At 44.5% G+C, this 54369-nt stretch overlaps 1 protein-coding gene across 2 annotated transcripts; it reads left to right on the forward strand.

Moving 5' to 3' along the window:
• The first annotated feature begins 43652 nt into the window (after window positions 1-43652).
• TXNDC9 (thioredoxin domain containing 9) lies at window positions 43653-52342 on the forward strand. 2 transcript variants are annotated; one of them, XR_010025457.1, is made up of 6 exons: window positions 43653-43792; window positions 46826-47021; window positions 48329-48447; window positions 49670-49924; window positions 50407-51280; window positions 51407-52342. XR_010025457.1 is itself a non-coding variant. In XM_063126275.1 (5 exons), the coding sequence occupies exons 2-5, from the start codon at window positions 46833-46835 to the stop codon at window positions 50522-50524; spliced, it is 681 nt and encodes a 226-aa protein (XP_062982345.1). In that variant the 5' UTR covers window positions 43653-43792; window positions 46826-46832; the 3' UTR covers window positions 50525-52342. The 2 variants fall into 2 exon arrangements, 1 of the variants encoding a protein (XP_062982345.1); XM_063126275.1 differs by having other exon boundaries at window positions 50407-52342.
• Window positions 52343-54369: the final 2027 nt, after the last annotated feature.

The following is a 54369-nucleotide window of genomic DNA, read 5'->3' on the forward strand; positions in this document are numbered from 1 at the left end:
GGTATCCTGCAATAAGCACTTCTCTCCCCTTGAAGGGAAGACTGGCTAGTAAACTGTGGTGTCCTGCAGTAAGCATTTCTCTCCCCTTGAAGGGAAGACTGGCTAGTAAATTGTGGTGTTCTGCAATAAGCACTTCTCTCACCTTGAAGGGAAGACTGGCTAGTAAAGTGTGGTGTCCTGCAGTAAGCATTTCTCTCCCCTTGAAGGGAAGACTGGCTAGTAAAGTGTGGTGTCCTGCAATAAGCACTTCTCTCCCCTAGAAGGGAAGACTGGCTAGTAAAGTGTGGTGTCCTGCAGTAAGCATTTCTCTCCCCTTGAAGGGAAGACTGGCTAGTAAAGTGTGGTGTCCTGCAGTAAGCATTTCTCTCCCCTTGAAGGGAAGACTGGCTAGTAAAGTGTGGTGTCCTGCAGTAAGCATTTCTCTCCCCTTGAAGGGAAGAATGGCTAGTAAAGTGTGGTGTCCTGCAGTAAGCATTTCCCTCCCCTGGAAGGGAAGACTGGCTAGTAAAGTGTGGTGTCCTGCAATAAGCTCTTCTCTCCTCTAGAAGGGAAGAATGGCTAGTAAAGTGTGGTGTCCTGCAATAAGCACTTCTCTCCCTTGAAGGGAAGACTGGCTAGTAAAGTGTGGTGTCCTGCAATAAGCACTTCTCTCCCCTTGAAGGGAAGAATGGCTAGTAAAGTGTGGTGTCCTGCAGTAAGCATTTCTCTCCCCTTGAAGGGAAGACTGGCTAGTAAAGTGTGGTGTTCTGCAATAAGCATTTCTCTCCCCTTGAAGGGAAGACTGGCTAGTAAACTGTGGTGTCCTGCAATAAGCTTTTCTCTGCCCTTGAAGGGAAGACTGGCTAGTAAAGTGTGGTGTCCTGCAATAAGCACTTCTCTTCCCTTGAAGGGAAGACTGGCTAGTAAACTGTGGTGTCCTGCAGTAAGCATTTATCTCCCCTTGAAGGGAAGACTGGCTAGTAAAGTGTGGTGTCCTGCAGGAAGCATTTCTCTCCCCTTGAAGGGAAGACTGGCTAGTAAAGTGTGGTGTCCTGCAGTAAGCACTTCTCTCCCCTTGAAGGGAAGACTGGCTGGTAAAGTGTGGTGTCGTGCAATAAGCACTTCGCTTCCCTTGAAGGGAAGTCTGTCCAGAAAAGTGTGGTGTCCTGCAGTAAGCACTTCTCTCCCTTAAAGGGAAGACTGGCTAGTAAAGTGTGGTGTCCTGCAATAAGCACTTCTCTCCCCTTGAAGGGAAGACTGGCTAGTAAAGTGTGGTGTCCTGCAATAAGCATTTCTCTCCCCTTGAAGGGAAGAATGGCTAGTAAAGTGTGGTGTCCTGCAGTAAGGATTTCTCTCCCCTTGAAGGGAAGACTGGCAAGTAAAGTGTGGTGTCCTGCAGTAAGCATTTCTCTCCCCTTGAAGGGAAGACTGGCTAGTAAACTGTGGTGTCCTGCAATAAGCTTTTCTCTCCCCTTGAAGGGAAGACTGGCTAGTAAACTGTGGTGTTCTGCAATAAGCACTTCTCTCCCCTTGAAGGGAAGACTGGCTAGTAAAGTGTGGTGTCCTGCAGTAAGCATTTCTCTCCCCTTAAAGGGAAGACTGGCTAGTAAAGTGTGTTGTCCTGCAGTAAGCATTTCTCTCCCCTTGAAGGGAAGACTGGCTAGTAAAGTGTGGTGTCCTGCAATAAGCACTTCTCTCCCCTAGAAGGGAAGAATGGCTAGTAAAGTGTGGTGTCCTGCAATAAGCACTTCTCTCCCTTGAAGGGAAGACTGGCTAGTAAAGTGTGGTGTCCTGCAGTAAGCATTTCTCTCCCCTTGAAGGGAAGACTGGCTAGTAAAGTGTGGTGTCCTGCAGTAAGCATTTCTCTCCCCTTGAAGGGAAGACTGGCTAGTAAAGTGTGGTGTCCTGCAGTAAGCATTTCTCTCCCCTTGAAGGGAAGAATGGCTAGTAAAGTGTGGTGTCCTGCAGAAAGCATTTCTCTCCCCTTGAAGGGAAGACTGGCTAGTAAAGTGTGGTGTCCTGCAATAAGCACTTCTCTCCCCTAGAAGGGAAGACTGGCTAGTAAAGTGTGGTGTTCTGCAATAAGCATTTCTCTCCCCTTGAAGGGAAGACTGGCTAGTAAACTGTGGTGTCCTGCAATAAGCTTTTCTCTGCCCTTGAAGGGAAGACTGGCTAGTAAAGTGTGGTGTCCTGCAGGAAGCATTTCTCTCCCCTTGAAGGGAAGACTGGCTAGTAAAGTGTGGTGTCCTGCAGTAAGCACTTCTCTCCCCTTGAAGGGAAGACTGGCTGGTAAAGTGTGGTGTCCTGCAATAAGCACTTCGCTTCCCTTGAAGGGAAGTCTGTCCAGAAAAGTGTGGAGTCCTGCAATAAGCACTTCTCTCCCCTTGAAGGGAAGACTGGCTGGTAAAGTGTGGTGTCCTGCAATAAGCACTTCGCTTCCCTTGAAGGGAAGTTTGTCTAGAAAAGTGTGGTGTCCTGCAATAAGCACTTCTCTCCCTTTGAAGGGAAGACTGGCTAGTAAAGTGTGGTGTCCTGCAATAAGCACTTCGCTTCCCTTGAAGGGAAGTCTGTCCAGAAAAGTGTGGAGTCCTGCAATAAGTACTTCTCTTCCCTTGAAGGGAAGACTGGCTGGTAAAGTGTGAAGGCTGGCAATAATAGGTCCCCTCCCTCTGAAGGCAGTGCTTTACTCTTTCGTCTTTACAGCAGAACTTCCAGGCATCCCTTCTTCGACACCTGCATTCACTTTCTATTCAATCCATCCAGCAAGTGGACTGCAGAGAAATGGCCAGGGAAGTCTTGGTCCTTGATTTCAGAGGTGCAGCACACCATCATCCTGGGACAGAGGAGTGAAAATCTACATTTTATTTTTTAATTTATTGCACTTATATACCGCTCCCATAACAAGGGCTCTCTGGGCGGTTTACAGAAATTCTAAAATTGAGGTAAAAACGAGTATACAACATTTAAATTCTAAAACACAGAACATACCCACATAAAGAATTAAAAACTGTAAATCAACAAATGAAAGGGGAAAAAGCACAAAAACAAGTGCAATTAAAGCCAGTGTAATATATTGCTTAGAGAGTTGGACTGACTTACCTGGAAGGATTTTTTTTGAGGATAAGATGGAGACGAAGACGACGATGTAAGATGCCTCGCTTTCTTGGAAGAGTTAAAAAGCAGAGCCCACCCCATTAAGGGGAGTTGGGGGGGACACTGGCCAGTAAAGTGTGGTGTCCTGCAGTAAGCATTTCTCTCCCCGTGAATGGAAGACTGGCTAGTAAAGTGTGGTGTCCTGCAGTAAGCATTTCTCTCCCCTTGAAGGGAAGACTGGCTAGTAAACTGTGGTGTCCTGCAGTAAGCATTTCTCTCCCCTTGAAGGGAAGACTGGCTAGTAAATTGTGGTGTCCTGCAATAAGCATTTCTCTCCCCTTGAAGGGAAGACTGGCTAGTGAACTGTGGTGTCCTGCAATAAGCTTTTCTCTGCCCTTGAAGGGAAGACTGGCTAGTAAAGTGTGGTGTCCTGCAGTAAGCATTTCTCTCCCCTTGAAGGGAAGAATGGCTAGTAAAGTGTGGTGTCCTGCAGTAAGCATTTCTCTCCACTTGAAGGGAAGACTGGCTGGTAAAGTGTGGTGTCCTGCAATAAGCGCTTCTCTCCCCTTGAAGGGAAGACTGGCTAGTAAAGTGTGGTGTCCTGCAATAAGCACTTCTCTCCCCTTGAAGGGAAGACTGGCTAGTAAAGTACGGTGTCCTGCAATAAGCACTTCTCTCCCCTTGAAGGGAAGAATGGCTAGTAAAGTGTGGTGTCCTGCAATAAGCATTTCTCTCCCCTTGAAGGGAAGACTGGCTAGTAAAGTGTGGTGTCCTGCAGTAAGCATTTCTCTCCCCTTGAAGGGAAGAATGGCTAGTAAAGTGTGGTGTCCTGCAGTAAGCATTTCTCTCCCCGTGAATGGAAGACTGGCTAGTAAAGTGTGGTGTCCTGCAATAAGCACTTCTCTCCCCTAGAAGGGAAGACTGGCTAGTAAAGTGTGGTGTCCTGCAGTAAGCATTTCTCTCCCCTTGAAGGGAAGACTGGCTAGTAAAGTGTGGTGTCCTGCAGTAAGCATTTCTCTCCCCTTGAAGGGAAGACTGGCTAGTAAAGTGTGGTGTCCTGCATTAAGCATTTCTCTCCCCTTGAAGTGAAGAATGGCTAGTAAAGTGTGGTGTCCTGCAATAAGCATTTCTCTCCCCTTGAAGGGAAGAATGGCTAGTAAAGTGTGGTGTCCTGCAGTAAGCATTTCTCTCCCCTTGAAGGGAAGACTGGCTAGTAAACTGTGGTGTCTTGCAATAAGCATTTCTCTCCCCTTGAAGGGAAGAATGGCTAGTAAAGTGTGGTGTCCTGCAGTAAGCATTTCTCTCCCCTTGAAGGGAAGACTGGCTAGTAAAGTGTGGTGTCCTGCAGTAAGCATTTCTCTCCCCTTGAAGGGAAGACTGGCTAGTAAAGTGTTTTGTCCTGCAATAAGCACTTCTCTCCCTTTGAAGGGAAGACTGGCTAGTAAAGTGTGGTGTCCTGCAGTAAGCATTTCTCTCCCCTTGAAGGGAAGACTGGCTAGTAAAGTGTGGTGTCCTGCAGTAAGCATTTCCCTCCCCTTGAAGGGAAGACTGGCTAGTAAAGTGTGGTGTCCTGCATTAAGCATTTCTCTCCCCTTGAAGTGAAGAATGGCTAGTAAAGTGTGGAGTCCTGCAATAAGCATTTCTCTCCCCTTGAAGGGAAGAATGGCTAGTAAAGTGTGGTGTCCTGCAGTAAGCATTTCTCTCCCCTTGAAGGGAAGACTGGCTAGTAAACTGTGGTGTCTTGCAATAAGCATTTCTCTCCCCTTGAAGGGAAGAATGGCTAGTAAAGTGTGGTGTCCTGCAATAAGTGCTTCTCTCCCCTTGAAGGGAAGACTGGCTAGTAAAGTGTGGTGTCCTGCAATAAGCACTTCTCTCCCCTTGAAGGGAAGACTGGCTAGTAAAGTACGGTGTCCTGCAATAAGCACTTCTCTCCCCTTGAAGGGAAGAATGGCTAGTAAAGTGCGGTGTCCTGCAATAAGCATTTCTCTCCCCTTGAAGGGAAGACTGGCCAGTAAAGTGTGGTGTCCTGCAATAAGCATTTCTCTCCCCGTGAAGGGAAGAATGGCTAGTAAAGTGTGGTGTCCTGCAATAAGCTTTTCTCTGCCCTTGAAGGGAAGACTGGCTAGTAAAGTGTGGTGTCCTGCAATAAGCATTTCTCTCCCCTTGAAGGGAAGACTGGCTAGTAAAGTGTGGTGTCCTGCAATAAGCTTTTCTCTGCCCTTGAAGGGAAGACTGGCTAGTAAAGTGTGGTGTCCTGCAATAAGCACTTCTCTCCCCTTGAAGGGAAGACTGGCTAGTAAAGTGTGGTGTCCTGCAGTAAGCATTTCTCTCCCCTTGAAGGGAAGAATGGCTAGTGAACTGTGGTGTCCTGCAATAAGCACTTCTCTCCCCTTGAAGGGAAGACTGGCTAGTAAACTGTGGTGTCCTGCAATAAGCATTTCTCTCCCCTTGAAGGGAAGACTGGCTAGTGAACTGTGGTGACCTGCAATAAGCTTTTCTCTGCCCTTGAAGGGAAGACTGGCTAGTAAAGTGTGGTGTCCTGCAGTAAGCATTTCTCTCCCCGTGAATGGAAGACTGGCTAGTAAAGTGTGGTGTCCTGCAGTAAGCATTTCTCTCCCCTTAAAGGGAAGAATGGCTAGTAAAGTGTGGTGTCCTGCAGTAAGCATTTCTCTCCCCTTGAAGGGAAGACTGGCTAGTAAAGTGTGGTGTCCTGCAGTAAGCACTTCTCTCCCCTTGAAGGGAAGACTGGCTAGTAAAGTGTGGTGTCCTGCAGTAAGCACTTCTCTCCCCTTGAAGGGAAGACTGGCAAGTAAAGTGTGGTGTCCTGCAGTAAGCATTTCTCTCCCCTTGAAGGGAAGACTGGCTAGTAAACTGTGGGGTCCTGCAATAAGCTTTTCTCTCCCCTTGAAGGGAAGACTGGCTAGTAAACTGTGGTGTTCTGCAATAAGCACTTCTCTCCCCTTGAAGGGAAGACTGGCTAGTAAAGTGTGGTGTCCTGCAGTAAGCATTTCTCTCCCCTTAAAGGGAAGACTGGCTAGTAAAGTGTGGTGTCCTGCAATAAGCACTTCTCTCCCCTAGAAGGGAAGAATGGCTAGTAAAGTGTGGTGTCCTGCAATAAGCACTTCTCTCCCCTTGAAGGGAAGACTGGCTAGTAAAGTGTGGTGTCCTGCAGTAAGCATTTCTCTCCCCTTGAAGGGAAGACTGGCTAGTAAAGTGTGGTGTCCTGCAATAAGCACTTCTCTCCCCTAGAAGGGAAGAATGGCTAGTAAAGTGTGGTGTCCTGCAATAAGCACTTCTCTCCCTTGAAGGGAAGACTGGCTAGTAAAGTGTGGTGTCCTGCAGTAAGCATTTCTCTCCCCTTGAAGGGAAGACTGGCTAGTAAAGTGTGGTGTCCTGCAGTAAGCATTTCTCTCCCCTTGAAGGGAAGACTGGCTAGTAAAGTGTGGTGTCCTGCAGTAAGCATTTCTCTCCCCTTGAAGGGAAGAATGGCTAGTAAAGTGTGGTGTCCTGCAGTAAGCATTTCTCTCCCCTTGAAGGGAAGACTGGCTAGTAAAGTGTGGTGTCCTGCAATAAGCACTTCTCTCCCCTAGAAGGGAAGAATGGCTAGTAAAGTGTGGTGTCCTGCAATAAGCACTTCTCTCCCTTGAAGGGAAGACTGGCTAGTAAAGTGTGGTGTCCTGCAATAAGCACTTCTCTCCCCTTGAAGGGAAGAATGGCTAGTAAAGTGTGGTGTCCTGTAGTAAGCATTTCTCTCCCCTTGAAGGGAAGACTGGCTAGTAAAGTGTGGTGTTCTGCAATAAGCATTTCTCTCCCCTTGAAGGGAAGACTGGCTAGTAAACTGTGGTGTCCTGCAATAAGCTTTTCTCTGCCCTTGAAGGGAAGACTGGCTAGTAAAGTGTGGTGTCCTGCAATAAGCACTTCTCTCCCCTTGAAGGGAAGACTGGCTAGTAAACTGTGGTGTCCTGCAGTAAGCATTTATCTCCCCTTGAAGGGAAGACTGGCTAGTAAAGTGTGGTGTCCTGCAGGAAGCATTTCTCTCCCCTTGAAGGGAAGACTGGCTAGTAAAGTGTGGTGTCCTGCAGTAAGCACTTCTCTCCCCTTGAAGGGAAGACTGGCTGGTAAAGTGTGGTGTCCTGCAATAAGCACTTCACTTCCCTTGAAGGGAAGTCTGTCCAGAAAAGTGTGGTGTCCTGCAATAAGCACTTCTCTCCCTTTGAAGGGAAGACTGGCTAGTAAAGTGTGGTGTCCTGCAATAAGCACTTCGCTTCCCTTGAAGGGAAGTCTGTCCAGAAAAGTGTGGAGTCCTGCAATAAGTACTTCTCTTCCCTTGAAGGGAAGACTGGCTGGTAAAGTGTGAAGGCTGGCAATAATAGGTCCCCTCCCTCTGAAGGCAGTGCTTTACTCTTTCGTCTTTACAGCAGAACTTCCAGGCATCCCTTCTTCGACACCTGCATTCACTTTCTATTCAATCCATCCAGCAAGTGGACTGCAGAGAAATGGCCAGGGAAGTCTTGGTCCTTGATTTCAGAGGTGCAGCACACCATCATCCTGGGACAGAGGAGTGAAAATCTACATTTTATTTTTTAATTTATTGCACTTATATACCGCTCCCATAACAAGGGCTCTCTGGGCGGTTTACAGAAATTCTAAAATTGAGGTAAAAACGAGTATACAACATTTAAATTCTAAAACACAGAACATACCCACATAAAGAATTAAAAACTGTAAATCAACAAATGAAAGGGGAAAAAGCACAAAAACAAGTGCAATTAAAGCCAGTGTAATATATTGCTTAGAGAGTTGGACTGACTTACCTGGAAGGATTTTTTTTGAGGATAAGATGGAGACGAAGACGACGATGTAAGATGCCTCGCTTTCTTGGAAGAGTTAAAAAGCAGAGCCCACCCCATTAAGGGGAGTTGGGGGGGACACTGGCCAGTAAAGTGTGGTGTCCTGCAATAAGCACTTCTCTCCCCTTGAAGGGAAGACTGGCTAGTAAAGTGTGGTGTCCTGCAATAAGCTTTTCTCTCCCCTTGAAGGGAAGACTGGCTAGTGAACTGTGGTAACCTGCAATAAGCTTTTCTCTGCCCTTGAAGGGAAGACTGGCTAGTAAAGTGTGGTGTCCTGCAGTAAGCATTTCTCTCCCCGTGAATGGAAGACTGGCTAGTAAAGTGTGGTGTCCTGCAGTAAGCATTTCTCTCCCCTTAAAGGGAAGAATGGCTAGTAAAGTGTGGTGTCCTGCAGTAAGCATTTCTCTCCCCTTGAAGGGAAGACTGGCTAGTAAAGTGTGGTGTCCTGCAATAAGCACTTCTCTCCCCTAGAAGGGAAGAATGGCTAGTAAAGTGTGGTGTCCTGCAATAAGCACTTCTCTCCCTTGAAGGGAAGACTGGCTAGTAAAGTGTGGTGTCCTGCAGTAAGCATTTCTCTCCCCTTGAAGGGAAGACTGGCTAGTAAAGTGTGGTGTCCTGCAATAAGCACTTCTCTCCCCTTGAAGGGAAGAATGGCTTGTAAAGTGTGGTGTCCTGCAGTAAGCATTTCTCTCCCCTTGAATGGAAGACTGGCTTGTAAAGTGTGGTGTCCTGCAGTAAGCATTTCTCTCCCCTTGAAGGGAAGACTGGCTAGTAAAGTGTGGTGTTCTGCAATAAGCATTTCTCTCCCCTTGAAGGGAAGACTGGCTAGTAAACTGTGGTGTCCTGCAATAAGCACTTCTCTCCCCTTGAAGGGAAGACTGGCTAGTAAACTGTGGTGTCCTGCAATAAGCACTTCTCTCCCCTTGAAGGGAAGACTGGCTAGTAAACTGTGGTGTCCTGCAATAAGCTTTTCTCTCCCCTTGAAGGGAAGACTGGCTAGTAAAGTGTGGTGTCCTGCAGTAAGCATTTCTCTCCCCTTGAAGGGAAGACTGGCTAGTAAAGTGTGGTGTCCTGCAGTAAGCATTTCTCTCCCCTTGAAGGGAAGACTGGCTAGTGAAATGTGGTGTCCTGCAATAAGCATTTCTCTCCCCTTGAAGGGAGGACTGGCTAGTAAAGTGTGGTGTCCTGCAGTAAGCATTTCTCTCCCCTTGAAGGGAAGACTGGCTAGTAAAGTGTGGTGTCCTGCAGTAAGCATTTCTCTCCCCTTGAAGGGAAGACTGGCTAGTAAAGTGTGGTGTCCTGCAGTAAGCATTTCTCTCCCCTTGAAGGGAAGTCTGTCCAGAAAAGTGTGGAGTCCTGCAATAAGTACTTCTCTTCCCTTGAAGGGAAGACTGGCTGGTAAAGTGTGAAGGCTGGCAATAATAGGTCCCCTCCCTCTGAAGGCAGTGCTTTACTCTTTCGTCTTTACAGCAGAACTTCCAGGCATCCCTTCTTCGACACCTGCATTCACTTTCTATTCAATCCATCCAGCAAGTGGACTGCAGAGAAATGGCCAGGGAAGTCTTGGTCCTTGATTTCAGAGGTGCAGCACACCATCATCCTGGGACAGAGGAGTGAAAATCTACATTTTATTTTTTAATTTATTGCACTTATATACCGCTCCCATAACAAGGGCTCTCTGGGCGGTTTACAGAAATTCTAAAATTGAGGTAAAAACGAGTATACAACATTTAAATTCTAAAACACAGAACATACCCACATAAAGAATTAAAAACTGTAAATCAACAAATGAAAGGGGAAAAAGCACAAAAACAAGTGCAATTAAAGCCAGTGTAATATATTGCTTAGAGAGTTGGACTGACTTACCTGGAAGGATTTTTTTTGAGGATAAGATGGAGACGAAGACGACGATGTAAGATGCCTCGCTTTCTTGGAAGAGTTAAAAAGCAGAGCCCACCCCATTAAGGGGAGTTGGGGGGGACACTGGCCAGTAAAGTGTGGTGTCCTGCAGTAAGCATTTCTCTCCCCGTGAATGGAAGACTGGCTAGTAAAGTGTGGTGTCCTGCAGTAAGCATTTCTCTCCCCTTGAAGGGAAGACTGGCTAGTAAAGTGTGGTGTCCTGCAATAAGCACTTCTCTCCCCTTGAAGGGAAGACTGGCTAGTAAACTGTGGTGTCCTGCAGTAAGCATTTCTCTCCCCTTGAAGGGAAGACTGGCTAGTGAACTGTGGTGTCCTGCAATAAGCTTTTCTCTGCCCTTGAAGGGAAGACTGGCTAGTAAAGTGTGGTGTCCTGCAGTAAGCATTTCTCTCCCCTTGAAGGGAAGAATGGCTAGTAAAGTGTGGTGTCCTGCAGTAAGCATTTCTCTCCACTTGAAGGGAAGACTGGCTAGTAAAGTGTGGTGTCCTGCAATAAGCACTTCTCTCCCCTTGAAGGGAAGACTGGCTAGTAAAGTACGGTGTCCTGCAATAAGCACTTCTCTCCCCTTGAAGGGAAGAATGGCTAGTAAAGTGCGGTGTCCTGCAATAAGCATTTCTCTCCCCTTGAAGGGAAGACTGGCTAGTAAAGTGTGGTGTCCTGCAATAAGCATTTCTCTCCCCTTGAAGGGAAGACTGGCTAGTGAACTGTGGTGTCCTGCAATAAGCTTTTCTCTGCCCTTGAAGGGAAGACTGGCTAGTAAAGTGTGGTGTCCTGCAGTAAGCATTTCTCTCCCCTTGAAGGGAAGAATGGCTAGTAAAGTGTGGTGTCCTGCAGTAAGCATTTCTCTCCACTTGAAGGGAAGACTGGCTAGTAAAGTGTGGTGTCCTGCAATAAGCACTTCTCTCCCCTTGAAGGGAAGACTGGCTAGTAAAGTACGGTGTCCTGCAATAAGCACTTCTCTCCCCTTGAAGGGAAGAATGGCTAGTAAAGTGCGGTGTCCTGCAATAAGCATTTCTCTCCCCTTGAAGGGAAGACTGGCTAGTAAAGTGTGGTGTCCTGCAGTAAGCATTTCTCTCCCCTTGAAGGGAAGAATGGCTAGTAAAGTGTGGTGTCCTGCAGTAAGCATTTCTCTCCCCGTGAATGGAAGACTGGCTAGTAAAGTGTGGTGTCCTGCAATAAGCACTTCTCTCCCCTAGAAGGGAAGACTGGCTAGTAAAGTGTGGTGTCCTGCAGTAAGTATTTCTCTCCCCTTGAAGGGAAGACTGGCTAGTAAAGTGTGGTGTCCTGCAGTAAGCATTTCTCTCCCCTTGAAGGGAAGACTGGCTAGTAAAGTGTGGTGTCCTGCATTAAGCATTTCTCTCCCCTTGAAGTGAAGAATGGCTAGTAAAGTGTGGTGTCCTGCAATAAGCATTTCTCTCCCCTTGAAGGGAAGAATGGCTAGTAAAGTGTGGTGTCCTGCAGTAAGCATTTCTCTCCCCTTGAAGGGAAGACTGGCTAGTAAACTGTGGTGTCTTGCAATAAGCATTTCTCTCCCCTTGAAGGGAAGAATGGCTAGTAAAGTGTGGTGTCCTGCAGTAAGCTTTTCTCTCCCCTTGAAGGGAAGACTGGCTAGTAAAGTGTGGTGTCCTGCAGTAAGCATTTCTCTCCCCTTGAAGGGAAGACTGGCTAGTAAAGTGTTTTGTCCTGCAATAAGCACTTCTCTCCCTTTGAAGGGAAGACTGGCTAGTAAAGTGTGGTGTCCTGCAGTAAGCATTTCTCTCCCCTTGAAGGGAAGACTGGCTAGTAAAGTGTGGTGTCCTGCAGTAAGCATTTCCCTCCCCTTGAAGGGAAGACTGGCTAGTAAAGTGTGGTGTCCTGCATTAAGCATTTCTCTCCCCTTGAAGTGAAGAATGGCTAGTAAAGTGTGGAGTCCTGCAATAAGCATTTCTCTCCCCTTGAAGGGAAGACTGGCTAGTAAAGTGTGGTGTCCTGCAGTAAGCATTTCTCTCCCCTTGAAGTGAAGAATGGCTAGTAAAGTGTGGTGTCCTGCAGTAAGCATTTCTCTCCCCTTGAAGTGAAGAATGGCTAGTAAAGTGTGGAGTCCTGCAATAAGCATTTCTCTCCCCTTGAAGGGAAGACTGGCTAGTAAACTGTGGTGTCTTGCAATAAGCATTTCTCTCCCCTTGAAGGGAAGAATGGCTAGTAAAGTGTGGTGTCCTGCAATAAGCGCTTCTCTCCCCTTGAAGGGAAGACTGGCTAGTAAAGTGTGGTGTCCTGCAATAAGCACTTCTCTCCCCTTGAAGGGAAGACTGGCTAGTAAAGTACGGTGTCCTGCAATAAGCACTTCTCTCCCCTTGAAGGGAAGAATGGCTAGTAAAGTGCGGTGTCCTGCAATAAGCATTTCTCTCCCCTTGAAGGGAAGACTGGCTAGTAAAGTGTGGTGTCCTGCAGTAAGCATTTCTCTCCCCTTGAAGGGAAGAATGGCTAGTAAAGTGTGGTGTCCTGCAGTAAGCATTTCTCTCCCCTTGAAGGGAAGACTGGCTAGTAAAGTGTGGTGTCCTGCAATAAGCACTTCTCTCCCCTAGAAGGGAAGACAGGCTAGTAAAGTGTGGTGTCCTGCAGTAAGCATTTCTCTCCCCTTGAAGGGAAGACTGGCTAGTAAAGTGTGGTGTCCTGCAGTAAGCATTTCTCTCCCCTTGAAGGGAAGACTGGCTAGTAAAGTGTGGTGTCCTGCATTAAGCATTTCTCTCCCCTTGAAGTGAAGAATGGCTAGTAAAGTGTGGTGTCCTGCAATAAGCATTTCTCTCCCCTTGAAGGGAAGAATGGCTAGTAAAGTGTGGTGTCCTGCAGTAAGCATTTCTCTCCCCTTGAAGGGAAGACTGGCTAGTAAACTGTGGTGTCTTGCAATAAGCATTTCTCTCCCCTTGAAGGGAAGAATGGCTAGTAAAGTGTGGTGTCCTGCAGTAAGCATTTCTCTCCCCTTGAAGGGAAGACTGGCTAGTAAAGTGTGGTGTCCTGCAGTAAGCATTTCTCTCCCCTTGAAGGGAAGACTGGCTAGTAAAGTGTTTTGTCCTGCAATAAGCACTTCTCTCCCTTTGAAGGGAAGACTGGCTAGTAAAGTGTGGTGTCCTGCAGTAAGCATTTCTCTCCCCTTGAAGGGAAGACTAGCTAGTAAAGTGTGGTGTCCTGCAGTAAGCATTTCTCTCCCCTTGAAGGGAAGACTGGCTAGTAAAGTGTGGTGTCCTGCATTAAGCATTTCTCTCCCCTTGAAGGGAAGAATGGCTAGTAAAGTGTGGTGTCCTGCAATAAGCACTTCTCTCCCCTTGAAGGGAAGACTGGCTAGTAAACTGTGGTGTCCTGCAGTAAGCATTTATCTCCCCTTGAAGGGAAGACTGGCTAGTAAAGTGTGGTGTCCTGCAATAAGCATTTCTCTCCCCTTGAAGGGAAGACTGGCTAGTGAACTGTGGTGTCCTGCAATAAGCTTTTCTCTGCCCTTGAAGGGAAGACTGGCTAGTAAAGTGTGGTGTCCTGCAGTAAGCATTTCTCTCCCCTTGAAGGGAAGAATGGCTAGTAAAGTGTGGTGTCCTGCAGTAAGCATTTCTCTCCACTTGAAGGGAAGACTGGCTGGTAAAGTGTGGTGTCCTGCAATAAGCGCTTCTCTCCCCTTGACGGGAAGACTGGCTAGTAAAGTGTGGTGTCCTGCAATAAGCACTTCTCTCCCCTTGAAGGGAAGACTGGCTAGTAAAGTACGGTGTCCTGCAATAAGCACTTCTCTCCCCTTGAAGGGAAGAATGGCTAGTAAAGTGCGGTGTCCTGCAATAAGCATTTCTCTCCCCTTGAAAGGAAGACTGGCTAGTAAAGTGTGGTGTCCTGCAGTAAGCATTTCTCTCCCCTTGAAGGGAAGAATGGCTAGTAAAGTGTGGTGTCCTGCATTAAGCATTTCTCTCCCCTTGAAGTGAAGAATGGCTAGTAAAGTGTGGTGTCCTGCAATAAGCATTTCTCTCCCCTTGAAGGGAAGAATGGCTAGTAAAGTGTGGTGTCCTGCAGTAAGCATTTCTCTCCCCTTGAAGGGAAGACTGGCTAGTAAACTGTGGTGTCTTGCAATAAGCATTTCTCTCCCCTTGAAGGGAAGAATGGCTAGTAAAGTGTGGTGTCCTGCAGTAAGCATTTCTCTACCCTTGAAGGGAAGACTGGCTAGTAAAGTGTGGTGTCCTGCAGTAAGCATTTCTCTCCCCTTGAAGGGAAGACTGGCTAGTAAAGTGTTTTGTCCTGCAATAAGCACTTCTCTCCCTTTGAAGGGAAGACTGGCTAGTAAAGTGTGGTGTCCTGCAGTAAGCAGTTCTCTCCCCTTGAAGGGAAGACTGGCTAGTAAAGTGTGGTGTCCTGCAGTAAGCATTTCTCTCCCCTTGAAGGGAAGACTGGCTAGTAAAGTGTGGTGTCCTGCATTAAGCATTTCTCTCCCCTTGAAGTGAAGAATGGCTAGTAAAGTGTGGAGTCCTGCAATAAGCATTTCTCTCCCCTTGAAGGGAAGAATGGCTAGTAAAGTGTGGTGTCCTGCAATAAGCGCTTCTCTCCCCTTGAAGGGAAGACTGGCTAGTAAAGTGTGGTGTCCTGCAATAAGCACTTCTCTCCCCTTGAAGGGAAGACTGGCTAGTAAAGTACGGTGTCCTGCAATAAGCACTTCTCTCCCCTTGAAGGGAAGAATGGCTAGTAAAGTGCGGTGTCCTGCAATAAGCATTTCTCTCCCCTTGAAAGGAAGACTGGCTAGTAAAGTGTGGTGTCCTGCAGTAAGCATTTCTCTCCCCTTGAAGGGAAGAATGGCTAGTAAAGTGTGGTGTCCTGCAGTAAGCATTTCTCTCCCCTTGAAGTGAAGAATGGCTAGTAAAGTGTGGTGTCCTGCAATAAGCATTTCTCTCCCCTTGAAGGGAAGAATGGCTAGTAAAGTGTGGTGTCCTGCAGTAAGCATTTCTCTCCCCTTGAAGGGAAGACTGGCTAGTAAACTGTGGTGTCTTGCAATAAGCATTTCTCTCCCCTTGAAGGGAAGAATGGCTAGTAAAGTGTGGTGTCCTGCAGTAAGCATTTCTCTCCCCTTGAAGGGAAGACTGGCTAGTAAAGTGTGGTGTCCTGCAGTAAGCATTTCTCTCCCCTTGAAGGGAAGACTGGCTAGTAAAGTGTTTTGTCCTGCAATAAGCACTTCTCTCCCTTTGAAGGGAAGACTGGCTAGTAAAGTGTGGTGTCCTGCAGTAAGCAGTTCTCTCCCCTTGAAGGGAAGACTGGCTAGTAAAGTGTGGTGTCCTGCAGTAAGCAATTCTCTCCCCTTGAAGGGAAGACTGGCTAGTAAAGTGTGGTGTCCTGCATTAAGCATTTCTCTCCCCTTGAAGTGAAGAATGGCTAGTAAAGTGTGGAGTCCTGCAATAAGCATTTCTCTCCCCTTGAAGGGAAGAATGGCTAGTAAAGTGTGGTGTCCTGCAGTAAGCATTTCTCTCCCCTTGAAGGGAAGAATGGCTAGTAAAGTGTGGTGTCCTGCAATAAGCGCTTCTCTCCCCTTGAAGGGAAGAATGGCTAGTAAAGTGTGGTGTCCTGCAATAAGCACTTCTCTCCCCTTGAAGGGAAGACTGGCTAGTAAAGTACGGTGTCCTGCAATAAGCACTTCTCTCCCCTTGAAGGGAAGAATGGCTAGTAAAGTGCGGTGTCCTGCAATAAGCATTTCTCTCCCCTTGAAAGGAAGACTGGCTAGTAAAGTGTGGTGTCCTGCAGTAAGCATTTCTCTCCCCTTGAAGGGAAGAATGGCTAGTAAAGTGTGGTGTCCTGCATTAAGCATTTCTCTCCCCTTGAAGTGAAGAATGGCTAGTAAAGTGTGGTGTCCTGCAATAAGCATTTCTCTCCCCTTGAAGGGAAGAATGGCTAGTAAAGTGTGGTGTCCTGCAGTAAGCATTTCTCTCCCCTTGAAGGGAAGACTGGCTAGTAAACTGTGGTGTCTTGCAATAAGCATTTCTCTCCCCTTGAAGGGAAGAATGGCTAGTAAAGTGTGGTGTCCTGCAGTAAGCATTTCTCTCCCCTTGAAGGGAAGACTGGCTAGTAAAGTGTGGTGTCCTGCAGTAAGCATTTCTCTCCCCTTGAAGGGAAGACTGGCTAGTAAAGTGTTTTGTCCTGCAATAAGCACTTCTCTCCCTTTGAAGGGAAGACTGGCTAGTAAAGTGTGGTGTCCTGCAGTAAGCAGTTCTCTCCCCTTGAAGGGAAGACTGGCTAGTAAAGTGTGGTGTCCTGCAGTAAGCATTTCTCTCCCCTTGAAGGGAAGACTGGCTAGTAAAGTGTGGTGTCCTGCATTAAGCATTTCTCTCCCCTTGAAGTGAAGAATGGCTAGTAAAGTGTGGAGTCCTGCAATAAGCATTTCTCTCCCCTTGAAGGGAAGAATGGCTAGTAAAGTGTGGTGTCCTGCAGTAAGCATTTCTCTCCCCTTGAAGGGAAGAATGGCTAGTAAAGTGTGGTGTCCTGCAATAAGCGCTTCTCTCCCCTTGAAGGGAAGACTGGCTAGTAAAGTGTGGTGTCCTGCAATAAGCACTTCTCTCCCCTTGAAGGGAAGACTGGCTAGTAAAGTACGGTGTCCTGCAATAAGCACTTCTCTCCCCTTGAAGGGAAGAATGGCTAGTAAAGTGCGGTGTCCTGCAATAAGCATTTCTCTCCCCTTGAAGGGAAGAATGGCTAGTAAAGTGTGGTGTCCTGCAGTAAGCATTTCTCTCCCCTTGAAGGGAAGAATGGCTAGTAAAGTGTGGTGTCCTGCAGTAAGCATTTCTCTCCCCTTGAAGGGAAGACTGGCTAGTAAAGTGTGGTGTCCTGCAATAAGCACTTCTCTCCCCTAGAAGGGAAGACTGGCTAGTAAAGTGTGGTGTCCTGCAGTAAGCATTTCTCTCCCCTTGAAGGGAAGACTGGCTAGTAAAGTGTGGTGTCCTGCAGTAAGCATTTCTCTCCCCTTGAAGGGAAGACTGGCTAGTAAAGTGTGGTGTCCTGCCTTAAGCATTTCTCTCCCCTTGAAGTGAAGAATGGCTAGTAAAGTGTGGTGTCCTGCAATAAGCATTTCTCTCCCCTTGAAGGGAAGAATGGCTAGTAAAGTGTGGTGTCCTGCAGTAAGCATTTCTCTCCCCTTGAAGGGAAGACTGGCTAGTAAACTGTGGTGTCTTGCAATAAGCATTTCTCTCCCCTTGAAGGGAAGAATGGCTAGTAAAGTGTGGTGTCCTGCAGTAAGCATTTCTCTCCCATTGAAGGGAAGACTGGCTAGTAAAGTGTGGTGTCCTGCAGTAAGCATTTCTCTCCCCTTGAAGGGAAGACTGGCTAGTAAAGTGTTTTGTCCTGCAATAAGCACTTCTCTCCCTTTGAAGGGAAGACTGGCTAGTAAAGTGTGGTGTCCTGCAGTAAGCATTTCTCTCCCCTTGAAGGGAAGACTGGCTAGTAAAGTGTGGTGTCCTGCAGTAAGCATTTCTCTCCCCTTGAAGGGAAGACTGGCTAGTAAAGTGTGGTGTCCTGCATTAAGCATTTCTCTCCCCTTGAAGGGAAGAATGGCTAGTAAAGTGTGGTGTCCTGCATTAAGCATTTCTCTCCCCTTGAAGGGAAGACTGGCTAGTAAAGTGTGGTGTCCTGCATTAAGCATTTCTCTCCCCTTGAAGGGAAGACTGGCTAGTAAAGTGTGGTGTCCTGCAGTAAGCATTTCTCTCCCCTTGAAGGGAAGACTGGCTAGTAAAGTGTGGTGTCCTGCATTAAGCATTTCTCTCCCCTTGAAGTGAAGAATGGCTAGTAAAGGGTGGAGTCCTGCAATAAGCATTTCTCTCCCCTTGAAGGGAAGAATGGCTAGTAAAGTGTGGTGTCCTGCAGTAAGCATTTCTCTCCCCTTGAAGGGAAGACTGGCTAGTAAACTGTGGTGTCCTGCAGTAAGCACTTCTCTCCCCTTGAAGGGAAGAATGGCTAGTAAAGTGTGGTGTCCTGCAGTAAGAATTTCTCTCCCCTTGAAGGGAAGACTGGCTAGTAAAGTGTGGTGTCCTGCAGTAAGCATTTCTCTCCCCTTGAAGGGAAGACTGGCTAGTAAAGTGTGGTGTCCTGCAGTAAGCACTTCTCTCCCCTTGAAGGGAAGAATGGCTAGTAAAGTGCGGTGTCCTGCAATAAGCATTTCTCTCCCCTTGAAGGGAAGACTGGCTAGTAAAGTGTGGTGTCCTGCAGTAAGCATTTCTCTCCCCTTGAAGGGAAGAATGGCTAGTAAAGTGTGGTGTCCTGCAGTAAGCATTTCTCTCCCCTTGAAGGGAAGACTGGCTAGTAAAGTGTGGTGTCCTGCAATAAGCACTTCTCTCCCCTAGAAGGGAAGACTGGCTAGTAAAGTGTGGTGTCCTGCAGTAAGCATTTCTCTCCCCTTGAAGGGAAGACTGGCTAGTAAAGTGTGGTGTCCTGCAGTAAGCATTTCTCTCCCCTTGAAGGGAAGACTGGCTAGTAAAGTGTGGTGTCCTGCAGTAAGCATTTCTCTCCCCTTGAAGGGAAGACTGGCTAGTAAAGTGTGGTGTCCTGCAGTAAGCACTTCTCTCCCCTAGAAGGGAAGACTGGCTAGTAAAGTGTGGTGTCCTGCAGTAAGCATTTCTCTCCCCTTGAAGGGAAGACTGGCTAGTAAAGTGTGGTGTCCTGCATTAAGCATTTCTCTCCCCTTGAAGTGAAGAATGGCTAGTAAAGTGTGGTGTCCTGCAATAAGCATTTCTCTCCCCTTGAAGGGAAGAATGGCTAGTAAAGTGTGGTGTCCTGCAGTAAGCATTTCTCTCCCCTTGAAGGGAAGACTGGCTAGTAAACTGTGGTGTCTTGCAATAAGCATTTCTCTCCCCTTGAAGGGAAGAATGGCTAGTAAAGTGTGGTGTCCTGCAGTAAGCATTTCTCTCCCCTTGAAGGGAAGACTGGCTAGTAAAGTGTGGTGTCCTGCAGTAAGCATTTCTCTCCCCTTGAAGGGAAGACTGGCTAGTAAAGTGTTTTGTCCTGCAATAAGCACTTCTCTCCCTTTGAAGGGAAGACTGGCTAGTAAAGTGTGGTGTCCTGCAGTAAGCATTTCTCTCCCCTTGAAGGGAAGACTGGCTAGTAAAGTGTGGTGTCCTGCAGTAAGCATTTCTCTCCCCTTGAAGGGAAGACTGGCTAGTAAAGTGTGGTGTCCTGCATTAAGCATTTCTCTCCCCTTGAAGGGAAGACTGGCTAGTAAAGTGTGGTGTCCTGCATTAAGCATTTCTCTCCCCTTGAAGGGAAGACTGGCTAGTAAAGTGTGGTGTCCTGCATTAAGCATTTCTCTCCCCTTGAAGGGAAGACTGGCTAGTAAAGTGTGGTGTCCTGCAATAAGCTTTTCTCTCCCCTTGAAGTGAAGAATGGCTAGTAAAGTGTGGTGTCCTGCAATAAGCATTTCTCTCCCCTTGAAGGGAAGAATGGCTAGTAAAGTGTGGTGTCCTGCAGTAAGCATTTCTCTCCCCTTGAAGGGAAGACTGGCTAGTAAACTGTGGTGTCTTGCAATAAGCATTTCTCTCCCCTTGAAGGGAAGAATGGCTAGTAAAGTGTGGTGTCCTGCAGTAAGCATTTCTCTCCACTTGAAGGGAAGACTGGCTAGTAAAGTGTGGTGTCCTGCAGTAAGCATTTCTCTCCCCTTGAAGGGAAGACTGGCTAGTAAAGTGTTTTGTCCTGCAATAAGCACTTCTCTCCCTTTGAAGGGAAGACTGGCTAGTAAAGTGTGGAGTCCTGCAATAAGCATTTCTCTCCCCTTGAAGGGAAGAATGGCTAGTAAAGTGTGGTGTCCTGCAGTAAGCATTTCTCTCCCCTTGAAGGGAAGAATGGCTAGTAAACTGTGGTGTCTTGCAATAAGCATTTCTCTCCCCTTGAAGGGAAGAATGGCTAGTAAAGTGTGGTGTCCTGCAATAAGCGCTTCTCTCCCCTTGAAGGGAAGACTGGCTAGTAAAGTGTGGTGTCCTGCAATAAGCACTTCTCTCCCCTTGAAGGGAAGACTGGCTAGTAAAGTGTTTTGTCCTGCAATAAGCACTTCTCTCCCTTTGAAGGGAAGACTGGCTAGTAAAGTGTGGAGTCCTGCAATAAGCATTTCTCTCCCCTTGAAGGGAAGAATGGCTAGTAAAGTGTGGTGTCCTGCAGTAAGCATTTCTCTCCCCTTGAAGGGAAGAATGGCTAGTAAACTGTGGTGTCTTGCAATAAGCATTTCTCTCCCCTTGAAGGGAAGAATGGCTAGTAAAGTGTGGTGTCCTGCAATAAGCGCTTCTCTCCCCTTGAAGGGAAGACTGGCTAGTAAAGTGTGGTGTCCTGCAATAAGCACTTCTCTCCCCTTGAAGGGAAGACTGGCTAGTAAAGTACGGTGTCCTGCAATAAGCACTTCTCTCCCCTTGAAGGGAAGAATGGCTAGTAAAGTGCGGTGTCCTGCAATAAACATTTCTCTCCCCTTGAAGGGAAGACTGGCTAGTAAAGTGTGGTGTCCTGCAGTAAGCATTTCTCTCCCCTTGAAGGGAAGAATGGCTAGTAAAGTGTGGTGTCCTGCAGTAAGCATTTCTCTCCCCTTGAAGGGAAGACTGGCTAGTAAAGTGTGGTGTCCTGCAATAAGCACTTCTCTCCCCTAGAAGGGAAGACTGGCTAGTAAAGTGTGGTGTCCTGCAGTAAGCATTTCTCTCCCCTTGAAGGGAAGACTGGCTAGTAAAGTGTTTTGTCCTGCAGTAAGCATTTCTCTCCCCTTGAAGGGAAGACTGGCTAGTAAAGTGTGGTGACCTGCATTAAGCATTTCTCTCCCCTTGAAGTGAAGAATGGCTAGTAAAGTGTGGTGTCCTGCAATAAGCATTTCTCTCCCCTTGAAGGGAAGAATGGCTAGTAAAGTGTGGTGTCCTGCAGTAAGCATTTCTCTCCCCTTGAAGGGAAGACTGGCTAGTAAACTGTGGTGTCTTGCAATAAGCATTTCTCTCCCCTTGAAGGGAAGAATGGCTAGTAAAGTGTGGTGTCCTGCAGTAAGCATTTCTCTCCCCTTGAAGGGAAGACTGGCTAGTAAAGTGTGGTGTCCTGCAGTAAGCATTTCTCTCCCCTTGAAGGGAAGACTGGCTAGTAAAGTGTTTTGTCCTGCAATAAGCACTTCTCTCCCTTTGAAGGGAAGACTGGCTAGTAAAGTGTGGTGTCCTGCAGTAAGCATTTCTCTCCCCTTGAAGGGAAGACTGGCTAGTAAAGTGTGGTGTCCTGCAGTAAGCATTTCTCTCCCCTTGAAGGGAAGACTGGCTAGTAAAGTGTGGTGTCCTGCATTAAGCATTTCTCTCCCCTTGAAGTGAAGAATGGCTAGTAAAGTGTGGAGTCCTGCAATAAGCATTTCTCTCCCCTTGAAGGGAAGAATGGCTAGTAAAGTGTGGTGTCCTGCAGTAAGCATTTCTCTCCCCTTGAAGGGAAGACTGGCTAGTAAACTGTGGTGTCTTGCAATAAGCATTTCTCTCCCCTTGAAGGGAAGAATGGCTAGTAAAGTGTGGTGTCCTGCAGTAAGCATTTCTCTCCCCTTGAAGGGAACACTGGCTAGTAAACTGTGGTGTCCTGCAGTAAGCATTTCTCTCCCCTTGAAGGGAAGACTGGCTAGTAAACTGTGGTGTCCTGCAATAAGCATTTCTCAACCCTTGAAGGGAAGACTAGCTAGTAAAGTGTGGTGTCCTGCAATAAGCATTTCTCTCCCCTTGAAGGGAAGACTGGCTAGTAAAGTGTGGTGTCCTGCAATAAGCACTTCTCTCCCTTTGAAGGGAAGACTGGCTAGTAAAGTGTGGTGTCCTGCAATAAGCTTTTCTCTGCCCTTGAAGGGAAGACTGGCTAGTAAACTGTGGTGTCCTGCAGTAAGCATTTCTCTCCCCTTGAAGGGAAGACTGGCTAGTAAACTGTGGTGTCCTGCATTAAGCATTTCTCTCCCCTTGAAGGGAAGACTGGCTAGTAAAGTGTGGTGTCCTGCAATAAGCTTTTCTCTCCCCTTGAAGTGAAGAATGGCTAGTAAAGTGTGGTGTCCTGCAATAAGCATTTCTCTCCCCTTGAAGGGAAGAATGGCTAGTAAAGTGTGGTGTCCTGCAGTAAGCATTTCTCTCCCCTTGAAGGGAAGACTGGCTAGTAAAGTGTGGTGTCCTGCAGTAAGCATTTCTCTCCCCTTGAAGGGAAGACTGGCTAGTAAAGTGTTTTGTCCTGCAATAAGCACTTCTCTCCCTTTGAAGGGAAGACTGGCTAGTAAAGTGTGGTGTCCTGCAGTAAGCATTTCTCTCCCCTTGAAGGGAAGACTGGCTAGTAAAGTGTGGTGTCCTGCAGTAAGCATTTCTCTCCCCTTGAAGGGAAGACTGGCTAGTAAAGTGTGGTGTCCTGCATTAAGCATTTCTCTCCCCTTGAAGGGAAGACTGGCTAGTAAAGTGTGGTGTCCTGCAATAAGCATTTCTCTCCCCTTGAAGGGAAGACTGGCTAGTAAAGTGTGGTGTCCTGCATTAAGCATTTCTCTCCCCTTGAAGGGAAGACTGGCTAGTAAAGTGTGGTGTCCTGCAATAAGCTTTTCTCTCCCCTTGAAGTGAAGAATGGCTAGTAAAGTGTGGTGTCCTGCAATAAGCATTTCTCTCCCCTTGAAGGGAAGAATGGCTAGTAAAGTGTGGTGTCCTGCAGTAAGCATTTCTCTCCCCTTGAAGGGAAGACTGGCTAGTAAACTGTGGTGTCTTGCAATAAGCATTTCTCTCCCCTTGAAGGGAAGAATGGCTAGTAAAGTGTGGTGTCCTGCAGTAAGCATTTCTCTCCACTTGAAGGGAAGACTGGCTAGTAAAGTGTGGTGTCCTGCAGTAAGCATTTCTCTCCCCTTGAAGGGAAGACTGGCTAGTAAAGTGTTTTGTCCTGCAATAAGCACTTCTCTCCCTTTGAAGGGAAGACTGGCTAGTAAAGTGTGGAGTCCTGCAATAAGCATTTCTCTCCCCTTGAAGGGAAGAATGGCTAGTAAAGTGTGGTGTCCTGCAGTAAGCATTTCTCTCCCCTTGAAGGGAAGAATGGCTAGTAAACTGTGGTGTCTTGCAATAAGCATTTCTCTCCCCTTGAAGGGAAGAATGGCTAGTAAAGTGTGGTGTCCTGCAATAAGCGCTTCTCTCCCCTTGAAGGGAAGACTGGCTAGTAAAGTGTGGTGTCCTGCAATAAGCACTTCTCTCCCCTTGAAGGGAAGACTGGCTAGTAAAGTGTTTTGTCCTGCAATAAGCACTTCTCTCCCTTTGAAGGGAAGACTGGCTAGTAAAGTGTGGAGTCCTGCAATAAGCATTTCTCTCCCCTTGAAGGGAAGAATGGCTAGTAAAGTGTGGTGTCCTGCAGTAAGCATTTCTCTCCCCTTGAAGGGAAGAATGGCTAGTAAACTGTGGTGTCTTGCAATAAGCATTTCTCTCCCCTTGAAGGGAAGAATGGCTAGTAAAGTGTGGTGTCCTGCAATAAGCGCTTCTCTCCCCTTGAAGGGAAGACTGGCTAGTAAAGTGTGGTGTCCTGCAATAAGCACTTCTCTCCCCTTGAAGGGAAGACTGGCTAGTAAAGTACGGTGTCCTGCAATAAGCACTTCTCTCCCCTTGAAGGGAAGAATGGCTAGTAAAGTGCGGTGTCCTGCAATAAACATTTCTCTCCCCTTGAAGGGAAGACTGGCTAGTAAAGTGTGGTGTCCTGCAGTAAGCATTTCTCTCCCCTTGAAGGGAAGAATGGCTAGTAAAGTGTGGTGTCCTGCAGTAAGCATTTCTCTCCCCTTGAAGGGAAGACTGGCTAGTAAAGTGTGGTGTCCTGCAATAAGCACTTCTCTCCCCTAGAAGGGAAGACTGGCTAGTAAAGTGTGGTGTCCTGCAGTAAGCATTTCTCTCCCCTTGAAGGGAAGACTGGCTAGTAAAGTGTTTTGTCCTGCAGTAAGCATTTCTCTCCCCTTGAAGGGAAGACTGGCTAGTAAAGTGTGGTGACCTGCATTAAGCATTTCTCTCCCCTTGAAGTGAAGAATGGCTAGTAAAGTGTGGTGTCCTGCAATAAGCATTTCTCTCCCCTTGAAGGGAAGAATGGCTAGTAAAGTGTGGTGTCCTGCAGTAAGCATTTCTCTCCCCTTGAAGGGAAGACTGGCTAGTAAACTGTGGTGTCTTGCAATAAGCATTTCTCTCCCCTTGAAGGGAAGAATGGCTAGTAAAGTGTGGTGTCCTGCAGTAAGCATTTCTCTCCCCTTGAAGGGAAGACTGGCTAGTAAAGTGTGGTGTCCTGCAGTAAGCATTTCTCTCCCCTTGAAGGGAAGACTGGCTAGTAAAGTGTTTTGTCCTGCAATAAGCACTTCTCTCCCTTTGAAGGGAAGACTGGCTAGTAAAGTGTGGTGTCCTGCAGTAAGCATTTCTCTCCCCTTGAAGGGAAGACTGGCTAGTAAAGTGTGGTGTCCTGCAGTAAGCATTTCTCTCCCCTTGAAGGGAAGACTGGCTAGTAAAGTGTGGTGTCCTGCATTAAGCATTTCTCTCCCCTTGAAGTGAAGAATGGCTAGTAAAGTGTGGAGTCCTGCAATAAGCATTTCTCTCCCCTTGAAGGGAAGAATGGCTAGTAAAGTGTGGTGTCCTGCAGTAAGCATTTCTCTCCCCTTGAAGGGAAGACTGGCTAGTAAACTGTGGTGTCTTGCAATAAGCATTTCTCTCCCCTTGAAGGGAAGAATGGCTAGTAAAGTGTGGTGTCCTGCAGTAAGCATTTCTCTCCCCTTGAAGGGAACACTGGCTAGTAAACTGTGGTGTCCTGCAGTAAGCATTTCTCTCCCCTTGAAGGGAAGACTGGCTAGTAAACTGTGGTGTCCTGCAATAAGCATTTCTCAACCCTTGAAGGGAAGACTAGCTAGTAAAGTGTGGTGTCCTGCAATAAGCATTTCTCTCCCCTTGAAGGGAAGACTGGCTAGTAAAGTGTGGTGTCCTGCAATAAGCACTTCTCTCCCTTTGAAGGGAAGACTGGCTAGTAAAGTGTGGTGTCCTGCAATAAGCTTTTCTCTGCCCTTGAAGGGAAGACTGGCTAGTAAACTGTGGTGTCCTGCAGTAAGCATTTCTCTCCCCTTGAAGGGAAGACTGGCTAGTAAACTGTGGTGTCCTGCAATAAGCACTTCTCTCCCCTTGAAGGGAAGACTGGCTAGTAAAGTGTGGTGTCCTGCAGTAAGCATTTCTCTCCCCTTGAAGGGAAGACTGGCTAGTAAAGTGTGGTGTCCTGCAGTAAGCATTTCTCTCCCCTTGAAGGGAAGACTGGCTAGTAAGGTGTGGTGTCCTGCAATAAGCATTTCTCTCCCCTTGAAGGGAAGAATGGCTAGTAAACTGTGGTTTCCTGCTATAAGCATTTCTCTCCCCTTGAAGGGAAGAATGGCTAGTAAAGTGTGGTGTCCTGCTGTAAGCACTTCTCTCCCTTTGAAGGGAAGACTGGCTAGTAAAGTGTGGTGTCCTGCAATAAGCACTTCTCTCCCTTTGAAGGGAAGACTGGCTAGTAAAGTGTGGTGTCCTGCAATAAGCACTTCGCTTCCCTTGAAGGGAAGTCTGTCCAGAAAAGTGTGGTGTCCTGCAATAAGTACTTCTCCTCCCTTGAAGGGAAGACTGGACAGTAAAGTTTGGTGGCCTGAATTAAGCAATTCTCTCCCCTTGAAGGGAAGACTGGCTGGTAAAGTGTTAAGGCTGGCAATAATAGGTCCCCTCCCTCTGAAGGCAGTGCTTTACTCTTTCGTCTTTACAGCAGAACTTCCAGGCATCCCTTCTTCGACACCTGCATTCACTTTCTATTCAATCCATCCAGCAAGTGGACTGCAGAGAAATGGCCAGGGAAGTCTTGGTCCTTGAATTCAGAGGTGCAGCACACCATCATCCTGGGACAGAGGAGTGAAAATCTACATTTTATTTTTTAATTTATTGCACTTATATACCGCTCCCATAACAAGGGCTCTCTGGGCGGTTTACAGAAATTCTAAAATTGAGGTAAAAACGAGTATACAACATTTAAATTCTAAAACACAGAACATACCCACATAAAGAATTAAAAACTGTAAATCAACAAATGAAAGGGGAAAAAGCACAAAAACAAGTGCAATTAAAGCCAGTGTAATATATTGCTTAGAGAGTTGGACTGACTTACCTGGAAGGATTTTTTTTGAGGATAAGATGGAGACGAAGACGACGATGTAAGATGCCTCGCTTTCTTGGAAGAGTTAAAAAGCAGAGCCCACCCCATTAAGGGGAGTTAGGGGGGACACTGGCCAGTAAAGTGTGGTGTCCTGCAATAAGCACTTCTCTCCCCTTGAAGGGAAGACTAGCTAGTAAAGTGTGGTGTCCTGCAATAAGCACTTCTCTCCCTTTGAAGGGAAGACTGGCTAGTAAAGTGTGGTGTCCTGCAATAAGCATTTCTCTCCCCTTGAAGGGAAGAATGGCTAGTAAAGTGTGGTGTCCTGCAATAAGCATTTCTCTCCCCTTGAAGGGAAGACTGGCTAGTAAAGTGTGGTGTCCTGCAATAAGCATTTCTCTCCCCTTGAAGGGAAGACTGGCTAGTAAAGTGTGGTGTCCTGCAATAAGCTTTTCTCTGCCCTTGAAGGGAAGACTGGCTAGTAAAGTGTGGTGTCCTGCAATAAGCATTTCTCTCCCCTTGAAGGGAAGAATGGCTAGTAAAGTGTGGTGTCCTGCAATAAGCTTTTCTCTGCCCTTGAAGGGAAGACTGGCTAGTAAAGTGTGGTGTCCTGCAATAAGCATTTCTCTCCCCTTGAAGGGAAGAATGGCTAGTAAAGTGTGGTGTCCTGCAATAAGCATTTCTCTCCCCTTGAAGGGAAGACTGGCTAGTAAAGTGTGGTGTCCTGCAATAAGCACTTCTCTCCCTTTGAAGGGAAGACTGGCTAGTAAAGTGCGGTGTCCTGCAATAAGCTTTTCTCTGCCCTTGAAGGGAAGACTGGCTAGTAAACTGTGGTGTCCTGCAGTAAGCATTTCTCTCCCCTTGAAGGGAAGACTGGCTAGTAAACTGTGGTGTCCTGCAATAAGCACTTCTCTCCCCTTGAAGGGAAGACTGGCTAGTAAAGTGTGGTGTCCTGCAATAAGCATTTCTCTCCCCTTGAAGGGAAGACTGGCTAGTAAAGTGTGGTGTCCTGCAATAAGCATTTCTCTCCCCTTGAAGGGAAGACTGGCTAGTGTACTCTGGTGTCCTGCAATAAGCTTTTCTCTGCCCTTGAAGGGAAGACTGGCTAGTAAGGTGTGGTGTCCTGCAATAAGCATTTCTCTCCCCTTGAAGGGAAGAATGGCTAGTAAACTGTGGTTTCCTGCAATAAGCATTTCTCTCCCCTTGAAGGGAAGAATGGCTAGTAAAGTGTGGTGTCCTGCTGTAAGCACTTCTCTCCCTTTGAAGGGAAGACTGGCTAGTAAAGTGTGGTGTCCTGCAATAAGCACTTCTCTCCCTTTGAAGGGAAGACTGGCTAGTAAAGTGTGGTGTCCTGCAATAAGCACTTCGCTTCCCTTGAAGGGAAGTCTGTCCAGAAAAGTGTGGTGTCCTGCAATAAGTACTTCTCTTCCCTTGAAGGGAAGACTGGACAGTAAAGTTTGGTGGCCTGAATTAAGCAATTCTCTCCCCTTGAAGGGAAGACTGGCTGGTAAAGTGTGAAGGCTGGCAATAATAGGTCCCCTCCCTCTGAAGGCAGTGCTTTACTCTTTCGTCTTTACAGCAGAACTTCCAGGCATCCCTTCTTCGACACCTGCATTCACTTTCTATTCAATCCATCCAGCAAGTGGACTGCAGAGAAATGGCCAGGGAAGTCTTGGTCCTTGATTTCAGAGGTGCAGCACACCATCATCCTGGGACAGAGGAGTGAAAATCTACATTTTATTTTTTAATTTATTGCACTTATATACCGCTCCCATAACAAGGGCTCTCTGGGCGGTTCACAGAAATTCTAAAATTAAGGTAAAAACGAGTATACAAAATTTAAATTCTAAATCACAGAACATAACTACATAAAGAATTAAAAACTGTAAATCAACAAATGAAAGGGGAAAAAGCACAAAAACAAGTGCAATTAAAGCCAGTGTAATATATTGATTAGAGAGTTGGACTGACTTACCTCGAAGGAATTTTTTTTGAGGATAAGATGGAGACGAAGACGACGATGTAAGATGCCTCGCTTTCTTGGAAGAGTTAAAAAGCAGAGCCCACCCCATTAAGGGGAGTTAGGGGGGGACACTGGCCAGTAAAGTGTGGTGTCCGGCAGTAAGCAGTTCTCTCCCCTTGAAGGGAAGAATGGCTAGTAAAGTATGGTGTCCTGCAATAAGCACTTCTCTCCCCTTGAAGGGAAGACTAGCTAGTAAAGTGCGGTGTCCTGCAATAAGCACTTCTCTCCCCTTGAAGGGAAGACTGGCTAGTAAAGTGTGGTGTCCTGCAATAAGCACTTCTCTCCCCTTGAAGGGAAGACTGGCTAGTAAAGTATGGTGTCCTGCAATAAGCACTTCTCTCCCCTTGAAGGGAAGACTAGCTAGTAAAGTGCGGTGTCCTGCAATAAGCACTTCTCTCCCCTTGAAGGGAAGAATGGCTAGTAAAGTGTGGTGTCCTGCAATAAGCATTTCTCTCCCCTTGAAGGGAAGACTGGCTAGTAAAGTGTGGTGTCCTGCAATAAGCACTTCTCTCCCCTTGAAGGGAAGACTGGCTAGTAAAGTGTGGTGTCCTGCAATAAGCTTTTCTCTCCCCTTGAAGGGAAGACTGGCTAGTAAAGTGTGGTGTCCTGCAATAAGCATTTCTCTCCCCTTGAAGGGAAGAATGGCTAGTAAAGTGTGGTGTCCTGCAATAAGCATTTCTCTCCCCTTGAAGGGAAGAATGGCTAGTAAAGTGTGGTGTCCTGCAGTAAGCATTTCTCTCCCCTTGAAGGGAAGACTGGCTAGTAAACTGTGGTGTCTTGCAATAAGCATTTCTCTCCCCTTGAAGGGAAGAATGGCTAGTAAAGTGTGGTGTCCTGCAGTAAGTATTTCTCTCCCCTTGAAGGGAAGACTGGCTAGTAAACTGTGGTGTCCTGCAGTAAGCATTTCTCTCCCCTTGAAGGGAAGACTGGCTAGTAAAATGTGGTGTCCTGCAATAAGCACTTCTCTCCCCTTGAAGGGAAGAATGGCTAGTAAAGTGTGGTGTCCTGCAATAAGCACTTCTCTCCCCTTGAAGGGAAGACTGGCTAGTAAAGTGTGGTGTCCTGCAGTAAGCATTTCTCTTCCCTTGAAGGGAAGACTGGCTAGTAAAGTGTGGTGTCCTGCAGTAAGCATTTCTCTCCCCTTGAAGGGAAGACTGGCTAGTAAACTGTGGTGTCCTGCAGTAAGCATTTCTCTCCCCTTGAAGGGAAGACTGGCTAGTAAAGTGTGGTGTCCTGCAATAAGCACTTCTCTCCCCTTGAAGGGAAGACTATCTAGTAAAGTGCGGTGTCCTGCAATAAGCACTTCTCTCCCCTTGAAGGGAAGACTGGCTAGTAAAGTGTGGTGTCCTGCATTAAGCATTTCTCTCCCCTTGAAGGGAAGACTGGCTAGTAAAGTGTGGTGTCCTGCAGTAAGCATTTCTCTCCACTTGAAGGGAAGACTGGCTGGTAAAGTGTGGTGTCCTGCAATAAGCGCTTCTCTCCCCTTGAAGGGAAGACTGGCTAGTAAAGTGTGGTGTCCTGCAATAAACACTTCTCTCCCCTTGAAGGGAAGACTGGCTAGTAAAGTACGGTGTCCTGCAATAAGCACTTCTCTCCCCTTGAAGGGAAGAATGGCTAGTAAAGTGCGGTGTCCTGCAATAAGCATTTCTCTCCCCTTGAAGGGAAGACTGGCTAGTAAAGGGCGGTGTCCTGCAGTAAGCATTTCTCTCCCCTTGAAGGGAAGACTGGCTAGTAAAGTGTGGTGTCCTGCAGTAAGCATTTCTCTCCCCTTGAAGGGAAGACTGGCTAGTAAAGTGTGGTGTCCTGCAATAAGCACTTCTCTCCCCTAGAAGGGAAGACTGGCTAGTAAAGTGTGGTGTCCTGCAGTAAGCATTTCTCTCCCCTTGAAGGGAAGACTGGCTAGTAAAGTGTGGTGTCCTGCATTAAGCATTTCTCTCCCCTTGAAGTGAAGAATGGCTAGTAAAGTGTGGTGTCCTGCAATAAGCATTTCTCTCCCCTCGAAGGGAAGAATGGCTAGTAAAGTGTGGTGTCCTGCAGTAAGCATTTCTCTCCCCTTGAAGGGAAGACTGGCTAGTAAACTGTGGTGTCTTGCAATAAGCATTTCTCTCCCCTTGAAGGGAAGAATGGCTAGTAAAGTGTGGTGTCCTGCAGTAAGCATTTCTCTCCCCTTGAAGGGAAGACTGGCTAGTAAACTGTGGTGTCCTGCAGTAAGCATTTCTCTCCCCTTGAAGGGAAGACTGGCTAGTAAAGTGTGGTGTCCTGCAATAAGCACTTCTCTCCCCTTGAAGGGAAGAATGGCTAGTAAAGTGTGGTGTCCTGCAATAAGCTTTTCTCTGCCCTTGAAGGGAAGACTGGCTAGTAAAGTGTGGTGTCCTGCAGTAAGCATTTCTCTACCCTTGAAGGGAAGAATGGCTAGTAAAGTGTGGTGTCCTGCAATAAGCACTTCTCTCCCCTTGAAGGGAAGTCTGTCCAGAAAAGTGTGGTGTCCTGCAATAAGTACTTCTCTTCCCTTGAAGGGAAGACTGGACAGTAAAGTTTGGTGGCCTGATCTAAGCAATTCTCTCTCCTTGAAGGGAAGACTGGCCAGTAAAGTGTGAAGGCTGGCAATAATAGTTCCCCTCCCTCTGAAGGCAGTGCTTTACTCTTTCGTCTTTACAGCAGAACTTCCAGGCATCCCTTCTTCGACACCTGCATTCACTTTCTATTCAATCCATCCAGCAAGTGGACTGCAGAGAAATGGCCAGGGAAGTCTTGGTCCTTGATTTCAGAGGTGCAGCACACCATCATCCTGGGACAGAGGAGTGAAAATCTACATTTTATTTTTTAATTTATTGCACTTATATACCGCTCCCATAACAAGGGCTCTCTGGGCGGTTTACAGAAATTCTAAAATTAAGGTAAAAACGAGTATACAAAATTTAAATTCTAAAACACGGAACATACCCACATAAAGAATTAAAAACTGTAAATCAACAAATGAAAGGGGAAAAAGCACAAAAACAAGTGCAATTAAAGCCAGTGTAATATATTGCTTAGAGAGTTGGACTGACTTACCTGGAAGGATTTTTTTTGAGGATAAGATGGAGACGAAGACGACGATGTAAGATGCCACGCTTTCTTGGAAGAGTTAAAAAGCAGAGCCCACACAATTAAGGGGAGTTAGGGGGGGACACTGGCCAGTAAAGTGTGGTGTCCTGCAATAAGCACTTCTCTCCCCTTGAAGGGAAGACTGGCTAGTAAAGTGTGGTGTCCTGCAATAAGCACTTCTCTCCCCTTGAAGGGAAGAATGGCTAGTAAAGTGTGGTGTCCTGCAATAAGCATTTCTCTCCCCTTGAAGGGAAGACTGGCTAGTAAAGTGTGGTGTCCTGCAATAAGCTTTTCTCTGCCCTTGAAGGGAAGACTGGCTAGTAAACTGTGGTGTCCTGCAGTAAGCATTTCTCTCCCCTTGAAGGGAAGACTGGCTAGTAAAGTGTGGTGTCCTGCAATAAGCTTTTCTCTGCCCTTGAAGGGAAGACTGGCTAGTAAAGTGTGGTGTCCTGCAATAAGCATTTCTCTCCCCTTGAAGGGAAGAATGGCTAGTGAACTGTGGTGTCCTGCAGTAAGCATTTCTCTCCCCTTGAAGGGAAGACTGGCTAGTAAAGTGTGGTGTCCTGCATTAAGCATTTCTCTCCCCTTGAAGGGAAGACTGGCTAGTAAAGTGTGGTGTCCTGCAATAAGCACTTCTCTCCCCTTGAAGGGAAGAATGGCTAGTAAAGTGCGGTGTCCTGCAATAAGCATTTCTCTCCCCTTGAAGGGAAGACTGGCTAGTAAAGTGTGGTGTCCTGCAGTAAGCATTTCTCTCCCCTTGAAGGGAAGAATGGCTAGTAAAGTGTGAAGGCTGGCAATAATAGGTCCCCTCCCTCTGAAGGCAGTGCTTTACTCTTTCGTCTTTACAGCAGAACTTCCAGGCATCCCTTCTTCGACACCTGCATTCACTTTCTATTCAATCCATCCAGCAAGTGGACTGCAGAGAAATGGCCAGGGAAGTCTTGGTCCTTGATTTCAGAGGTGCAGCACACCATCATCCTGGGACAGAGGAGTGAAAATCTACATTTTATTTTTTAATTTATTGCACTTATATACTGCTCCCATAACAAGGGCTCTCTGGGCGGTTTACAGAAATTCTAAAATTAAGGTAAAAACGAGTATACAAAATTTAAATTCTAAAACACGGAACATACCCACATAAAGAATTAAAAACTGTAAATCAACAAATGAAAGGGGAAAAAGCACAAAAACAAGTGCAATTAAAGCCAGTGTAATATATTGCTTAGAGAGTTGGACTGACTTACCTGGAAGGATTTTTTTTGAGGATAAGATGGAGACGAAGACGACGATGTAAGATGCCACGCTTTCTTGGAAGAGTTAAAAAGCAGAGCCCACCCCATTAAGGGGAGTTAGGGGGGGACACTGGCCAGTAAAGTGTGGTGTCCTGCAATAAGCACTTCTCTCCCCTTGAAGGGAAGACTAGCTAGTAAAGTGCGGTGTCCTGCAATAAGCACTTCTCTCCCCTTGAAGGGAAGAATGGCTAGTAAAGTGTGGTGTCCTGCAATAAGCATTTCTCTCCCCTTGAAGGGAAGACTGGCTAGTAAAGTGTGGTGTCCTGCAATAAGCTTTTCTCTGCCCTTGAAGGGAAGACTGGCTAGTAAACTGTGGTGTCCTGCAGTAAGCATTTCTCTCCCCTTGAAGGGAAGACTGGCTAGTAAAGTGTGGTGTCCTGCAATAAGCATTTCTCTCCCCTTGAAGGGAAGAATGGCTAGTAAAGTGTGGTGTCCTGCAATAAGCACTTCTCTCCCCTTGAAGGGAAGACTGGCTAGTAAACTGTGGTGTCCTGCAGTAAGCATTTATCTCCCCTTGAAGGGAAGACTGGCTAGTAAAGTGTGGTGTCCTGCAATAAGCATTTCTCTCCCCTTGAAGGGAAGACTGGCTAGTGAACTGTGGTGTCCTGCAAAAAGCTTTTCTCTGCCCTTGAAGGGAAGACTGGCTAGTAAAGTGTGGTGTCCTGCAGTAAGCATTTCTCTCCCCTTGAAGGGAAGAATGGCTAGTAAAGTGTGGTGTCCTGCAGTAAGCATTTCTCTCCCCTTGAAGGGAAGACTGGCTGGTAAAGTGTGGTGTCCTGCAATAAGCGCTTTTCTCCCCTTGAAGGGAAGACTGGCTGGTAAAGTGTGGTGTCCTGCAATAAGCACTTCTCTCCCCTTGAAGGGAAGACTGGCTAGTAAAGTGTGGTGTCCTGCAATAAGCACTTCTCTCCCCTTGAAGGGAAGAATGGCTAGTAAAGTGCGGTGTCCTGCAATAAGCATTTCTCTCCCCTTGAAGGGAAGACTGGCTAGTAAAGTGTGGTGTCCTGCAGTAAGCATTTCTCTCCCCTTGAAGGGAAGAATGGCTAGTAAAGTGTGGTGTCCTGCAGTAAGCATTTCTCTCCCCTTGAAGGGAAGACTGGCTAGTAAAGTGTGGTGTCCTGCAATAAGCACTTCTCTCCCCTAGAAGGGAAGACTGGCTAGTAAAGTGTGGTGTCCTGCAGTAAGCAGTTCTCTCCCCTTGAAGGGCAGACTGGCTAGTAAAGTGTGGTGTCCTGCAGTAAGCATTTCTCTCCCCTTGAAGGGAAGACTGGCTAGTAAAGTGTGGTGTCCTGCATTAAGCATTTCTCTCCCCTTGAAGGGAAGAATGGCTAGTAAAGTGTGGTGTCCTGCAGTAAGCAGTTCTCTCCCCTTGAAGGGAAGACTGGCTAGTAAACTGTGGTGTCTTGCAATAAGCATTTCTCTCCCCTTGAAGGGAAGAATGGCTAGTAAAGTGTGGTGTCCTGCAGTAAGCATTTCTCTCCCCTTGAAGGGAAGACTGGCTAGTAAACTGTGGTGTCCTGCAGTAAGCATTTCTCTCCCCTTGAAGGGAAGACTGGCTAGTAAAGTGTGGTGTCCTGCAATAAGCACTTCTCTCCCCTTGTAGGGAAGAATGGCTAGTAAAGTGTGGTGTCCTGCAGTAAGCATTTCTCTCCCCTTGAAGGGAAGACTGGCTAGTTAAGTGTGGTGTCCTGCAATAAGCACTTCGCTGCCCTTGAAGGGAAGACTGGCTAGTAAAGTGTGGTGTCCTGCAGTAAGCATTTCTCTCCCCTTGAAGGGAAGACTGGCTAGTAAAGTGTGGTGTCCTGCAATAAGCACTTCTCTCCCTTTGAAGGGAAGACTGGCTAGTAAAGTGTGGTGTCCTGCAATAAGCACTTCTCTCCCTTTGAAGGGAAGACTGGCTAGTTAAGTGTGGTGTCCTGCAATAAGCACTTCGCTGCCCTTGAAGGGAAGTCTGTCCAGAAAAGTGTGGCGTCCTGCAATAAGTACTTCTCTTCCCTTGAAGGGAAGACTGGACAGTAAAGTTTGGTGGCCTGAATTAAGCAATTCTCTCCCCTTGAAGGGAAGACTGACCAGTAAAGTGTGAAGGCTGGCAATAATAGGTCCCCACCCTCTGAAGGCAGTGCTTTACTCTTTCGTCTTTACAGCAGAACTTCCAGGCATCCCTTCTTCGACACCTGCATTCACTTTCTATTCAATCCATCCAGCAAGTGGACTGCAGAGAAATGGCCAGGGAAGTCTTGGTCCTTGATTTCAGAGGTGCAGCACACCATCATCCTGGGACAGAGGAGTGAAAATCTACATTTTATTTTTTAATTTATTGCACTTATATACCACTCCCATAACAAGGCTCTCTGGGCGGTTTACAGAAATTCTAAAATTAAGGTAAAAACGAGTATACAAAATTTAAATTCTAAATCACAGAACATACCCACATAAAGAATTAAAAACTGTAAATCAACAAATGAAAGGGGAAAAAGCACAAAAACAAGTGCAATTAAAGCCAGTGTAATATATTGCTTAGAGAGTTGGACTGACTTACCTGGAAGGATTTTTTTTGAGGATAAGATGGAGACGAAGACGACGATGTAAGATGCCTCGCTTTCTTGGAAGAGTTAAAAAGCAGAGCCCACCCCATTAAGGGGAGTTAGGGGGGGACACTGGCCAGTAAAGTGTGGTGTCCGGCAGTTAGCAGTTCTCTCCCCTTGAAGGGAAGAATGGCTAGTAAAGTATGGTGTCCTGCAATAAGCACTTCTCTCCCCTTGAAGGGAAGACTGGCTAGTGAACTGTGGTGTCCTGCAATAAGCTTTTCTCTGCCCTTGAAGGGAAGACTGGCTAGTAAACTGTGGTGTCCTGCAGTAAGCATTTCTCTCCCCTTGAAGGGAAGACTGGCTAGTAAAGTGTGGTGTCCTGCAGTAAGCATTTCTCTCCCCGTGAAGGGAAGACTGGCTAGTAAAGTGTGGTGTCCTGCAGTAAGCATTTCTCTCCCCTTGAAGGTAAGGCTGGCTAGTAAAGTGTGGTGTCCTGCAATAAGCACTTCTCTCCCCTTGAAGGGAAGACTGGCTAGTAAAGTACGGTGTCCTGCAATAAGCACTTCTCTCCCCTTGAAGGGAAGAATGGCTAGTAAAGTGTGGTGTCCTGCAATAAGCATTTCTTTCCCCTTGAAGGGAAGACTGGCTAGTAAAGTGTGGTGTCCTGCAATAAGCATTTCTCTCCCCTTGAAGGGAAGACTGGCTGGTAAAATGTGGTGTCCTGCAATAAGCTTTTCTCTGCCCTTGAAGGGAAGACTGGCTAGTAAACTGTGGTGTCCTGCAGTAAACATTTCTCTCCCCTTGAAGGGAAGACTGGCTAGTAAAGTGTGGTGTCCTGCAGTAAGCATTTCTCTCCCCTTGAAGGGAAGACTGGACAGTAAAGTTTGGTGGCCTGATCTAAGCAATTCTCTCCCCTTGAAGGGAAGACTGGCCAATAAAGTGTGAAGGCTGGCAATAATAGGTCCCCACCCTCTGAAGGCAGTGCTTTACTCTTTCGTCTTTACAGCAGAACTTCCAGGCATCCCTTCTTCGACACCTGCATTCATTTTCTATTCAATCTATCCAGCAAGTGGACTGCAGAGAAATGGCCAGGGAAGTCTTGGTCCTTGATTTCAGAGGTGCAGCACACCATCATCCTGGGACAGAGGAGTGAAAATCTACATTTTATTTTTTAATTTATTGCACTTATATACCGCTCCCATAACAAGGGCTCTCTGGGCGGTTTACAGAAATTCTAAAATTAAGGTAAAAACGAGTATACAAAATTTAAATTCTAAAACACAGAACATACCCACATAAAGAATTAAAAACTGTAAGTCAACAAATGAAAGGGGAAAAAGCACAAAAACAAGTGCAATTAAAGCCAGTGTAATATATTGCTTAGAGAGTTGGACTGAGTTACCTCGAAGGATTTTTTCTGAGGATAAGATGGAGACGAAGACGACGATGTAAGATGCCTCGCTTTCCTTGGAAGAGTTAAAAAGCAAAGCCCACCCCATGAAGGGGAGTGAGGGGTGGACACTGGCTAGTAAAGAGTGGTGTCCTGCAATAAGCACTTCTCTCCCCTTGAAGGGAAGAATGGCTAGTAAAGTGTGGTGTCCTGCAGTAAGCATTTCTCTCCCCTTGAAGTGAAGACTGGCTGGTAAAGTGTGGTGTCCTGCAATAAGCATTTCTCTCCCCTTGAAGGGAAGACTGGCTAGTAAAGTGTGGTGTCCTCGAATAAGCATTTCTCTCCCCTTGAAGGGAAGACTGGCTAGTAAAGTGTGGTGTCCTCCAGTAAGCATTTTTCTCCCCTTGAAGGGAAGACTGGCTAGTAAAGTGTGGTGTCCTGCAATAAGCATTTCTCTCCCCTTGAAGGGAAGACTGGCTAGTAAAGTGTGGTGTCCTGCAATAAGCACTTCTCTCCCCTTGAAGGGAAGACTGGCTGGTAAAGTGTGGTGTCCTGCAATAAGCACTTCTCTCCCCTTGAAGGGAAGACTGGCTGGTAAAGTGTGGTGTCCTGCAATAAGCACTTCTCTCCCCTTGAAGGGAAGACTGGCTGGTAAAGTGTGGTGTCCTGCAATAAGCACTTCTCTCCCCTTGAAGGGAAGAATGGCTAGTAAAGTATGGTGTCCTGCAATAAGCACTTCTCTCCCCTTGAAGGGAAGACTGGCTGGTAAAGTGTGGTGTCCTGCAATAAGCACTTCTCTCCCCTTGAAGGGAAGACTGGCTGGTAAAGTGTGGTGTACTGCAATAAGCACTTCTCTCCCCATGAAAGGAAGTCTGGCTAGTAAAGTGTGGTGGACTGCGATTTGCACTTCTCTACCCTTGGAGGGAAGATTGGCTGGTAAATTGTGGTGTCCTGAAACAAGCACCTCTCTCCCCTGAAGGGAGGATTGGCTAGTAAAGTGTGGTGTCCTGAAATATGCACTTCTCTCCCCTTGGAGGGAAGACTGGCTAGTAAAGTGTGGTGGCCTGCAATAAGCAATTCTCTCCCTTTTAAGGGAAGACTGGCTACTAAAGTGTGAATGGTCGCAATAAGTGGTCCCCTCCCTCTGAAGGCAGCGCTTTCCTCTTACGTCTTTACAGCAAAACTTCCAGGCATCTTTTCTTCGGCACCTGCATTCACTTTCTAGTCAATCCATCCAGCAAGTGGACTGCAGAGAAATGGCCAGGGAAGTCTTGGTCCTTGATTTCAGAGGTGCAGTAGACTATCATCCTGGGACAGAGAAGTGAAAATCTACAATTTATATTTTTATTAATTGTACTTCTATACCGCTCCCATAGCTAGGGCTTTCTGGGCGGTTTACACAAATTCTAAAATTAAGATAAAAATTAGTATACAAAATTTAGAATTCTAAAACACAGAACATACACACATAAAGCATTAAAAACCATTAATCAACAAATGAGAAGGAAACAGAACACAAAAACAAGTGCAATCAAAGCCAGTGTAATATATTGCTTAGTGAGTTGGATCCAGTAAAGTGTGAAGTCCAGGAATAAGCACTTCTCTCTCCTTAAAGGGGAGTCTGGCTGGAAATAAGTGTTAAGGCCAGCAATAAGTTTTGCTCTCCCCTTAAAAGGGAGTCTGGCCAGTAACTGCGAACTCCGGAAATAAGGGGTCCCCTCCCTTTGAAGGCAGTGCTTTCCTCTCACATTGTTATATCAAAACTTCCAGGCAGCCCTTCTTTGGGAGCTGCATTGATTTTCCATTCAATCCATGTAGATAAGATGAAGAGGAGAATGACAATGATGCAAGCCACCTTGTTTTCCCTGCAAGAAGAAAAAAGCATATATACGTATGTAAACACATAATTCAATACAGCAGTGTCAAAACATTCAGCTCCATTTTCAGACATTGGAGGTTTTATACCTCATAGCTCAACCACCAGTTAAAATATCTTGACAATATATGTGCTCATTATATTGTCTTAATAATAATACATAACTTGTTAAACTAGAAATACGTTAATTCTTCATTTTAAAACTTCATGGTAATAACCCAGAGCAACAACAAAAGTTTAAATCTTATATCACATATCTAAAGCAGAAAGAGTTATAATCATATATATTCTCATGCTTTTTCTAATACTATATTAAACTTTAAAAAAAATCTCTTAAGTTATTTTTCTTTGCTTCCAACAATTTATCAATAATTTAGTAAGGCTAATTTGACAGCTTGATAATAGAATACAAGATAAGAAAAACCCATATCCCCTCTTCCTATATTGTTATAACTTTCCTATCTTATATAAAATTTCAGCTACCAGCCTTTGTTTCTTCCTGATTAAAGGGATTTTTAGTGCATCAGAGAATACTACTATTTACTTTGGGGTTTTCAAAAGACGGTATTAATTCTTAAGGAATAGAGACACTGTTGCTACTAACTATAAGCCTTAATGACTCATTTTACCTCAGGACTTATTCCCAAACCTTAACCTTAGATATACACCCACATCTAGCTCTAGCTCTTGGATAGTCTTCTTTTGACTCCCAAAGCACCTCCTGTTGTATTTCTGGCTGCTTGGACAATTTATTTGAGGTTTTGCTGCCTGCTTGTTTAACCCTCTTCTGGCAAGATCTCAGGGCCTAAGGAACTCTCTGCCACTGTAACTCCAAGTTCTACAAGTGGACCCTTCCCCCACCCCCCGCCACCAAATCTCTTTAGAATTTCCTGTTATAAGAGGCTTTGGCATAAGAGAGTCTCCAAAACTAGAGCCATGACGAACTATTAAACAATCCTATGCATGTTTAGCCAAAAAAAAGAAGAAAAAAGTCATAAAACTCCCAGTGATAATTCTTAAGGACATTGTCCCTATTATAAGCCTCTTAAAGACTATGTTTACCTCAGGAAAAAAATCCCTAAACCTTTACTCTAGCCCAATATACCCGTAGTAGTCTTCTTCTGAATCTCAAAACTTCTCATATTGTATTTCTGGCGGCTTGGACCATTTTATCTGGGTGTTTGCTGCTGCCTGCGTGTATAACCTTTTACCTCAGGAAAAAACACCCCTAAACCTTTAGCCAAATACACCCCATAACAGTCTTCTTCTGAATCCCAAAGCTTCTCCTATTGTATTTCTGGCTGCTCATGCCATTTATATGGGCGTTTGCTGCTGCCTGCTTGTATAACCTTCTTTTACCACAGGAAAAAACCACCCCCTAAACCTTTAGCCAAATACACTCCATAACAAGATTCTTCTGAATCCCAAAGCTTCTCCTATTGTATTTCTGGCTGCTTGAGCCATTTATCTGGGTGTTTGCCTCTGCCTGCTTGTATAAGCTTCTTTTAGGGCAGCTTTCTGGCATAATACAGCCACCCTACACCTGACCTTCACTAACTACCCATGGTTATCCCACAGGAATAGCTTAATATTCGAGGGGAATATTCAACAGAACCCTTAGTTTCATATTCAAGCCTCAGCTGTTGAGTTTCTCCTCAGTTTTCTTTCTGAAACTTCACCTACCAAAGATATAGGGTGACCATATGAAAAGGAGGACAGGGCTCCTGTATCTTTAAAGTTGTATAGAAAAGGGAATTTCAGCAAGTGTTATTTGAATGCATGTAGCACCTGGTGAAATTTTGTCTTCCTTATAACAATTAAAGCTGCAGGAGTCCTGCCCTCTTGACCAGATACAAAAGAGAGGAGGGCTCCTGCAGCTTTAACTATTGCAATGAAGAGGGAATTTCACCAGATGCTGTATGCATACAAATGATACCTGCTGAAAATACCTTTTCTCTACAACTGTTAAAGATACAGGAGCCCTGTCCTCCTTTTCATATGGTCACCCTACCAAAGAACACCCCTTCCCTCTCGCTGTCTAATCTCAGACTGACTGACACCAAATGTCTTTTCCCGCTCTTTCCCACCTCATGGGAACGCCCAGCCAATCAGAACTGAATTTACCTGATCCAAGCCCCACCCAGAAATATTCAAATTATTTGTTTCTCTCTTCCCCCACTTCAGAACATCAATAAATAATTACTATAACAGGCTTTTGACCGAATATATATATATATATATAATTTTCCAAAAGAAAGTCAACCAGAAGTATGAAAAAGAAAAGAAGTAAATAAAAAAGGGGAATATATTGAATTTAAATAAAATTATCCACAGAGGGTAGTACATAACATCTTTTAAACGCCTCCTGAAGACATGCCTTTTTTACACAGGCTTTCCCTGTTTTTTTAATGTAGCTAGTTTTATACTGCCTTTTTTAACTTCTTAATGATTTAAATTTATACTTGTTATAGTTTATGTTTTTTAATTGTGCATTGCCCAGAGAGCTTCAGCTGATGGGCAGTATAAAAATGTAATAAATAAATAAATAAATAAATAAATTTAACCTCTATTCATATTTTTCACTTAGCATTACAGACCAAACTATATGAGGAGTTCATGGGCTGCTTAGAAGTTTCCTTTTATCATTCTTCTCTATATCAAACTAATATTTGGTCTCTTTTCCATAATCTGAGGAAAGGGTTTGGCATATACTACTGTGCATGATCCTGCTCAGTATATAAAATAAAATCCTGTCATGTTTTATAAAAGTCGGGTATTTTGACTTTGGCTAATTTTATGGCATTTTTTTTTTCTGTCATAGCTACGTGCTATAATTTCATATACCATGATTTCAGTGTATTCCTACTTTGGGCTATGAGCCTGTTGATTTGAAGATGGTCCCTAAAAGGATTTCCTAAGACCATTTGGAATGAACCAAAGTGTTTCAATAACCACTCAATGTCCTTCATTTTAGTATGTCCCCAGGGCACATTTTCCCCGCAGTCAAGCAAGCCCGTCAACATGAAAGGAAACTGCATTCCAGCATCTGAGGAAGGCACATAAAAGGCACTCCTCCATTTAGCTGGTTCTGGCATTTAAAAACATTGGACAAGGAGCAAAGGCTGGTTCTAATGGGACAAATGTCATCTCAGCTTTAATGTCATGCGGATGGGGAAGTCGTTTTTGTGGGAGAAGTGACACAGAGCTAGTCTCATGGCTGCTCCTTAAGCTATTTGCTGAGCCCCAGCATCTTGCTCCTCACAGAGGCCAACCTTACCAAATGACTTCAGGAAGACCCCAAACAGGGCATGATAATACAATAGTCCTCTTCTGCTGTTGCTCCCCAGCAAATGGTATGCAGAAGCATGTATCCTATTTAGGATCAGGGTGCTGTTCTCACGCTAAAAGCCATATTTACCATTGCCTGATTCATGTAGCAGTGATGTAAATAACCTGAAGAAGTATTTTCTTGACATATAAGCAGTAAATTATGCTCATATGTATCACTAGAATTTTAGGGGGGAAATAAACAGACTGGAATAACATTTCAGAACTTTTTTTTTTTTTTTGCTGTCACAGCAAGTCTCTGCAAAGCTTGATTCAATAATAAGGGACGGTGTAATATATTTATTTATTTATTTATTACATTTTTATACCGCCCAATAGCCGAAGCTCTCTGGGAGGTTCACAAAAATTAAAACCACAAAAAACATCCAACAGGTTAAAAACACAATTACGAAATACAGAAAATTACGAAAAACACAAAAGCCGGAACGGAACGGAACAGGCCAGAACGACCCCATTATATTAAAAAACCATACCAAAAACAGTGGCATGTGTTAGCAACACTTGGGAACAATATTTTAGGACTAAAACCATGCCAATATTATATCACTATTAACCCCAGAACTCCCAAAACAACGTCCGGAACAGAATGGGATGGCCGGAACGGCCACTACTGAACAAGTGATATCAACCAAACCCACCAGTCATGCATAACTCCATGGCAGGGATGCAATAAGCCACAAAAGGTGCAAAGAAACTGCGTTCCGATAACCGTTCCTCGCAAAGCGCATATTGCGCAGAACGGACAGGGACAGCAGCTTCCAAGTGAAGTATGTTAATCAAACTCACCAGACACACATTACTAGGTGAGCCTGATGTAATAAGCTCCAAAAATGTGCATCTGGTGAGTTTGGTTCACTTACCTCGTTGGGAAGCTGCCGTTACGGCCTATTTTGCGCAATATGCGTTTTTGCCCGGAACAGGTGTCTGAACGTGGTTTTGGGGCAACTTTTGGGGCTTATTGCATCCCTGCCATTTAGTTATGCATGTCTGGTGAGATTGGTTGATATCGCTCGTTCCCTAGTGGCCGTTCCGGCCATCCCATTCTGTTCCGGACATCGTTTTGGGAGTTCTGGGGTTAATAGTGATATAATATTGGTATGGTTTTAGTCCTAAAATATTGTTCTCAAGTGTTGCTAACACATGCCACTGTTTTTGGTATGGTTTTTTAATATAATGGGGCTGTTCCGGCCTGTTCCGTTCCGTTCCGGCTTTTACACCGTCCCGGACTTGCTCCTATATAGGATTATAACCTGAACTGCATAAGACCTTTTTATTCTCCCAGTATTTTAACACTTAATTTTAACTTAAATTTTACTGTTTTAACTCTGTATTTTAATTTTATATTAATTTTGCTGCGTGGTTTTTATTCTGGTTGTGCTTTTTATATGGTATTGTGTATTTGTGCTTTTAACCTATTGTTTTACTATGATTTTAATTTTTGTGAACCGCCCAGAGAGCTTCGGCTATTGGGCGGTATAGAAATGTAATAAATAAATAGCAGACACTCGTAAAAAATATTTCAATGACATGACACAATTAATCAGTGTAAAGAAAAGCCGTGTTGACCTTAAGAAAAAGTCCAAAATTCATGTTAGTGTAATAACTTTATTAGGTCAACCAAAAGATCACAACAATCTCGAAAACGTGCATTTTTGTGAACTTTTGTTGTACCAATAAAGTGAGTAACTAGTAACCCAATCATAATCATGTTTACTGAGAAATCAGTCCCATTAATTAAAATTAATCGTTTCGTTCAGAACTAGAAGCCTCTGTGCAAACAACCCTAAGCGCAGAGTATTCCGGGCCTTGTAGTTTCTAGGTGGGACGTGAGCGGCCAGCCATGACGTAACATCGAGACGTACAACTGCAGTAGGGGTTCTAGTGGCGCGTTGCATTCTGGCCCATGTAGTGTACTCTCTCTTGCTTGAGAGCAAGAGCAGGCGATTCGGCGCTTCCGCAACAAAAGCCCTCGACTTAGCGCCTCCTAGTGTTACCATAACAACAGACCTCTCTCTAACTAAATCGTGAATATAAACAAGGAAATGATTGGCCGCATATGCCCGATGAAGTTTTGTATCGCGCATGTGCAAAGAGGCCGCGACCTCTGACGGCTAAAGGCTGCGTCAACAGAACGCCTTCCTGAAGCGTCATCCACCAACAAAGGCGCAGGCGTATCGGTTCAGCTGGTTGCGGAGTCCATCCACCTTTCAACCAACGGAACGAGGAGGGCCCTGCCCGTGCGCGCGGTCGGTGAGAGAAATCGGGACGACAACGACGCAGAGGGGATTTTCCTATTTTCTTGCGCTCTTTGCTTCTTCCGCAGTGAGTATCGGGCCGGAACGCCGCCGTGGATGCCAGGACAGTACAAACATAGATTGTGTTAGCACGCATGTACGTTCGGATTCGGTTGGAGTGGACCTTCCCCCCCCCCCCCATCCCAATTTTCTTTTCAGGCCTCAGCTTGACCTCATAACTGCCTTTCCTTGAAGGGAAAGACAGTATATGTTAGAATAGGGTGACCATATGAAAAGGAGGGCAGGGCTCCTATATCTTTAACAGTTGTATTGAAAAGAAAATTTCAGCAGGTGTCGTTTGTATATATGGAGAACCTGGGGAAATTTCCTCCTCATCACAGCAGTTAAAGCTGCAGGTGCCCTGTCCTCTTTTAAATCTGGTCACTCTAGTATAGCTCCTGCAGCTTTAAGTGTTGTGATGAAGAGGGAATTTCACCAGGTTCTCCAAATATACAAATGACACCTGCTGAATCTCCATTTTCTACGCAACTGTTCAAGATACAGGAGCCCTGTCCTCCTTTTCATATGGTCACCCTATTTAGAAGCACAGAACATTTGTAAGGAGATGCTTCAGGTCGCCATTAATAATCTTGTTCGTTGTGTATAAATTGTTCTGGGAGCCTCTTTGACCGGAGAGTGGGGTAAAAATATTTAAATAAGTAGGATAGCTGTTGCAGAATGTGAATGGGCAGATGTCTAAAGATCATATATTTCCAGGGTAGCTAATGCTGTCATTTCCAGTCCATCTAATTGAAGGCTTCCATAGTAAAATGCAGGGTGTGTTACCTCATCGCAATCAAAGCAAAACAATCATATTGCAAAGTTAGGGTGCAGTTTTATCCAGATACTGTCTCTGAAATTGTAGGCAGCTGACTATCCTATGCAGGGCAGCTGGAGCACGGAGGAGTTATTTTGCCCATCTAGACATGGCTTTGGGGAGGGAATGGGCCTGGAAACCTGATAGGAAGCTGCCTAAAGCAGCTTCTGTGATCTCCTCCCCTCCCTGACCCCAGGACTGCCCCTCTTCAACCTCTGTGCGCCATTTCTGAGCGTGGAGATGTAGCAAGAACCACACTGGCTCCAAGGGTGAGAGGCGGGGAGCAGTGTTTCACAGTGTCTAATGGTCATAGGATTGTGTCCTTAATCTAGTTTATTTCAGAACTCTAATCATTTTCTGGTCTTAAAATCAATACAAATATGATTTTATGGAACTGATATTAAGCTCCATAAAATTATATTTGTATTGATTTTAAGACCTATAAAATTCAAGTCAACTAAGAAAAATACTAATATAGAAATGGGTCAAACCAGCTGAACAGAAGGGGTCCTCCTTCCTCTTCTGTAGAGTTGTTGATTGAAAGCCTAGATGAAAATGTGCCTCTATCATTAAAAAATATTTTCATTCCATATTGTAAAATACAAATACATCTTGGTAAATTCTGCAAGTTTGGTAAATCTATCTATCTGTTAAGCTGCAAAATAGGTAGACACTAAGGAAATTGAAGAGGGAAGAGCCAGGTGGCAGGTGGTTCAAGCAGGCCAATGGAAAAAGCCTTGCTCTTCCCCTCATGATAGTACTTGTAATCATTGCTAATATGAGCATTTATGAAAACCTAGATGCAGGCAACGTCTTACAGGAGATATTCTGTGCATTACCAAGTCGTGTGTGTTCCAATCTAGCATTATTATAACTTTTACCAGTAGGAGTGGCTTTAGAGCTGTAGAACCTGTTTTGCAATGTTTCCCCACCAGCGCACACACCCCTTTCTCCTTCTTCCTTTCCATCCTTACATGGAATTTGCAGGTTGGAGATCCATTATTTTTGGGAAGTTATTATTTACTGCATAACTACAGAGCAGTGCAGCTGTGAATAATCACAGAATTTATTTTTAAACTTGCATCCTTGCACAGCCGCGAAGGTGCACAGGCGATTATCAGACTCCACTCACCCACCCCAGAGCTGACTGAAATTGTAGAATGACCTACTTCTTCCACAATTTCAGCTCTATATTGTAGCTCTATATTTATAGCACTATAAATACAAATGCTAAAATACAGATAACCTCTCACGCTCCTCCTTTTTGTAACATTATGGATTGGTATGTGGCACTTGATCATGCTATAAACACAGCCAGTGCTGTACTGTAGTCATTAACGTGTGCCCACAGAGCAGCAATTGGGTTTTAAAGTAATACTGGCAAAGTGGTCCCTCACAATGGATAGTGAGTCCAATGTACATCCTACCAAGAGACAAGGCCAGCCCAAGACAATTTGCTGCCTGAGGCAAAGGATAATATGGTGCCCCCTTCCACACCATGTTGGACTCGCAGTTGAATCTTTCTTCAACACTGGTGATGGGTCAGTGTCCTTCTCACCTGATGGCAGCAAGCTAGCTTAGTGGGTGCAGGGCAGGTGTCATGGCACACAGCTCTCTCCTCCCTCCCCGTATCTGCTGACTGAGGCAACTGCCTTACTCCATCTAATGGTGGACAGGCCCTGCTAAGAGAGGATACATTTGTTGTGCAAACCAATAATAAATATTCTTAGAAGCTAAAGCAGCAACTTGTCTAACAAAAAGAACCTCTTCCCCCCATGGCAACTGCTCTCCTGATTGACCAGGAGAGAATATATGTCGTCAACAACTAAGGCCTTTACCTTTTCCTGGCAAGTGACCGCTGTTTAACATGTTAGCAGAAGGGACAGATAGACACAAATTTCCAAGTTAAATATTTGAATCTGCTTACATATTTCAAGGCCCCATTGGCATCTCTACCACATTCATGCAAATATAGTTCTAATGAATACTGTATTTCTTCAATTCTAAGACACACTTTTTTCCCATATAAACATCTCTAAAAACAGGGTGTGTCTTAGAATCACGGGTGCGTTTATTGTTTCTTAGAATCAAAGCTTTTTTTCTGTTGGTGGTACTGAAATTAGTGTGCGTCTTACAATCGATGGCATGTTAGAATCAAAGAAATACAGTATCATTTTAAGGTGTTTGGTTCCAATTTAAAGGCTACTATATTTTTCAGATTTAATGTGTCTTCTGCTTATATAGGTGGAAGATGGCTGCTGATACTTCAGCCGAAATGTTTTCTAAAGCTCTGGAGTCTCAAATGCTTCAGACAGCCAAGATTGTAGAAGAACAGCTTGATGTAGAGATGCAAAAACTGGACCAGATGGATGATGATGAACTGGAACTTGTAAAGCAAAGAAGGCTTCAGGCACTGAAAAAAGCCCAGCAACAGAAACAGGTAACTTTCTTGTAGTAGTATTAAAAAGCATACTAGTACATTTTTAAGCCTTCGAAGCACTTTGCATGTATTAAATCCATAATCTTGATAACAGCCTTGTAAAATAGACCACTTTCATTGTGATAATGCAGATGAGGCTGAAGCTGATAGAATAAGTAGCTTGATTCAAGCTACAAAAGAAATGTATGGATGAAGTGGGGTTTGAAGTAGCTCTCACTTATGCAGCTTGTTCCTATTCGTGTTTACTCAAAAGTAAATCCTGCTGAACTCAGTGGGCTTACTCTCTAAGATGGCAGTTTTACAAACTTAATCTGAAGTGTCTTAATATGGTTCTATGGCATGGATAAAAAAGGGGGAGGGCGTTGGCTCTAAACCCTTGAAAGTTTGCAGGAGTAGGAGGAAATTTCATAACAGGTTCCCCTCATGGTGAGGCACCCGCTGCACAGCATAACCCCTGCTCAATTGTGTAGTACAATCCACTGTTAGGTAGAACTGGGAAACAGATCACCTGAGAGGAGCAGAACGGTGACAGCACTTTTCACTGCTCTTGCCGAGCAGCTCTGTAGGTGAGCAAATTAACCCACTCTGCACGACAGGTGACACACTAATCCATGATGGGTTAAATGACCCTTATTGCGAACTGTGGGTTTTCAGAGTGACTTATTTGGGGGAATAAGAGCTCACAAACATAAGCTGTCATGGGTTAAATAAACCATTGTGGTTTATTTAGCCCATCATGGGTTAATGGGTCATCCAAACCCAATCTAAAGAGCAGACATTTTAATTTTAATGTCTGATACGAATAATTTAATATATGAAAACTGCAGTCCTTTGCATGCTTCCCTGGAAGTAAAGCAAATTGAACGAAGTCAGGTTTACTTCCAAATAAAAAGGCATAGGATTGCACTAGAAGTTTACTTCATAACACAGGTTGGTATTGGCTATGAACATGTATCTGCTTTCAGAATGCAGTTTTCACACTAGTATAAATATTTTTCTTCAAGAATTGATTTAACAATAAATGGTACTGCTACCATTTTATTTAACAGTATGCCAGCTATGACTAGGAATTAGAAAAGAAGTTAGTAAACTTCTTTACTAACATTTGCACCCATCTGCCTTGAGCAGTTAATACATACCATGAGGGGTAGAAACTAGATTTAAAATAAAATTGATTTTTTCCCCAGCTTCATCAGGCTTGTTATGGAGGAATTAAAAGCACTCATGTTATGTAAAGTTTCAGGGGATGCATTCTCTCAAATGACATCTAGAAACTCCATGCTAACATTTTGTATTCTCATACACAGGAATGGCTATCAAAAGGACATGGGGAATACCGGGAAATCCCTAGTGAGAGAGAGTTTTTCCAAGAAGTAAAAGGGAGCAAAAATGTGGTCTGTCACTTTTACAGAGATACAACTCACAGGTATAGTATAGTCCCTGTATGATTTTATAGTACAAGCAATTTTACTAAAATGGATTAACTATTGAAATCAGAGAAGAACTGAACGTAGACATTTCATCTTCCTATATCTACTTAAAACTAAATATATGATTTAGTGTATCTTTTGTTAGTGATGGACCTCTTAAATTGAATCAATGCCCATCTGTTAGTATGTGCATGTTAAGAGCCTTGTTTGCTGATATTTCCTTTGTTTAGTGAGAACACAACACACTTCCAGTCTCCTGAATTACAACTACTAAGCTCTAAACAGTTTGGGACCAAGTTACTTGAAGGACAGCCTTCACCCATATCAGCCTGCCCACACTCTAAGATCAGAAAGAGAGGCCTTTCCCATTTGCCCACCTCTGAAAGCAATTAGATGGGTCATCACACAGGAGAGGGCCTTCTCTGCAGTGGCCCCACACCTGTGGAACAAACTCCCATTGGAGGTCCACCATGCACCATCCTTGTAGGCTTTTAAGAAGGCCTTGAAAACATTTTATTTTGCCGTGTCCTGCCCATGATGAGTACTGTTATTGCTCCAATTGTTGTTCTAGCTGGTTTTGTTTTGTTTTTAATTGCTGTTCTATTGTGATTATGTTTTTATTGCTTTTAATATTTTAACTTTTTATACGTATTTTATTGTTGTAAGCCGCCTTGTGAGGACTTCTGCCCTGAAAGGTGGCCAAGAAATGTTTTAAATAAATAAAATAAAATAAGTACTATCTGCTATGTTGGATCCAATTAGATATGCTTAACAGCGTAATTCTAACCATGCTTATTCAAGACTTAAGTCCCATTTTCATTCGGACTTTGCTCCTAATAAGTGTGCAAAGGATTGCAGCTACTTTTAGTAGAACTTAAATATGGCAAACTAAGTGCGATATTATGCCCTTGATTTTTTAACTTACTATCTCAAGGACAATTGGCTGGGTAGTTTTATACCTAAGATATTGTTTATAAAGGTTTTGGAGGCAACATTAACCTTCAGGTCCACTTGCTAGTGTCAAGGGGAAAGGAAATATAAGTCAGCAAAATTATATATTTGATCCTTTAACAGTAATATTTGTATTGGTATAACAAATTTACCAACAAATTAAACGTATATGTTGTGATCAAATACTTATTTGGAAACAAGATGAGATTTCACATCTACATTTTATCCCTATAAAGCATTTGAATATTTGTTTTGTTTTTTCCTCAGATGCTTAATATTAGACAAGCATTTAACTATTCTTGCAAAAAAGCACATTGAGACCAAGTTTATCAAGTTAAATGCTGAAAAATCTCCATTTCTGTGTGAGAGACTTCGCATCAAAGTCATTCCCACGCTAGCACTTGTAAAAGACGGGAAAACACAGGATTATGTAGTTGGCTTTACTGATCTTGGTAACACAGATGACTTTACCACAGAAACCTTAGAATGGAGATTAGGATGTGCAAATATCATCAACTACAGGTAAATGAAAATATCTGTTGGCGCGATATTAATGGTTCTAAAAACAAAAAGTAAATCAAGATGAGAATCTCCTTTAAAGCAAGGCAAATGTCTGCCAACACTGAGTATTAGCTTCTAATTGATAACACTATTGATAAAAAAAAATCTTACTCTGTACACTGCTCGGGTTGTTGAAGGAAATTACCTTTGAGATAAGCTGTTGCTGCTTTTCTTATTTATTGAAATGCAAGGAGTTGGGGAGGATATTCTTTAATAGATACAATTCTGCAGATTGTGTCTTTAATTCACCAGGACAGAGCTTAGCCAGGGCCCCTGAAGCAGAAGGTGTGTTCCTTCATCTGTAAGGGTCAGAGTGCTGCTTCTCAGCTTCATGCGATCATTCTAAGATAACATCATTTGGGCTTGTGTTTTGCCTATAAACTGCTGCTTCAGGCTGCTATTGCTTCAGAGATGTTTCTATATTAACATTTTTATTTTTTTAGTGGTAACTTAATGGATCCACCTTTCCAGAGCCAAAAGAAGTTTGGAACCACTTTCACAAAGCTGGATAAGAAAACGATCAGAGGGAAGAAATATGATTCAGATTCTGATGATGACTAGACATCATGATACAAATATTTGTAAATCATCTTTTCTTTTAAGCTTGGTACATTTCTAGGAATGTTTTTATAAAGCTCTTTGTTTTCTGAACGTTTGCACATAATGCTCATTTTCTAAACAGTTTTATACAACTCATGAAAAGAAATCTTAAATATTTTTTCGTCCTGGGAGGTCATTTCTAGGCCAAGAAATCTGAGCCCTTTTGAACTGTGTCACATGAAAAATTATTTTCAGTGGTTTGTTCTTTAAAAAGTAGCCCTTTGAAACTGAGTTTTAGTTCCTTATACCATTTGCTGATAAAATATTAGTGAAGGACTTCTGTCAAGAATTGTTGTAAAGCTATTCTAGAAGTAGTGCATTAATAAAATCATTGCTTGTCAGTGCCATGAGTATGGCATTGCCTTACCTAACTATATTGCATTGCATTATTATGAAAACATCTTAGCCTCCTTAAAAGAATTAAGGCTGAAATCTACCTGTAAGTCTTACTGACGTCCATGGGAGTCTTCCTAGTAGAAGTGCAGGTTTGCACTGTAAGTCGACCAACTGTATACACAGCATGTTAAAGCTGAATCAGCAGTAAATAACATATGGCAAAACTATATTGAAACATACCTTGACTGCAGGATTTTTAATATAATTCTGTGGTTTACAGAACAGGCTAGATAAAATCACAATGAACGTTGCTGTTCATTTTTTCTCTTGATATGAATGCAGTTTAATACACCTTCTTGCACTATTATTCTTCAGTAAGATGTTTAAGATGTTTTTAGAATGTTTTAGGATGTTTTAAATTCAGTTTTATGTATTTTATTGCTTATTGTTCCCCGCCTCGATCAAAATGGAGAGGCGGGTAAGAAATAAATTTATTATTATTATTAGGCATATTTGTCAGGATAATTTCTACCTTCTTGGAATTTTAAATGTCCCTTGCGAATTTGGCAATCTATCTGGTAGGTGAATCAACTTACCCTCTGTGCTCATTAATATCAGTTATTTGCCAAATAAAGTAAGTGCCTTTGAGCAAATTGAGCATCAACAGCATTTACAAGCCCCATTGATCTAGGGAAAAAAGCCGCCCTTGCAAATTTAATTGAGGCAAATATGAAACCAAAACACTATTTTAAAAAATTTGTAATCCAACCAAACTAGGTATGTGTTGTCCTTAAGTGCATGGCTCTGGCTTTTCTCTTCTGTAAGAAGGAAGTGGATAAGCTTTAGCTTTCTTCTCTCCATTTTTCCTCTAGAGGAAGGTAAGAAAATTGCATAGGTGAGAGGGTGATTGGGCACAACAAGTAAATATCCACCAGGTAATCACCCCTTCCTTGGCTCAGTGGAATAAGAACATAAAAAGGGCCATGCTGGATCAGACCGAGGGTCAGTCTAGTCCAGTACTCTGTTCACAGAGTGGCCAACCAGCTGTCAACCAGGACAAAACAGGACATGGTATAACAGCACCCTCCCACACACAATTGTGTTCCAGCTTGCTTGTTTCTCTCTTCCATAAGATGGAAACCATGGGCAAGCTACTTGCAGGAGATGTAAAGAGGGAGTGTTTAAGAGGTTATTAAGTTCAAGAAATGACCACAGAGGGTGGGAGGTAATAAGAAGGAAGCAGGAGGAAAGGAGAAAAGATTTCAAGGTGTGTGTGTGTGAACACGTGGTAGGCAGAATCTTCATGTCCCATCAAATTCTGGGTACTAGCTCCCATAGGAGGTGCAAAACACATCTGGCGCTCTAGCACAGTCAATCAGCAATATTCTATTAACTTTTTTTTTAATGTTCATGTACATTCAAATAAATTTATTTGAATTCTAATACTGAAGTGTTTGTCTGTTTAGACCACTTTTGGTCAATGTGCTTTATTCCTTCTGGTAGTACTGCCAAACTTTGTGCTGGGGTGCACTACAGTGCCACAAAAGGGGATGAAGTGTGCCTTGAAAAATTAAGCAAGCATGCTAAATGCATTCACTACACTTTGCCATTTGGTATGGGCAGGCCTTCTGCAGTATTGATCTAACCCTGGACAGTGACACATGATGATTTCATGACAGCCTTCACCATCACAGCCAGCAAAGCACACCCCCACACTTGAATCCTGACTGGCCTCTGTTAGAAATGGAGAAATATGTTACTTTTTCAATATTGCAATGCTTGACATAAAAGAGAATATTATAATAATGGTTAATGCATTATTAAAATTATTATAAGGGATTCTAAAAGGTCAGCTAAAAGCAATGTTATCTTTACTGAAGCATAACTAATGGGCAGGAAAAGACCCCAACAGGTGCAAGAGCCGTTGGACTGGTCAGTTGAAGTAAAAAGAGAATAACAGGAACTTGTGGTTAGGACTGGTAGTCAAGAGAAATGAGAAATTGAACCAACCGAAAACAGTAGCTGATAACACATCTGTTGTTTCTGAACTCATGACCTTATGGTTACATGATGTGTAGGAGGGATGATCAAGAGCAATAAAGAAGGTGGGCCCAGAGAAAGAATCAAAACCAAATATGGACATAAGTAAATAAGAGTAGGTGGAATATCAAATTAAGAAGGGAGGGAGGTAAACAGAGGCGGGACCAACAGGCGTACCGGGATAGGCTGTAACCCCTTAAGTCTCTGACCAATAAAGAGACCGGGGAGGGACCACTTCGGCCAGGCTAAGGGATAAAATGGTTTTGCTCTAACTGGTAGGTGTGCCTACCTGCCTAGACACCCAAACTTGCAAGTTTGCTCAATAAAACAGAGTGTTTAAACTTTCACCACTTTGTCCAAGCAATTGCATTTCAAATCGTGTTTCTAACACCTCTTCTGCAGTTGTGAGGAGAATGCCTGCTCACTGTCCCTCAGGGAGGATTCTGCACAATGCCACTGGTTTCATTGGGAAAATGGCACTGGGGAAAGGGGAGTTAACCCACACACACACACCATTTTCATGATGAAAACTACACAGACATCCCCCAACTCTGCTACTAGTCTTGGGAGGGGGAGGGGAGATGTACAATATTGGTATTTTTTTCCTGCCAGGGCTAATAGCAGCATCTATTTTGATTAGGGAAATAGCCCAGCGGAAAAGGATAAGCTCCCTCCTGCAGCACCATTTCTCGGGTGATGGCCCTTTCTTTCACCACCCTCTGAGGGGGGTTCACAAAATTTTTCTACTATTTTTCTTTTACTGTCTGACTTAAACACCAGGGGAACTTTTAAGCATCTGGCAGGCCACAATAAATGGCTGGTGGGTTGTATTCAGGTTTGTAGACTGCAAGTTGAGCATTTCTTTCCAAGCATACAATAACCATTCTGTTTCATGGTAGTGGGATCTGTCCCTACAATGCAGGCATTACAAATTTTCTGAACTATCAAGGAAAGGACCTCTGTTAGAACGAGCAGATTATGCTGCCAAATATTTTTATAACAGTTATTTTTTAGAATTAAGGCAGTTTTAAAGGCTTACACAGAACAGTCGTTCTTAACATGGAAGAGATCAGAAGAGAAGTAGTATTCAAAGTAGTAGTTACCAAGCCAAACACAAGACATGCTGTTTGTGTCCAGAACTCGCAGGCCTCCATCATCCAAAAACACATTTCCTCTGTTTCATCTTCCCCATCTCCTGTTGGTCAAAATGCAGGAAAATAAATGCAATTACAGATTTGAAAATAAAATACCAGAAATTCTTTAGATTTTAAGTGTTAATGACCATTTTTGCCTTTTCTTTTTAGAAAGCTGAGCTTTGTACCTCTGAGGCAGGACAAGCAGAAGGCTCATGGCCCAATAAGGGGCCACTGCAAATTCCTGGAGACTACTGGCCCTGTTGCGCCTCTTCCTTGCTGCTGCCTGTTCACCTG

Source organism: Elgaria multicarinata, chromosome 5 (genome assembly GCF_023053635.1).
Source record: "Elgaria multicarinata webbii isolate HBS135686 ecotype San Diego chromosome 5, rElgMul1.1.pri, whole genome shotgun sequence".
NCBI classification, from domain to species: domain Eukaryota; kingdom Metazoa; phylum Chordata; class Lepidosauria; order Squamata; family Anguidae; genus Elgaria; species Elgaria multicarinata.

Bases quoted from the DNA above. Each gene is read 5' to 3' on its own strand.
- TXNDC9 (XM_063126275.1), top strand. From the start codon at position 46,833: ATGGCTGCTGATACTTCAGCCGAAATGTTTTCTAAAGCTCTGGAGTCT. The intron at 47,022-48,328 runs GTAACTTTCTTG...TCTCATACACAG, and splicing joins AAGCCCAGCAACAGAAACAG to GAATGGCTATCAAAAGGACA. The intron at 49,925-50,406 runs GTAAATGAAAAT...TTATTTTTTTAG, and splicing joins GCAAATATCATCAACTACAG to TGGTAACTTAATGGATCCAC.